The 55,536-nt window shown below is 37.6% G+C and overlaps 4 protein-coding genes across 5 annotated transcripts; 1 reads left to right on the forward strand and 3 right to left on the reverse strand.

Moving 5' to 3' along the window:
• Positions 1-3,722: 3,722 nt before the first annotated feature.
• On the forward strand, positions 3,723-16,157 carry LOC116255012 (uncharacterized). Of its 2 annotated transcripts, none has more exons than XM_031630703.2 (8): positions 3,723-3,869; positions 6,007-6,308; positions 11,814-11,883; positions 12,150-12,205; positions 14,538-14,613; positions 14,699-14,735; positions 15,396-15,510; positions 15,717-16,157. In XM_031630703.2, the coding sequence occupies exons 1-8, from the start codon at positions 3,858-3,860 to the stop codon at positions 15,940-15,942; spliced, it is 894 nt and encodes a 297-aa protein (XP_031486563.1). In that variant the 5' UTR covers positions 3,723-3,857; the 3' UTR covers positions 15,943-16,157. The 2 variants fall into 2 exon arrangements, with proteins under 2 accessions (XP_031486563.1, XP_031486564.1); XM_031630704.2 differs by having other exon boundaries at positions 3,825-3,952.
• Positions 16,158-34,428: 18,271 nt separating this feature from the next.
• Positions 34,429-41,186, reverse strand: LOC116254912 (uncharacterized). The gene is made up of 6 exons (XM_031630561.2): positions 40,971-41,186; positions 40,760-40,799; positions 40,564-40,644; positions 40,131-40,323; positions 34,980-35,247; positions 34,429-34,889 (listed from the first exon to the last, which is right to left on the reverse strand). The coding sequence occupies exons 1-6, from the start codon at positions 41,028-41,030 to the stop codon at positions 34,674-34,676; spliced, it is 858 nt and encodes a 285-aa protein (XP_031486421.1). The 5' UTR covers positions 41,031-41,186; the 3' UTR covers positions 34,429-34,673.
• A 1,858-nt stretch (positions 41,187-43,044) lies between these two features.
• On the reverse strand, positions 43,045-47,175 carry LOC116253824 (peroxisomal adenine nucleotide carrier 1-like). The gene is made up of 5 exons (XM_031628775.2): positions 46,812-47,175; positions 45,011-45,242; positions 44,687-44,833; positions 43,693-43,862; positions 43,045-43,539 (listed from the first exon to the last, which is right to left on the reverse strand). The coding sequence occupies exons 1-5, from the start codon at positions 46,952-46,954 to the stop codon at positions 43,263-43,265; spliced, it is 969 nt and encodes a 322-aa protein (XP_031484635.1). The 5' UTR covers positions 46,955-47,175; the 3' UTR covers positions 43,045-43,262.
• Positions 47,176-49,062: 1,887 nt separating this feature from the next.
• On the reverse strand, positions 49,063-52,874 carry LOC116255158 (pentatricopeptide repeat-containing protein At4g02820, mitochondrial). Its single transcript, XM_031630925.2, has 2 exons — positions 52,534-52,874; positions 49,063-50,987 (listed from the first exon to the last, which is right to left on the reverse strand). The coding sequence occupies exons 1-2, from the start codon at positions 52,840-52,842 to the stop codon at positions 49,731-49,733; spliced, it is 1,566 nt and encodes a 521-aa protein (XP_031486785.1). The 5' UTR covers positions 52,843-52,874; the 3' UTR covers positions 49,063-49,730.
• Positions 52,875-55,536: the final 2,662 nt, after the last annotated feature.

The following is a 55,536-nucleotide window of genomic DNA, read 5'->3' on the forward strand; positions in this document are numbered from 1 at the left end:
CTACAACACTGATCTGGATGGTTGACTTAAAATAAAAACAAAGAAAAAATATATATAAACTCACCAAATGTTTATAACCTTGTTTTTATTGTTTTCCTGTAACTGTCGATAGATAACGGGCAACTATCAGGCAACCATAAAAAGTCGGAGGTACAATTTAATTTTCTTATATATATATATAATATATATATATATATATATATATATATATACAAAAATAGTTCGTAATGAACGGTTAAAAGAAAACAATGAAAAAATGTGATGAGTATTGTATTAGTTTTCACTTTTTTCTCCAATGTTTTTTCTTTCAACCACTCGTATACCCAAATATTAGAAGCTTTTGAAGTCCTTCAATAATAGAATTTGATCATTATAAAGTTTTAGGTAACTATAGCAGTATGGTAATCGAAGAATGTGCAGTTAGTATTACATTTAATTGTATTTCACCGTGAATACAAGAAGGTTCGTAATTTATATTCTAATAAAGAAATGCTTAAGGTGAATTATATTTAAGTTCATATATATATAAATAGGACAGATCGATTCCATCTGATGAGGAACCGGCTCGACGACATCATTCTTCTTGACCCGTCCGATCTTTCCAGATCGGACGGCAGAAAGATCTGACGGCCGCGTCATCACATGAAAGACTTTTTTTCTTGCCGGTTTCCCTCTCATGAGAACAAATGCTGCCTTTTAGATTTTGCCTTCTTTGCATAGTTACCTTCTTTGCTTGCTTCTGACTGCATTATGCTAGTCAGAATCGAGGTTTGGCATTTTAATATAAATTCGAACTCCCGTGTTTTTCTTCTACCGATCTCTTCAAAGTTCACCCTGCCATTTCTCGGTGTTATCTCCATTTTATATTTTACAAAGATGCAAAGTATTTTAATAATTTATAAGATGAAAAGCACACTGGCAATTGAATCCGTAAATAGATTTTACAAATTTCTTGAAGTGTATGATTTTATTTTTTCGAACTATAAGATTAGATTTAGACATCATATTTTTTATTCTAAATTTTTCATGCATCCATTTTATGAATCTAGTTTTTAAGAAGTACTGGAAACACATTTGGAAAGGCAATATATATATATATATATATATGTTTATTTTTAAATGTAATTTAATGATAAGGAAGGGAGTGAATGAGGAGTAAGAGACAACTAAGAAGCCTCACTGTGACATTTTTCATTTTAATGTAATTTGATGAGAATTAACATAATTAATGAGAAGGGAGGGAGAGAACCTCTAATAGGATTATGGCTCGTATGGCTCGATCTGGATCAAAGACATGTTTTTAATTTTAACTAGAGTAGAAATATCATTTTTTAAATTTTTATATAAAACAAGTGAAATTTGTTAAAATTTACATATAAACTTAAAAAAAATTTGAGGTGAGGCCAGTGCTCATGCGGGCCCTACCTTGGCTCCGTCCCTGGTTGCCCACACCAACTCTGGCTGGATGCATGCTTTCACCTTTCATGAAATGCATTTGTTCGAGTAAGATTTTCAGTAAACCATTCATGTTTTCCATTTGGCATTTAGTAAAATAATGTAATTATTGTTTTTTTTTTCTGTTAATATTCCCATTTGTAGTTTGTTTATTTCTTGTACTATGCTTTTTGAAAGGTAATTTATGGAATGGTGTTTCTTGATTTTCTAAAAGCTGATTTTTTGGAAAGTTTTTGGAATTCAAAACTTTGAAAGTAAAAAGAATGAAAGAAAGAAAATACAAAAATATGAAATTATTGCTAATTTGTTACAGGAATATTAATGAACTTCCATTTTTTAAGTTAAGAAAAATAAAAATGAACTGTATACACTTAAAAATACGTAAATTAAAAACAAAGTTCTTTTTCCTCATAGGAAAGATGTCGTGATATTGTTGTAATATCATATTTTATTTGCTGGCTATACTTTGAAAATGTTGTGATATTTTCCTGATAATATCATTGGGAGCTATTTAGCAATATCTTAGAAATACCAGCATTGGTGATCATGCTGTATATTCTGCCTAAATGGATGGTGGAGCTTTACGAGAAGGGGAAGGTGAAGGGAGAGAATCCTTCCTCAAAGCTTTATATATATATATATATATATATATATATATATATATATATATATATATATATATGAGCGGCGCCACCGAGTAAGAGAATCGATAAGATTTTGCCAAGTAAAAGTTTTAACGTCTATCTTAAATAGTCATCCTCCAAACACGTCACAATTTCTCACAATGGAAAATTCTTTATAACATGCAAGCAAACACATATAGGCAGAAAGAATAGTAAGGCGATAAAAGAATGTTGAGAGAGAGAGAGAGAGAGAGAGAGAGTTCAGGGATCCATTAGAGCTATAAAGACGGGCAGCATTCACTTGTTGCGGGCCACAGCAGCATTGAGATTGATAACCGCGTTCACTATCGCTTTGAATTCCTCCGTCTGAAGCATTATCTTCTTTTCCTCTTCACTTGCACCACTCTCCGAGGTGTGCTTGATCCTTGAAAGCTCACCCTAGGCCTGCTGACCTGCCCAAATGTGAAGACACAAATCAATTCCTTGAAAACGTCACTGGTTTTATTTTGAAAAGAAGGTTGAGATCGCTGTTTTTCAGCTAGATTGGTTTGATTTAGTAGGCCTAGTAACAACCCTGTTTTCTTAAGCCATATCTTGGGCTTGTTCTTTTGAGGCACCGGCCGCAGCTCCTGCTTCCCATGTGCAAACTGCAACCAATAGGCGTGAAAGAAACTATTAAAACCAAATATCACATATGCTAGTGCAGCTTATAACTAAGCAAATGTATGCACACTCTTATGTAAGAAGTGTTAAAACATTAAAAAAAAAAAAAACTCAAGCATGCACCTGGTACGGCATTTTGATGCGCATTCATAGGAAGGGGATCTCTCCCTTTATTCATGTTTTTGAGAAAAGATGGACTCTCAATATATTAGAGTACAAGCCAGACCATTTTAGGTAAAAGGCAGCTGTAGATAAACATTTTCAACGGAGAAATGAGGTAACGAAGGCAATCACTTTCCTGTACTTACCGAAGGATAGTATTCGAATATATATATATATATATATATATATATATTCACTACAAATTAAAAATCATTAAATAATAGTTCATAGGAATAATAATAGTGATGGTTTATAGTGCAACAACCGTTTATAAAGTTTTTAGTAATGGTCAATTCCGCCACACACACCTATATATATGTTTATAAAGTTTTTAGTAGGGGCCAATTCAGCCACACATACACCACCAAATGCAATAAATAAAGTAATTTTTTTTGCAATCAAATACAATATGATTTTAAGAATAGGTTGTTAGAAAATATATATCGTTAATTATTTTTTTGAATTTAATGGTAGTTAATAAACAAAAATGAACTGCTTCCATAGCATCAACAATTTCCTAACAGCACATTTTTCATAAAAATAATTGAACCAAAACATGTTTTACATTAAAATAATTTTTATAAATATTTAATATGTTTATATTTTGTTTAAAATAGATTTGTAATATAAATTTAAAAGCTCTGGCTTTTATTCTTGGTTCGGGATCTATCAATTACTATATATATATATATATATATATATATATATATATATATATATATATATATATAAAAGTTGACGAGAAAATGAAATTAATGACATAATTGAGAGAAAGGAACCCGCGACAATGTGTTCTGTCCCAAAGCTGCCCTTCGCCGCTTCGCGTCCACCTTCCGCGGAACATAGTGTTCCGCCGATCTCTCTCTCTCTCTCTCTCTGTCCGTCTCTGCCTCAGCACTTTCCCCCCCTATTTTTTGTTGTCGGAGAAGGGCGAGACTCTGGCGGATCTTCGACATGGAAGAACAGGTATCTCTCTCCTCTATGTCTCCTTAGGATTCCTGGGTCTTTCTTAACGGCGTCCGAGCGACTGTTAGAGGCAATCAAGTTCGGTTCGTTTCTCTCATTGCTTCCTTCCATGTTTTTCCGAGATTTCTGGGAATTTTTAAAGTTGAAGATTGATTCGATTTGATTAGTCGGTTTTTCATACTCATCGAGAGGCAATCAAAGTTTCGTTCTGCTCCGTCTCTTTCTTTCTCATTTCATCGATGGGAGCTCCCGTTGTTGGGGTTGCCTGGGGACTTCGTGCGTGCCTTTATTATCTTTTGGGTTCCTTGTTTATTTTTCTCTCTTCAATTTGAATTTTAATTTCATACTTTTTCCACGTTCTTAGATCGTAAGACATCAGATTGTTGGTGGTGGTTGTTGGGGATCGCTGCTGCTGGTTGTTGCTTGTTTGTTTTTAATGTTTGAAGTTTGAACCTTTTTTCATTTCATTCTCAACGGTCTGCACGCTTTACGATTAGCCTTCTGGTTGAGTTTGAGTTTGGATTCTGAGTTTTTTCATGGACTCGCTGAATTTGCAACTGAAAATCATGGATTTTGTGAGCTTGAACCTTGATCGATTTAGCACAACTGATGAATTTTGCTATATCATAAATTTCAACTTCCTGCGATTGGTTACTTATCTTTCTGGTTGTTTGGTGTTTGTTTTTTTAAAAGTAGACCCTTTTGTTTATGGTTGAGCACCCCTTGCATGATCTGCAAGCTAGAACCTTCTACTGTATTTTTTTTTTTTTTTTTTGGTGATAGCTGTAATTGACAACTTACTGTATTAGTCAAATTGATCTTCTGAGCAACATTTTAAATAGCATCACTGATTTCAAATCACTTTCTTGATAATTGTTGGTTGGATAGTGTTCGGATGTCTTTATGGTCAATTGTTAGTAACTCTCCTGAATTTTTTTCTTCTGCTATAGTGGTGGTTGTGGGTCATTTAGAAGGAAACATTTAAAACTCGTTTACTTGGTTGTGTTTCCTTTGAGATCTGTTAGGACACAACAGTAGGTCCAGAAAAGAATCATGGAGTCGCTTGTTTGATATAGATAACTGGTATCACATAAGATTGCCAATGCAAGCTGTAGGGTATTTACTTTTGTCCTGTTCTCCCATTCCTTTCATATGTTTCTTGGTTCTATATCGTTCTGTTACTCTTAAAGTTGAAGCCGATTGTTTTTTATTTTGATTAATATGCATTTTTCTCATTTTATCTTTTGCAATGTAGGGCACGCGATTGGCTCTAGAGAGCAATATTGTCTCATACTTGTTTATCTCTAGAAATAATTTGTGTGGCTTAGACATTTCCTAAAATCTTAATAATGCATGGACTTGTGAGCTGATGTTCTAGATAAAACTGGATTAGCATTGAGAGGGTAATCAATAATCATATTTGCTGAACTTGAGAAGTATTAGTCAGTCTGATGCTAGACTTTCTTTGTTGCACTATTCGGTAGATCTATGTGGCTTTAGCCTTTCTTGTGCTTATCTCGTGCCTTTTAGTTTCATGCCCCTGGTGGCACAAAAAATGTTGTTTCTGTTCGTTTATCATTCTAATGCTAGATTTTTGTCTCTGTTCCTTTAATTATTCAAATTTTATAAATTAGTTGGTGGGTTCTAATAGGTTGTTTTCTTAATAGACACCTTCATTACATTATACTGAGAAACACCCTATTAGTTCTTCTATTAGTCATCTTAAGGTTAGCCCTAGTTGAAATATAACCATAGCTAGAATCACGTTGAAGTAAGAAAACTATCCCCATTATCGAATGCTTCCCTTTCTGTCTCAATCATACCATGTGTGCTGATGCACACAAAATTTTGAGGTCAATTTTTGGTATGCACAGCTATAGGATAGAAACTTTGATGAAGCTGCATTTTTGTGATTTTCCCCCAGTTCACCATTTCTTGTCCAATTATTTCAAGCTGTCAATATTGAGGCTAAAAATGTGGAACTGTTATTAACCTGAGAAGGTGTTCTGGATGGTTTGACAACACATAGGTGTGCCTAAGATTGTTTTTGACTATGGCAAATGAGAATGGTTTATCTGGGAAAACTTATTGTAGTTTCATGATGAATGAAGTTGTTGGTTTTCTCTTCTTGCACTAGATTCCACACATGGCAGATGGAGAGGTGGATGAGGTCGTTGAGGCAGTTGAGAAGTTAAAAAAGGAGTGGGATAACACACTAAATGAAATGGTTGAACATGTGAGGGAAATAGAGGGATATGGAAAACCAGGAAAGGAGGCATTAAATACTCTTCCACGCTTGAACGCTGCAGTTCAGGATGGTTTGTCACTGTTAAGATCTCTGCAGTTTAGGCTTGATCTACTCTCTGAGCAGCTTCCAACTGAAGAAGAGATAAATTCAGCAAAGCTCACGTTGAAGTCCTGGAAAGATCAATGCAACAGGTTTCTTATTCTTTTAATTCCTTCTTTCATGCAATAACTAGAAAATACATAAATTATTGGGACATTCTTCTTTTGTTGGAGCTTTTTAACACATACGCATACACGTACATGCACATCACATGGTACATGTACAGATGGATGTTCAAGTAGTTGAAGAAATAGTACAAGTCTTTGATCATTCCATTCACTTTGTTTTAAAGAATTGCTAAAAGAATGCTTAGAAGTTTTGTAGTTATCTTGTATCACCGTAATGTGCCCACTAATCTTACATGTGTGTGTGTGTGTGTGTGTGTGAGAGAGAGAGAGAGAGAGGTGGGCTGCACGTCCAAGCAAGAGAGAGATGAAAGAGAGCAGCAACAAATGACCTCTGCCTCTTGTTATCATTATATATTAATCAAAATTTAGGGTACATCATCAAATACACAAAATAACAATAAGATTTACAAGTATGCCACCGCCCATGATGTGTTGGGCGTGTGGATCAAATGGGTCGGGTCTGGGTGACCCGATCCATATGTACAAACTTAACAACCCCCCTCAAGTTGTGCATGGGGTTTGATCATGTACAACTTGTTTTTCAATTCCCAGAAATGGTGCCCTGGCCCCTGTGAGTCCCTTGGTAAAAAGATCAGCCACTTGTTCAGACGTAGATATATAAGTGGGAACAATCTCATCTTCCGCAACCTCTTGACGAATGAAGTGTTGAACAATCTCTATATGCTTAGTGCGATTATGTAGAACAGGATTGAAGGCAATCTTGATCGCGCTTTGGTTGTCACAAAATAGAGATGACTGAGCAACGGGAAGAGAAAGTTCCCCAAGCAGATGACGTAACCAGGAAGCTTCAACTGTGCCTGCAGCCATTGCCCTATATTCTGCCTCAGTGCTAGATCTTGCAACTGCACGCTGTTTCCTGCTACTCCAACAAATAAGATTGGAATCAAGGAAGAGACAATAACCGGAAACTGATCGTCTGTCGTCTGGATCACCTGCCCAATCTGCATCAGTATAAGTGGAAATGTTGTGGCCATGCAAAACAGTTGACTGTCTTGTGTAGATGAGTCCATCCCCAAGAGTAGCCTTAAGATAACGCAAAATACGTTTGGTAGCATCCATATGCCCTTCTGTGGGTGCATGCATAAACTGAGAGACTTGATTCACAGCATATACTATGTTTGGGCATGTAAAAATGAGATATTGCAACATGCCAAATATACTCCGATAGAAACTAGGATTTGGGTATGCATCACTCCCATCAGATGCATTTAATTTTGTGTTGAGAACACTAGGTGTATTTATGGGCTTGCAACTTGTCATACCTGCCCTATCCAAAATATCAAGAGTGTATTTATGTTGTGTAAGGGTTAATGTGCCACCTTTTCTATCAAGCTCAACAGCCAAGAAATACCGTAGTTCGCCGAGATCCTTCATCTTGAATTCTTGTTGCAATACCTCTTTAACATATGATATATGACATGAAGAGTTTCCAGTAAGAACTATGTCATCTACATATATAAGTAGCCAAGTGGTAACTTCACCTGAATGATAGATGAATAAGGAATGATCAAGTGAACTTCTGAGGAAACCAGCCTGTTGTATATGGAGGGAAAATCTATCGAACCATGAACGAGATGTTTGCTTAAGCCCATATAGTGATTTTTGTAATTTGCACATCCATTTGGTTGGATCATTGGAAACATATCCTGGAGGTTGTTCCATATAAACTTCTTCCTTTAGAAAGCCATGAAGAAAAACATTTTTAACATCCAACTGATATAAATTCCAACCATATGAGACAGCAAGAGAGATGATGACCCGGATCGTTCCCATCTTGATGACTGGACTGAAAGTCTCATCATAATCTTCCCCGTACTACTGAGTGAAGCCTGTAGCCACAAGTCGAGCCGTATATCTATCAATGCTTCCATCAAGTTTATACTTGAGTTTGTAAACCCATTTTGAGCCAACTACGTTCTTACCATCTGGACGAGGAACAATCTCCCATGTTTGACATTCATTTAAGGCAGCCATTTCTTCATTCATGGCCTTGATCCAATGTTTGCTTTTGCACGCTTGCTCATAGCATTTTGGCTCCACCTTTTTGTTCAATTCTGTCATGAAGAGCTGAAAATCTAAAGAAAAATTACCATAACTTACCCATCTATCAATAGGGTGCCGCACACGTTCTGATCTACGTGGACAAGTAGTGGCAGTTTCTAGATCAACTGGAACTGATCGTCGATTATACACCATTCCTGAAAACCGATTAGGTGAAGTCATGCTCATGTTGTTGGTCTGAGTAGATGAATGTATGTTGTCCATCTGAGTGTTTGTGGCTGTCTCGGGCTCATCAATAGTTTTGTCACTTTGTGCCTGGTGTGTATCAGCTCTTTGGTCTAATATTTCAGCATTCAGCCATGAGTCATATACATCATTTTTAACATTAAGTGTTGCATGTGGCTCCTTTATATCATTCAACCTGAGCTCATCAAAAATAACATGTGAAATATGCACACGTCCAGTTTTTGGATTGTAACAGCGATAGCCTTTATAATTTTCTGCATAACCCATAAATCTACACATGACAGCTCGATCTTGAAACTTATTTCTCAAAGAAATATTAACATGAACATAACAGATGCATCCAAAAACACGTAGCTCATCATAATGTGGTTGTTCTTGATGTAAAATAAAGAATGGAGATTTTCCTTCAAGCAGGATAGTGATAGTCGATTAATAACTTGAACAGCAGTATGGAAGGCTTCAGCCCGTAAAGTCATGGGCACATCAGTGTTATGCATCATATTGAGAACACTTTCAACTATGTGCCTATGTTTTCTTTCAGCAATACCATTTTGTTGTGGTGTGAGGACAGGAAATCTGTCTAGTGATCCCATGATTTAGTAAGTACTCAGTGAATTCATTTGAAATGAACTCACCACCACCATCACATTGGAAATGCACGATATTACTAGAGTATTTGTTTTGAACCAAAGCGTGGAATTGGGTGAACAAGCGGAAAACTTCTAATTTGCTTTTCATGAAGTGGATCTAAGTGTAACGAGAATAAGAATCAATGAAAACAACATAATATTTACTCCCGAAAGAGGAAGAAATAGGAGCAGACCCCCAAACATCAGAATAAATGATGTCAAATAATTTTGAAGCTCGCTTATTTATTGATTGAAAAGGAAGAGCATGACTCTTACAAATATGACAACTTGAGCACATGCTAGACTCAATGACAGGACTTAGACTGGACTTTTGTAATAGTCCGTCTGCAACAAGACTTTGAATGAAAGACCGACTACAATATGCTAAACGGCTGTGCCAAAGAGATGGCATATCATACTCTGTGATATTGACTTCACTATGACTGGGAAAGGATGAATCTGAAACACAAGACTTAGACACTCTTGGAGCTTCTTCAATGACGTACATGTCTCCTTTGCGAACACTCTCAGCGAATGTCTTATTGGTTCGAGCATCCTTAACATAAACAGAAGAAGGAGTAAACTCAACAGAGGAATGAGTATCATCAATAAGCTTTGACACAGAAATGATATTTTTCTTGACATTTGGAACAACAAGAACATTCTTTAAAGGTATTGAGGAATGAGCCATGGATAAGTGTGCATTTCCAATATGTGATATTTTGTGATGGGAACCGTCTCCTATGACAATTGAGCCTTTAGCTAAATAAGGGAGAGCACTAGAAAACTTACCTGCGTCACCAGTTACATGAGCCGCAGCACTAGAATCCACTTACCATTGTCCTTCCTCATTTTGCTTGAGATTGATTTTAGACAACACTGTCATTAGAATCTGCTGCACATCAGGGGAAATGTTCGATGCCGCAGTCATGTTCGAAACAGATGACCCTGCTGCCTTATTGTCTCGCCAGACCTGTTTTCCCTTGTTCTGTGGGTTATGCCAACATTCTGACTTCACATGACCTCTCTTATTGCAATAAAAACAAGTAGGTATCCTTCGTGGTACATTTGCCTGTGCATTTGTGTTAGGTGTAGGAAGGATACCTCTCCCCATCCCTGTCTGTGAGTTCCAAACTCTTGGACGACTTCCTTGTAAAGCATGGGTCCCAGTGACCAATACATTGTGACCGCCAGAATGAATTAATTCATGTCGTTGTACACGACTTGCTTCATGTTGAATCAACTTTGATTTCAAGTCTTCAAAAGAGGGAAGAACAGACAATACCTCTAAAGCAGTGCAGAAAACATCAAAATCTGACCCCAATCCACTCAAAGCCTGTTGTACCTTGTCCTTGTTACTGATTGGATGCCCTATGATGGCAAGATGATCGCTAACATTTTTTATCTCATGTATATATTCCAAGACTGAACGTGTACCTCGCTTGATATCTTGAAATTGCTTCTCGAGTTGTAGAAATCTCGCTTCTGATATTTGAGAATATGCGGTAGCAAGTATATTCCACAACTCAAGTGTTGAAAGATCATCATCAACACCCACCAAAACTTCCTCTGATAGTGTGGAGGTGAAATAAGCAACGAGCGATTGATCATAAGCCATCCACATCTCATATTCAAGATTGATTTCTGCAATAGCCTCTTGAACTTGCCCTGCAGCATTCTTCACCTCTCGCATAATCCATTCAGGTGGCGCAGGTGTGGTTCCATTGAGATGTCCATAGAGACGGTGACTCTTGATGAACAGGACTATTTGACGTTTCCATGTCAAATAATTGGTATGATTTAGCTTTTGTGAGATAAGTTGGGAGAGGAAATTGGACGACAAGATGCTGGAATTGCGGTGGGGATCCATAAATGCAATAATCAGAAAATAGGGGAAAAATAGAAATTTTGAGATTAGGGTTAGGTGGCTGACGGTAGGATAGATTAGGGAGACAGTAGGATTAGGGCAGATGGTAGGGTTAGGGCCGATTAGGGTAGACGACAGGATTAGGGAAGATTAGGGCAGAAAATTTGGGGATTAGGGTTAGGGCAGAAATTTGGGGATTAGGGTAGAAAATAGAGATTTGAGGATTAGGGCAGAAAAGAAACAACGATTAGGCATAAATTAAAGATTCTTACCGAACATTCTCAGTGGCAAAACCTGGCTCTGATACCATGTAAGATTTTGATATCTAATACAGGAGGAAGAAAGAAGTGGGCTGCACGTCCAAGCAAGAGAAAGATGAAAGAGAGCAGCAACAAATGACGTCTTCCTTTTGTTATCATTATATACTAATCACGATTTAGGGTACATCATAAAATACACAAAATAACAATAAGATTTACAAGTATGCCACCGCCCATGATGTGTTGGGCGTGTGGATCAAATGGGTTGGGTCTGGGTGACCCGATCCATATGTACAAACTTAACAACACACACAGACACCCACCCACCCACCCACACACACACACACACACACGCACAAAAACAAACATGTTTGCACATGCATAGCACCACCTTTACTAATTTATGTGGCAGAAAAATGAAGTATTCATTTTATCATGCTTCCAGTTTGCGTTTGAGCCTAAGGAATGCTAATTTGGAAGCTAAAGCCAATATGCGGAAAGCTGCTCAGGCCGAGGTAAAAAGAACAGCTCCTTTTTTTTTGTTCTCTCTGTCATTTCTTCTTTTTCAGTGTGATTTCAGTGTACAACCCTCTCCTTTTTGTGTACAATGCAGTGCTGTTGATGCAAAAGTGCTTTTCTTTGCAAATTGAATTTTATGATTTGACACTCAAAAAAGAGAAGCATGCTTATGCTTGTGGTTGCTTAATATTATCTACTTATAGTGATCGCTACATTTTTCTCCTACTTTTCTGTCAGTGAAGGGGTTATCTTTCGGTTGCAGAGGGAACTCTTATTAGGAGGTGGAGAGGAATCTACCATTCGTAGGCGCAATTTGCAGTATGGTTCAGGCTTGGCATCAAATCTCGAGAACAAGAATTTACCTTTTTAATGCCATGACATTGACTATCATGTGCTTTGAAACTTTCAACTTCTTTTTAGTACCTTTCCTGCTGCAGGAGACTTTCTTTGGCTTCTCACTGTATGGTTGACATACTTATCTCTATTGCTGAGAGCTTTTAACTGTTAAAACTTCCTTCCATGAAAGAAGTTTGGTTTACTGGATGGAGCTTTGGCTGTCAAGAAAGCAGTCAGAGTTCAATCCTGAAAAGCCATTTATTGTGCATGCCAAGCACGCAGAGGCCCTTGGAGAAAGGGTACTAGCCTCTGGAATCCCAGATTTTACGTTGCTGGGAATGTTTGGTGTACTGGATGGAGCTTTGGCTGTCAAGAAAGCAGTCAGATTTCAATCCTGAAAGGCCATTCATTGTGCAAGCCAAGCATGCATAGGCCCTTGGGGCAAGGGTAGTAGCCTCTGGATTTTACACTGCTGAGAATGCGATTAAGTCTCACTGTCGGGGTGTGGTCTCTTTGTACCAGAAATGAGAAAAATGTTAAACATTTCTAAGAATTGTCTGCTACTGGACAAGTTGTTGTTGTCACCCTGATTGTGAAATTTGCTAAAAGTTCATTTTACCACTTGAAACATAGATCTACAGCTTTAGCTTTCACATAATGTTTTCACTGAAGAAGAATGGAGGCTCTGTCTCCCTCTCTCTTTATATATATATATATATATATATATATATATATGCTAATTGTTTTAGCAATAATTAACTTAAAAGGGGTAAATGACTTTTCAACAAAAAGAATTTGCACATGGAGACCGATCAAAGAAGCTCATGCAAGGCAGCTGATTGGACCAATGATGATGGCTTGGAACAGCAAAATAAAATTTATTTAATTTCAGAACTTTTATTCTCTAGGATTTCTTTCAAATGGAAAGGATATTTGGTTTCAAAAGTTCATATTCTTCAGTGAATGTGAAGATTCCATTGTTTACAAAAATATTGTGTTTCTATAGGAATCCTAGTATTACACAGGTGACTATATTGCCATAAATTCACAAAGCTTGAGGCCTTTGTGTCATGCACTATATTGATGCCAAGGACAGGATTTTCTTTTTTTCTTTCTGTTTTTTTGGTTTCTGATAATCCACTGCTGCAGTTTTCATGTCTTCTCTCCTGTTCTCTTATATATCTACAAGGGCATGTCTTATCCAATGAGGAATTCCATTTGCAAGTTATAGTTAATTCATTCATCCTCTTCAACTTCCTTTATGTTTCAAGCTATGCTTTTTCATCATAATCTTTGCAGTTAAATCTCTTGAAGTTTTGTCCATGAACTCGTCTTATATCTCAAATGCTGATTCAAGTGCAAGCATGCACTTCAAGTTTTATGGAGTATTCTACAACTTAGCCATTAGTTATCATGTCTCTTCATGGGAATCCTTGGGGTAATTGCACCTTAAATTTGGAAGCATAAAGGATCCATAGCATTCCAGGATCCAGCTACGTCATTCATCCATATGGCTGTGTTTTTATAATAGAGCGTTGCAAACATATGCTTTTCTGTTGTTTCTTCAACATTGTCCTAGGTTGAAACTGAGTGAATGGGCATCATGTTTTGGCTATACTCCTTCCTCTGAGTTATGCTCAGCCCTGTTTGGGCTTTGACAGCCTGTATCATAAGCAACATATCTGCACACCTGCCTTGTTAGCCCAACCAGACAGACAATAGCCTAGGTTACTAGGCTGGCTGAACATAGGTGGCCAAATGAAGTTATTATTTTTTAATGTTTATCTTTAGGAATATGAATGTTTTCATTATTCTGTCTATTACTACAATGACTGAAGCGGGGACCTTTAAACTTGTGCTGATTTATTTATTAGTAAATTCTTTCATCTTCTTCTTTTGTTCATATCAGATGACTTTTATAGTTTGGATCCACTTAACTCTTCTATGTTAAGGCTTTTTATGCTCATCCATTGATGTGCATCTATTATGTTTAACGGTACTAAGCAACAAAGATAGTCTTATGCCAGCTTTACCATGGAAGGAAGATAATGCAAGAAAGGAAATCATCTTGTTTAGATTAAGATTAAGCCACTGATTTTCTAACTCTATAATGGGCGGAAAATATATTATTGACCTCATGTACAACCTTAAGTTTGCAGGGACAAATACATGGGTTCGTACTGCCATAGCATAATAAAAATATTTTTTCATTTCCTGATGTCTGCTGTTGTGACATGATTACTATCCGTTATTCCATGTATGTGATTTGTCATTTTTTTCTCTATTCAAAACTTTAATTTTTATTATGTATCAGGACAAAGGCTGGAATGACATCTGCTGCTGAAAGCATCACTGAAAGTCTTCGCCGCACTCGGCAACTGATGGTTCAGGTTACTTAGCTATCATTGTGTTTTCCCAGCTCAATAATTTTGATTTTGTTACATCTACATGGGGTAACTTGTGGATGGTTAACAGGAAGTGGAGAGAAGTGCAAACACACTGATGACATTTGGTAGGTCTATTTGCTTTATGCTTGCAGAAATGCATCTCTTGTTCCTTTTTGTTTCATTGTCTATTTAGTAAAACCTGCAGAAATCCCATCAGACCAGAATCCTTCAGCAGGAGGTGGTTTTTCTTTCACCTAGTGCTGGCTATCGAGAAATGCTCAATTGCATTTTATTTATTAGTCAGGTTATATCGTTTTCTGGCGACACTAGTGAAACATGTTACTAGAATTTGAAAGTTAAGTCGTTGCCGTAAAGAGAACCTTGCTACAGTGAGATTACCGTGTTGAGCTGTGTCTACCTAAGGTCCTAAAGACACCTCCGACATGCACTTGTGCAGGCATGCACCAATATAAAAGGAGTGCACATGCGGATGACAACCGTGCAGAAAATAAGAGATGCTAATGAAAGAACTGAATGTTCTATGTCATAAAACTTGTCCTCTCATTGGAAGTCCAAAATCCATGCGTAAAATTTTACTTGTGTGGTGAATGCATATGCTAGAAACATGCAAGTTTTGAAAAGCACTGTTCCATCAATGAATTTTTGTGGCAATGATACTAAATAAATGCAGATACCTGGAATAGTAAATATATAAATTCGTAGATTCGCATAAATTCATGCAATGGTTAAGGATGACATGGTTGTTTTTTGCTTCTCTTATCTAGACAATTCGACCAGCGTATTGAGAAAGGCAGAAGGTGAATATAAGGGTCATCGATCTTTGCTGATGCGAACTAGAAACCTCCTTTCCACTATGCAGCGCCAAGATATCATTGAGAGGTAAACTGGTGCATTTCCAATGAACATGACACCATAGGGTGTAAGCTCATATGCACAGATTTAGATTTTAGTGAGGCCTTTATTCAAGATGGAATCATATGATATGACCACCCAAGATCCGCTTTGGACCTGGTCTGTACCTGGTCTGTGGGTCACCTTTAATTAACAGCATTTTCTAGTTGCTCATTCAAGCCGCTTTTGGACAGGATAATTCTGGTTGTTGGTTTTCTCTTCTTCGCGTCTGTTGTGCTCTACATCTTCACCAAGCGTATTGGATTGCTGAAGCTGCAGAGGAAACTTTCATCTGCTTTTTTGAAGGGCTCAGGTCATGAATCGACAAGTTCTCAGATGACAACAAAAGCAGCTGATGGTTTGAGTCCACCTTCTACAGAGGGAACACTTCCATTAAGACAGACACATGACGAACTCTAGGAGCAACGTGATATTCTTTTTTAACCCATCCGAGGAATGTAAATCTCTATGTTTAATACGCCAATCTTTTGTTTGATCTCTCTCCCAACTTTTTCTTGATGTGATCTTAGTCACCCCAAAGTCCCTTTTCATAGTACACTTGGGCGTTGATTTTCTTTCTGCTTTGCACATTCTTGAATCCCATCACCAATGATAATATACCTTTTCTTTAATAATTTGCTTCCCTGCTTCCGTCTCGCATGTCGCTTCTCGTGTAACCTGTCCATTTACTGGTGACTGGTGCTTTGTATTTTTGGAGTCTCAAACTGATGCCTCTTCATGTAACTTCCATTCTACCGTGCGTGCAAGGTGGAAATGTCCTATATATCCTCTGTCTATTCAGAGCCAGACGCAGTGTGATATATATATATATATATATAGGGGGAGAGAGAGAGAGAGAACAAGTGGATTTCTACGGCCAGGATTTGGCCATAGAATCCCAGAAGACCCTCCCAAACACATGGGGGCATGCATGAGTTAAGGCCGTCTTGTTTGAAATCAGCTTGGTTATACTTGTGATTGGATGATTATTTTTTATTTTGTATTGTTGAAAACCATTGCACAATGTCTATTTAGGATGACAAATTGCTTGGTTATGATTTTTTAACAACTACAAAATGCATCTTTTGTGACAAATTTGTAGGAAAAGTCCTATGCTTTGCGAGTGCGTGCTTTGCACAAAGCACTCTCAAAGGTCACTAGTTTTTTTTTTTTTCAAATTTTATATATATATATATATATATATATATGAAGGCTGCTTCATCAAAATTGGACTTTTAGCACATTGAGCACAGTGATGTGTTGGACTGTTATCCAAAACCATTGAGCGGAAGGTGCTATTTCGCCAGTCTTCTCGCTTTTCTCTATCAAACAAAAGCTTCCGGTGACTATTGTTTAGCATAGGGCTAGAGGATTTAGAGGGAATACATAGAGTTAGATAAACGTCACATTCAATATTAAAAGGGATGTCCTCTTGGAACTCTAGAGGCATTTTCATATGATATCCATGGGTTGGCCTTAGCGTTGATGGAACAACTAACAACCGCTGCCAAAAGAATAGGAAATTTCCTCTCCTTACTTTTTCCTGTTTTTGTTTTTGTCTGCAGATGGAGTTCTATCTTGACCTTTTTTACCTTCATTCAAAGAGGTAAAGAAGGAAGTTTCAATCACCGTCAAGCGGAGACAAGCTCAAGTACTTGTCGGGGGTGAAACCAGAAAATTTATGTGAAGAGTTAGGCATACAGGAGAAGAAGTTATGACAATAAATGAGAAGCTAAGGCTCCCTCCCTTTCCATTTAAGGCTGTGTCTGCTTGCTCAGAGGGCTGATGGCCATGAGAATGGAATCGGGGACTCGCCTTCTTCCACCATTCCCTTTGTTCTTAGGATCTAGAGCTGCATTTGCTTTCACATAGGCATAATGCCCATAAGAATTGATCAGGGTCTAGGCGTCTAGCCTATACATACACTTCAATTTTTGAGGATTTGAGTATTGATCTTTAACTAAGAAACAAAAATGAACCCATCAAGCGTAACACAACCACGTAGCAAGGTGGCTCACACTCAAGGGGTTCGAGGTTCGAATCTCGTGGTTACTATCATGCTTTGCTATGTCATTCCTTTAAGCTACAAAAAGTAGTAAGCACAACACTCGAGTTAAAAGATGTACCATAGGTTCACCCAACCCCAATGTAAGCCCAAAATCTTCAAGGCATAAGGTATAGTTATGGTGGTTTTACGTCGAAGATAATTTCCTCTAAGTAAACAATTTTAAAAAATGATACAATTTGATTGAAGCAATGTTTAATGAATTTTTGAAATCCCGCAAACTCAAGGGCAGGAAGGGATCCCTGTCCTTTAACATTGCACAATCCCATAGGTAGACAAGATGATCAGATCCACAGTTAAAATTGTGCAAGCGACTCCCTCAGATTCAATGTAGAAAGCAGAAGCCCGTTCAATCCTTCCTTGGTGCACAAAAAAGTGGCTCAACTTTTTTGGGTCTAGTCCTGATTTGCCTGATGAGGAACCCCACCATGCAGACCGGCCCACAAAGTGGGTCCAGGTCTATAACCTACCTGGCTCACAGAGTGGGATCCAGGGCTAGAACCTATCTGGTCATGTCTATGAGCCCATGTCAAATCAAGTGCACAGTGCCAAAAGAGCCATGCTTCATTTGGTATACAAAGCACCCTTTAAAAGTACTCACTCTGATCATGAAATTTCCTACGAAGATTGCAAATTTTGTAGTAGAATCTAAAACTTGTTGCAGATTTACCTTTCATCTCTTCAAGAGGGCAGGTCTGGATCTGTGATCCAAATTCCAAGATTCTTGAAACCATGAGATCCTAGAGCATCCCTTCTTTCACATGCTCGGGTTCCTTGAAGATCATCTTGGGATTCCTGAAAATATGCCTGTTTACATGAAGACAAAGCCACTGGTATTGGCATCATGAATCATGGACCTTTGGCGAGGCTTCGTAATGGTAATATGATGATGAGAAAATCATGATATTTCCCAAAGAGTCATACTTTTTACTTTAGCGATGTTTAGGCCATAATGCAATTTTTTTTTTCAATTTTCATGGTAGTCCTGTCGAATACATACATAATATATGTCTAAATTGTATGGACAGTAACTAAAAAACCAAAGAAACCTTTGGATTTTTCATAGCCAACCTAAAAATGAGACTTGAACATTTTTTGAGTGAGCAAGAGATTAACAATCCACTGCTCGGAAAAGAAGTTTGAAGCCTCGCTCTGCCCCCAAGGTCTTGGGCTACGTCGAAAGTTAGTAAACGATCCTACTTTTATAGTTTAAGGGAGTAGCACCTATGAGAATTGAACTGGCAGTGTGCCTTTTATACGCTTGTCTGCCTGACCAACTATGCTATGTCTTTTAGGGCGAGACATATACATTTTCAAGACATGTACATTTTCAAGTAAGAATCTTTTCAAGGATTTTAGCGAGACGTACATTTTCAAGACATGTACATTTTCAAATAAGAATCTTTCCAAGGTTTTTAGGAAGCTCACCCTGAAAATTATTCAAAATCTCCTAGTAGTTCATAATTTTTTCGTTAGCATTATCTCCAGATCCTAAACTTGATATAACTTCCTAAAAATTCTCCAATCTTGTCAAACCTTCATATATAAAATTGAGGGGTTGACATCATCTGTGGACTAATTTTTTGGAGTTGAAGATTGTTGAGGAAAAACTGCAGGAAAGAAATCGTTATGATTACTAGCCATGTTTCTAAAAAAGAAAATCTAACAGATGCAGTCTAGTCCTGTTGACATACAAAACTAAGAGCTATGATTGAATTCGATTAAATAAATTGAACTCTGAAAGCGATGATTACCATGTTGGCAGTGTTAAGTTTTCAATTAAGATATCCAAAGTAATCAAGGATTATTTTTGAAACCCACCCACCAGCCTCATTGTCATCTGCTTTATAAATTACCAAAATAAATTCACCAACTTATGAGTTTTTTTGTTTAAAAAACTAGAAACACATTCAGATGCTCTCTCTCTCTCTCTCTCTCTCTCTCTTTGTTCATTGAAATGTTTTCCATATGCATTCAATGGGAAGAGAGCTAAGCACAAAACTCCTATTTGAAAAAGTGTGGATATAACTACCGCTCCTTTTCTACTTTAAGGAGCAAGAAGTTCTTGTGAATAATATGTTTAGCATTCAAATCAATTTGTTATGACTTCAAAACTTTATCCTATCCATTTTCCAAATAAGCCAGCCAGATCTTGGTTCACAACTGTACCCAGCTCTTCTAGCTTAGCTTGCTCGAGCCCAGTTCATATTGATGCCTATTATTCGGTTTGAAAATCGGCTTGGTTGCGGCTGAGCCTTTGTGGTCATAGTGTTTCATCACCCATAGAGGTTGATTTTTCACATGCCAACATATGTACAATCAGTTTCCATGGTTGGCATGCTTGCACTAAAAGACATGCAACAAAATACAGTTAGCTCAGTACTGTGGGAAACTTTGATTTGATAGATGAGAATCACTACTTAGTTGACATGAAAATTCACCAAAATTTTGTATCTCTTGTTACTGATTTAGGAGACCGCAGTCATACTTTAAGGAGCCTGAGTGCGGAGAATGGAGATTGAGTTGCTTTATTATTAAAATAAAAGTACAAAATTGGTGTTTGTACACATGTCCCCGAGATCAGTGAAGATTTCAGTGTGGAGAATTTGATGCTTTTTTGGACTTTTTGGGATTCATGTATGTGTTCTTGTACTACAGTGTTTAGATCCAAACAGGCTAGTGCAGTAGCTCAAGCTAGGGAGCCATGCAAACTGTAACAGTTTCTGATAAAAAAGCAGTGAATCCTGGTGTTCTCTCTGAACTTGTTTGAGATTAAAGGAAATGGTTGTGGAAGAACTTAGAGGTTGATTGATTGCAAGAACAATTCTTGCAGGCACATGCTGCATCAAACAAGAGATGCGAAGAACACACAGAAAGTGCTTTGGAAGAACACTCTGTTTCTAACTAGCAATCAAACAAACTCATAAGCAATTACAGCTATCGACTTGACATGTTCTTCATAAACCTTAATCTGGCAAGGAGACGGAAGATTTTTTCTTGCCTGGAACACAATGACATAATTTTTTCTATACATCTTAAAACTTTCCAATAATACGGTGATTAATCTACAAAATTTCTTAAGCATTTGTACAGAATTGTGGTCGTTTCGACATCGACCAACCACATGAACCTGCCATTTAATCCACAGAGTTCTTGGTACACGCAGTTGCATGAAGTCCGATGCGACAAGCACTAGTGTTGGCTTGTATGGGCAATTGCACACACAAATTCACACAAATTGCTTATTTAGGTCTAAAATTTGAAGTATTTGTGCTCCTTAGCGAGAAATTTCTAGCTCTGCCACTGTCGGCAAACGCTCCATGTACTTCTCCGAGGTCGATTTAAGACCTTTCAATTGAAGAAGTTCACATGTTCAATACCCAGGATGAGTTTCTTAGCATAATCTGACAGAGGTGTCTCTCACTCCAGCTTGGCAACCATTCAAAGGAAATTAATGAGAGGAAGAAAAAAAAAAAGGAAAATTGAACCAATGAAGGTGACTTCCTAGTCACAAACTTGCTAAATCAAGATGCTAAAACGTTCTTGCAATCCCCACCATCCATTTGTTCCAGTCTAACCATCGTTCACTTAAGCTGTGGAGCCCATTATAAACATGATTTTGCGCGTGCTTTAGGGTAGTTAATCTCCACAATCAACGGCAAGTTGGTTCGATCTGCATTTATGTTTGATGGCAAACCCTAATCATATATACACCACATTAACACATTATGAAGCAACCACAAGTTGATCCTTTTTTCTTTTGTGATGCCCATTATAGTATGCTTAATTTGAATATACATTTTTTTCGCAAATATTGAAGACCAAATTGTGCAATATCACCAACTCGTTAGTGGGTCTCCTTGTTGAGATTTTGCTTAATGATGCCATATAGAATAGTTTTAATTCCAAGTTAATATGCTCCGATCTGCTTGTGGTTCGGCATAGTTTAGCTTAGGTTGCGTTGGCTTGCACAAAGGGTTGATGCCCAGAAGAATCAAATCAGGGACTGCCCTTTTATCGGTTGCTTGTCTGACCAGCTACGCCAAACCCCACGAGGCCGTATCAACTAGTTTTGTCGAGGGGAGCCACTAGAAAATCCATTTAGGTTAAGCAGCTATGGCGAGAACGTGCCCAATTGTATGTTGCTCTTATCAAAATGGATCACACTCACACAAATAAGAATCTAACTTACCACATTGAATCAATTGGGTAGTGCCAACAAATTGGACTTAGAGACAGGTTCAGATTCACATGTTCAAAATACAAAAAGTGAACTCAAATCTCGCATCTTATATGTATTTAGAGGTACATATCTGTTGAATTTGATAAGAAAATTATCTACCAAATTCAATTACAGAACATACTAAACTCTTCATATCAAACCTGACCAATCTGATTCAGATCAAATTGGAGAATGTTTGAACCATCTTGTATTCTTATGTCGATTCGAATACCAAAAACGAAACCCAGCTGTAAAATTGAATTTGGGATTTTAAAACGAAATTCATATCAAGAGGCACTTGAAGTAAGGACAATGAGGAAGATGAGACAAAGAAATAGTCTGACCTACCTCGTTTTAGGGTAGGATTAAAATACTTTATAAGGGGCTTAACTTTCAGTGAAATGCCAAAAGCAGGTTCAAATTTCATGCGGCCTCACATAGAAACCAAACCTCTCTTCAAAAATGGTAGAACACGGGCTCCCATGTTAGCCACCGAACACAAAACCCAGCTTCTGGCCTGACACAACTTCGGCTTGAAGCCGCGGCCTAGCTCATGATAAACACGCTTCAACATGCCTTGTTCAATATATATATATATATATATATATATAAACTCGGAGGTCAGGCCGGCTGGTCAATGCGCTTGCTTGGCACTTAGAGCCATATATATGCACAAGTTCCCAGCCAAACCAGAAGTACCATGTGCACAAGAGAGAGAAAGAGAGAGAGGGGCATGGGAGAAGAGAGTTGGGGACATGAAGCCATGCATCAAGGGATGCTGCTAGTAAGGGAGTACAGACCTCACATGGACTCAAGCCAAAAAAACTGAGGCCAACTCCAAGAATTTTAAATACCAATAAAGAAATGGGTAGAGAAAGAGGGGTAGGTTTGTGTCCTTGAAGTGGCCTATTATATTAATGTCATGTGTACCAGAGAACTAGCGGTTTCGCCACACATTCTACAGTATCTGTATTTGATGATTTGATGACAGGAACGAGATTTCTGTCTTTTGTTTGAATCTCTCGACAGCTCACTGTAATGGAAAGAAGGTGAAAAAAAAAAAAAGATGAATTGAAGGAAGGCCAAAGAGTCACTTTCAGGGATTACCTAGAGAGAGAGGGTTGTTTCAATTATATGGATGGATGGTAAGACTTAGAACTTAGAAGGGGATGGGCAAGCTGTAGATGGTCTTTAGTTCGAGTCTCAAGGGCGTGTCTAGTGATGGATCAGCATTCAACTCCGGCTTTTTTTTGAGATTTGACTCAGAAAAAAAGAGGAAGTTGGAATTATTATGCAGGACAAGAAAGTGGAAGGTTTTTTTGGCTCTCCACAGAGGTGGGCCAATGGATGAAAAAGTTTTTTCCGGATGATCATGATTTTCTCCGAGAACTGTAGAAGTCGGTCATTGCAACGAGGGAGGGATCAGAGAGAGATTCAGAGAAGAGTGAAGAGAGTATCAAGTTGAAATGGAGACTTCCACTATGAAAAAGAAACGTGAGACAGAAATGGAGAGGGACTAGTGATAGAGTATCAAGTTGAAATGCGGACTTCAACCATGAAAAAATTGAAAGATTGAGAGAGAGGGATGCAGGGAGCAGTAGCAAGCTGAAATAAATGCAGACTTTTGGTTGCGTTTGCCAGAGTTTCAACTATGAAACACTGGAATACGAGAATGCAAATGTAAGAGAGAGAGAGACAAAGATAATGATTTCACAAAGCAATGGTGTCTTCTATTAGTCCATAAAACTCAATATGCGAGAGAGAGAGGTTGAAACACAAACTGGTACTTTGTCAATTTACCGACTTTCTATGAGAAATTGAAACAATAATTAGCTCTTAGAGAGCGAGAGAGAGAGAGAGAGAGGAAGTCATTTTTTCCGTTAATAAGTTATAACAATCAAATACAAGACTAATGCATACCCGTTTCTGTACAAAATTCTCCTCATCATCTGTGTCAGCCTCCTCTTCTTCACTACCTGTTATGCAGAGGATCGGGGCACGAAGGTATGGACCTCTTGATGTCTGCGAAACCTCCAACAAATTCATGGGGCGCAGGCCTCCTCCCGATCTCCACCTTCCCCATCCTCACCACCTCATCGTAGCTCCCCACCACCAACTCTCTCCCTTCCACAGCAGCAAAACTCAGGAAGATCATCATCACAAGACAGGAAAACCCCAATCTTCTCTTCAAGCTAATTGCCATTGTCAATCTCCCCTTCCTTCAGAGACCAACCAACCAGAGGCAGAGTCAGAGCCAGAGACAGAGAGAGTTGCTACTTGTTTTTCATGAAGAAGAATCAAATGGGCACAAGTGTACTCTCCTTCTTTTAAACCAGAAGGGAGAGGGAGAGACAGAGAGCGTTGCTAATGAAGAACAATCAAATGGGCAGAATGGTATTCTGCTTAATTTGAATCAGAAGCGAGAGAAGAGCAATTTTGGGGAGAGAAAAAGTGGAAATGGGTGCAGATATTTGATGGGGTTGGGGATGTTCGGAAGGGAAGAGGCTCTTAAAGAGTAGCTGCTTTCAAACAGTCTAGTAACAGCTAGCGGTTTCCACGTGAAGCCAGCCGGCTGAATGCGCTTGTTTTCAATAATGACTTTTCCAAATCCAGCCTCCGATGATCTAAAAGATTGTGAAAAAGGATTTTGTTGGTATATGACTTTTCAATCCTGTTCATGTGATTGAAGGACTTGTTCATCAGGTAGGCAATGGTTTGTCAGTTTTTGGTCCAAACTGCAATAATAGGAGCACCAAAAAATGTCTCCACATTACTATTCTTTGTCCTTCCATTCTTACCATCTTGGAACTTTGACTGAAATACAAATATATATATATATATATATATATATATGTCATATTGGGTAATTAAAATTAAAATTTATCACTAAGCACAATTGCAATACGAGTATTAGCAATGATTTATGCTGCAACAATCGTTTATGGTATTTTTAACAACCATGTATGATGTTTTAAGTGACATAGGTTAAATTTGTAGCAAGACATTAAAATAAGAAATCTTATATTTGAGAAGAACTTATCTGTAATAAACTTCGTTACATAGAAGAACCAATATGTTAATATAATCCATCATGTCTCCATGTGGGCAACTGCCCTCACAAGCCCACATTTAGCTCAGCCTCTCCATAGATCCTTTTGCTAAACTCATAGTAAATAGTAATAACACATGATCTCTTTATCTCTTTCTTGGCTCAAAATTTAAAATTTGACTCTAAAAGATACTATGAGCCATTGCTAAAAGCACAATGAACTGTCACTAATGCTCTTATAAAAACTGACTTTTAGTAATAGACATATATATATATATAAATCAGCTACCTCTGTGGCTATGCAACTGTAATTTTTAAAATTTTGCGTTGCTAAAACCGTTGTACGTAGTGCATTAGCAACGTCTAGTGATGGAACACACATTTTAGAACAGTTTTTAACCCAAAAACAAAAACTACATACAACCACAGAGATAGCTGTCAGATTCAATTTTCTTAATGCTACCAGATGGTTAAATATTTAAAGTTTCATTGTTAGAAGCATTATAAACCAATGTTGAAAAACACAGTAAACCACATAATAAACCGCTGCTAATGCAACCATGGCATGGTCCATTTAGTGACGGTTGCCAACAATTTTGTCATCCGGTAACATTCGGCTGCCGGCTGATTTCAATTGCATCTCGCGGTATTATGGAGGAGTTGGACGGTTGGACAGAGAAATCCACAAATTCTGTATTTATAATGACCTTAGCTGCAGAAATAATGCATGAGATGTGGATGGGTCAGACTCTTTTGTTTGATAATGTTGACAAGTTGCTTGTACCAAGTGCGATACATTGTCTTTTCTGTTAGTAAGGAAGATGAGGTTACTAATTTTTAATTTATATTGGTTAGTGATTGGTTCAGCCTTTATTAGATTTGGATTTGGACTCAGACCCGAAACCATATTCAGATTTTATTTGTTTAAAATTGAATTCGGGTTTGACTTACATAGGATCCAATACGTATATGTAATGTGGAAATCTCTTTATTGGATTTAAGTGGGTAACACCGGCAGAATCTTAATCAGATTAACACATAATTATTTGCGTTCAATCCATTTATGTACTTAATCCCTATGGCTGCAAATTTTCTAGTTATTGTACTATAGTTGGTCTGGTGGCGCGAAGAAGATGAACTCACTCTCGATTCGCATGGTTATTATGCTCTTACACTACGTGGGTTGCAGCGCAATACTAAGATGAAGATACACCTTCTTCTCAACAGGCACTAACGCAGCTCTGGATCTTTGGGGGTGGGGAAGAGGTTCATAGTTCTCTCCTTTTATTCATTTTGATAAGAGCATATAAGGTGTGTTGCATAAAAACAAAACATGATATAATTTGATACAACTCAGGCCGGACACAACGTTAGACCCCTGAAAAAGTTGGGGTGAAACCAGAATTTTTTCATGAGGGCGGCTGAATTAAAGTTTGTAAAATTTTAACACAGGCCGAAGTATCATTTTTCAAAATTTTATATAAAACAAATAAAAAAATTTAAAATTCACATGTTTTTTTTTTTTTTAAAAAAAAAAGTTGAGTGGGGTAGGGCCCATGCAAGCCTCCCTTGGCTTCACCCCTCGGAAATAGGGAAAATGGGGGAGGGGACCTAAAGCCTTCTTTTTTAGGTAGTGGAGTGTTAACCTCCCGTCTTAAAAAACATTGTATAATGTCCATTCGCTTCGAAATCTAGTTTGAGCCATTTGAGGGGCCTTTGATATACCCATAATCATAGAATTTTAGAATCAAAATGCTCAATTTTTAAGAAATTGAAATTATTGAACAAAAGAGGTATTTTTATTTCTAGAATTGGAAAATTAAAACCTAGAATTTTGATTTGTTTTCGATTTGAAAAGGAATTATGGTTATCGAATTTTTCGTTTTTGAATCAAAATTCCAAACCATGAAACGCCGAGGAGACATTTAGTGAAGTATTTTTTTTATTTCACATTTAGCAAAGTATGTTCTTTCATTTTTGTGAAAAAACAAGACCAGAAGAGTAAGAATATTGGCATTCATAATTTTTGGTTGGTATGATTTTAAAACTAGGCAAACAATTATTAAATTTCTCTGACAAGCAAAAAGCTTTTTGTAATTGCAATTTGCTAGGATTTTAAAGCTAAGAATATTGGCATTCATAATTTTTGGTTGGTATGATTTTAAAACTAGGCAAACAATTATTAAATTTCTCTGACAAGCAAAAGGTTTTTTGTAATTGCAATTTGCTAGGAGAACCGATGTCCTGGTTGTATGCCGGAGAAGAGGCGATGCGTCATTTCTTCGTGTTCCCAGCAATGGCGCCATTAAAATACAGAGCTGCCCTACTTCTGTCTCCCCCTCCACCCCCAAATCATGGAGCTCTGGTTGACCCTTTCCTGGTCATCTCTCTTTCTCTCTCTACCGCCATTAACATGTTTGTCTCTGCTTTTCCAAGCTCACGTCTACCTAATCACTCCTTTTAACTTCTTCTTTCTACTCTTTGTTCTAAATTGATTCTTTGCTTTTCGTTTTTTTTTACAATCTAGGGTTTTTGAATGGTGCAAGAAGTTACATGTGTTGGGTGGACTCAGGGGCGGAGCCAAGGTAGGGCCAGCTTGGCCTTGACCCCAGCTCAATTAAAAAAAAAATTACATGTAAATTTAAAAAAATTTCACTTGTTCTATATAAAAATTTTGAAAACTGATATTTTGACTCTAGTCAAAATTTAAAAACTTTAATTCGAGAAAAATTTTTTGTTCCACCCCTGGATGGATTTACTATGGTTGATGGTAGTAAGAAATATTAATATCATGCTTCATATCTTTCTATAGCAAAATAATTGACATCCTTCAAATGGCTTTCCTTTAATGGGCAGTCAAAGTTGGTAGCTGGCCCTGTTCCTAACTCATAAAATGTTTTGATAATATGTGCTTTGTGTGTGTTGTTGCTTGCATGCACGCATGAGGTTGTGTGTGAAGCTCAAGGGCTCAAGATTTTTTTTCCTTAGTTGGGGGCCATAGATATTCAAAGAAATTTCTAAAATTTTTTCAATGGAAAAGGTATATTTTTGGAAATTCCATGTTAACAATTTTGAAAGTGCAAATTAAGTAATTTTTTTACTTTTTCCAAATATAGTGCCATGTATGTACTTTGAAATGCATGATCCCACCAATGGGTTAACACCCTTTAGATAATCAATAGTAAAAAAACATCAATGTGTAAATAAACAAATAATTAAGTAAATGGTTATGAAAAATAATGAAAATAAGTAATTTATATGAGTATGTGGGCAATTGCCCACACAAGCTCACATGAGAACCACAGCCAAACTCTAAAGTTAAAGTGATGGAACAATCGTTAGCAACCAACGGGCCAACTTGTTGGTCCCCTAGTTGCCATATGGTCAAAACATGGCCCACCCATGAGGTGTTTAACATTAATTTGGTTGGTGTTTTGTACAAACATTATATATATATATGAACGAATAATAGAGCTAAGAGGCCAACCCCCAAATTTGAAAAAAAAAAAAATGTTATAATTTAGAAATAAATTAATCCCTACTAAACTTTCCAAACATATGTTTAGAAAATTCGAAAATCCTTTAAAAAAAATTGAAAAAAAAAACCTCCAAATTGTTTCATGTATAAAAAAACAAGAATTATTTATTATATTTTATACAACTAGCGCCAAGCCCACGTACATGCTCCTGACAGCCTTGTCAACGTATTGATGATAGTACACTAATCAAAGTACACTGGCAAAAAAAAAAACGATCCTGACTGTATATCCGTAATAAGCAAGCGGTAAAAATGAAAAAGAAAGGGTACCAAGTTGAATTTTCAGTTTCCAAGGTTTTTCTAAAGTATTGGCAGTTGAAGATACATGTATGGATCTGCCTCAAAAAGTGGGACAAATTTGTGAAACATTTTTTAAAGCATCCAATGAATCTAACAAATTTTTTGGTTAGATGCATGGAACATAATATAAGATTGTTGTTCCCAAACGGCCCCGATAAAGAACGGGCCATGATAAGAACAATGTGTTTGATGAAAGACATCTTTCTGTTGCCACATAAACATATGGCATTTAATTGTTGGATCTAAAATTATGTCCATAATCATACCGAAGTTTTGAAACAAGAACATTATGTTTTTGAACAATGTGTTCTAAGAACATGCAATTTAAACAAACAACGTTCTTCTTATCAAACAGTTGTGAAAGATTCGGTCTTATCGTCCATATATATGTTTATGAACAGTTGTGAATTTCATCTTTCAATGTGAACTTTACAAATTGATCTCATATGTGTGGTCTCTATCTTAAGAATAAACTCTTGAAATCATGTTTCTCTAGCAAAAAGAATAATCGTCATGACCAGTTGACCTATTTCATCAATTCACTGTGTATTCCTAGTAAATAGATTATCTAATAACATGAATGTTACTTTTATGTGCTTAAATTCTTTAAAAATTTGTCAAAGTTTGCAAAACTGAACTTCTCATGCGTTCCTACAAAAGAAGGGACCTATCTCTCTCTTTTTTTCTCTCACTCATTCTCTCACTCAATGATGGGTAGCACGACCGGTCAGGTTGGGTAGCATGTTGTAGTCACATCCTCAATGCAATTCTTAAAGGGCGCTATCCTCATGGTATTAAGGAGTATTGATCTTGAGATCAAGGATGTCATTATGGCGACCAAGTAGACAGGTTCTTTTACCTTTGTCCTTGTTTTTCGTCCTCTCCTCTCCTCTTCTCTCTCTCTCTCTCTCTCTTTCTCTCTCTCTCTCTCTCTCTCTATATATATATATATATATATATATATATATATATATATATATATATATATATATATATATATATGAGCATGAGCTGGGTACTTAAGTAGTTCCTGGGCGGAGAAATCATAGGATCACTAGCTAGGTCTTGCCTGTGGCACTAACCGACCGGCTGCCGACACCTAGATTTTACCCTGCCACCTGTAGCTGATGGGATTGTACTCTCTCTCTCTCTCTCTCTCTCTCTCTCTCTCTCTCTGTGTGTGTGTGTGTGTGTGTGAGAGAGAGAGAGAGAGAGAGAGTACTTTGTGGGAGGTTATAGATTTTGGGCCTATAAGCTCCTTGCTGGAATGAAAAGGAGATTGCTTCACAGACAGGGAGTTGCAACAAACTGTCATGAAGCCAAAGGCTGTCAAATAATGGTTCTGGTTCTGTGGCCCACCTGAGTTTACTTCATATCAACTATGCCTTCACCAATCAGAGAACCTAAAACTGTTCGGGTTCTGATCTGAAATCCAGTAACCCGATTTGAGTTACTTGAGCTCCATATTCAAAACTAGGATTCACACCAGATCCAGTTCTAAGTTCAAAATTCGATTCTTCGAGCTTTGTCCGATCGTAAAATCCAAATCGAGACGCATGAGAATATTGGGTGATAAACTAGTCTCATCCTAGCCCTCTAGAATCACATTGTGCCGGAGCCAGAAATTTTTTGCTAACAGACACTAATACAGAATAACCAAATTTTAGACCCTTTAAATACATAGCAAAACGGTAGCGGGGCACTAAGATGTAAATAAGAAATTTGTGTAAGTCCGCATAGGCAAGTACCCACATGAGCCCACACTTGTTTCCGCGGTTGACCGATAAATCAAATCAATTTATTACTGATTTGATTCGAATCAGCCGATTTAGACCGACTTTGACTACACGGTTTCGGATTGAACTATGATTAGTGGCAAATGCAAATATAAGGGAATCCAATTTGATAATTTTTTAAAAAAAAGTAATGGCATGATTATGTGAGAGCCAAGGCTGGAAGGTTGGATTGCAGATTTGCTTCGAACTCAATCCCAAAGTTTCATATTTATACACCAAACTTGTGAGTGGCTTGGGCTCTCAACTAGATAGTAGAATGAAATACTTCTCCTACTTTTCTGGAAAATAAAATACTTCTCCTACTTACCCGAAAATCACTTCATACTAAGAGACTCATCGGTCATATCACATGAGACGTAAAACCCTCAAGAGCATTTCTCTATCACTTTGGTCTTGTCCTGCATTGGTTTAAAGAGGGAGTATGCACCTTCCAGATTTGAACTAGCAATTGGCTACGTAAAATTGAACACACACACACACACACACACATATATATATATATATATATATATATATATATATATATATATATATATATATATATATATATATATATATAAAAGGCAGCATTTAATGATAGAAGTGGATTCCTCTTACAATGTTGCCTTGATGGGACTGGTCCTTTTTATTGCAAGTGTGGCAGTTGTGCCCTTCACAAGGGACATCAGGAGGTATCATGCCCTAAGTTGAAAGGGATGGACCCCAACAACACAAAGTGGGGTGGGTCAGTTTAGGTCAGTTGGTGGTACCTTTGAAGGTGAACCATTTAGGGTTTCTTTAGCCCCAAGCACCATCCTGTAGCTGGCCGGCATTAGGGGCGAGTCCGGTCACCAATTTGATTCCAATGGGTTTACTTAAGCTTGGGCACCGGGCCCAGAAAAAAGCAACCCAGGCCGGCCCGATAATTTTATTGGGCCGTCCCAGGTCGGGATGAGCCTGATAATGAGTTTTTATATATATTTATAATATTTTATTATGATTAATTATATTTATGTAATTTGTTATTTAAAAATATATTTTTAAATTTAATCAAGTCGGGCTTGGGCTTTGGATGTCAGGCCGGCCCGGGCCTGACTCATTATCAGGCCAGGCTGGGCCGATGCGCAGGCTTAGATAGAGCACTATGTCTCTATGCCGATGGGTCGCCACTATGGCCTCCACGCCAGGTAGCGAAATAGCTTTAGATCTTAGAGCAGTGGAAAAGATGGGGTCTCGCTTTCGCTTGGGTTGCAGAATCCTCTTTATATGCAATTTTTTTTTATCTTACACATTGGCATATAGAAGTGCCCTTTGTTATTTCATTAAAAGTTAGGCTCCTTTATGTAAATATTTTTATGAGAAGGGAAGGAAAAAAAAAACTATTGTTGTTTATGTTTTTCATTTTTCAGAAATTGCCTACACAAGTTGACCTGGAGACGGATCTTTACATAGTTCCATCTCAACCGGATCTGGAGCACTTACGGCACGATCTGATCCAGCTTCCATTGGATAAAATCAAACAGAAGAGGATCCAAAGCATAAGGGGTCCACTTTTGGACCTTGCATGCCCTTTCATTAATTGAGAAGAAGAAGAAGAAAGGCATCCAAGGAACCTTGACCTAAATCCAAGCTCAATTCTGTTTAATTATTTGAATACAGATCCAGAACTAGAGAATCAAGAGGCCGGTTTTGAACCGACCCGAAACCATATTAAATTCAAAACGATATGAATTTGGAATGAAAGGAAAAAGTCGGATAGGTATGTAATAGAAACCCAAATCCAGATCCAATACCTGAAGTTCCTAATTGGATCTAAGTTTGGACAGCAGAGCCCCAGAAGGGGCATTATTGGATGTTTGGATCAGATCCATAAATGTATTATCATGAAATTAATCGGGAGCGGAGTCCATGAACTGGGTCATCCCATGACAAGACAAGACATGGTGCCAACTTGTACCAAATTCCAAAATCCGAAAGATCAAATCTAAATTGATTCATCATGAAATCTGTCGCCTTGCTGTATTATCTAACATGATGTTGAAATGATGTTCTCCTAATTGATACAAATGGTTCAGATTTAAATTCGATACGTCATTCAATCAAAATCCACTCAACTTTTACGGTAGATCCAGTGATATAAATGGTTAGTCCGAGATAACATGGTTATCAAACTCAAATCTGAATTTGATTGCTATTTGAATCCTATTTTTTGCTTTTCCTGATCTAACTTTAAATGGATCAGAATATGGGTTGATAACTGGTCCAAGGGAACTGATTGTGCAACGTTTAAAAATATTTCAAAAAAAATTAAAATAAATACTTACTATATAAAAATAAATTACAATACAAAGATTTAAAAAATTAAAATTATTAAAATCTAATCAATTTCATAAAACTAAAAAATTGAAACATTTTTGTAGCACTTGATGGCGGCTTCAAGTACATTAGCTTCAAGGGGCATAGTGCATCTGGTTGGATTAGTGAACCGGTGAGAACCTGATCGATTACTATGAATGTTACTATTTTTGGACTGTAAATGATAGCAATATAATATTCCAATTGACGGGTTCATCCGCTTAGTTGTAAAGTGTCAATTAAATTTGGATCCAATGCTATTAAGATTCAGGTCTGTCTTACCATTATCTAATCTTAGAACCCCAGTTCAGATCCAACTTCATAAAATCCAATTAGTCCAAACTTAGTAATGCCAATTTCAGATCCGACTCTGACCCGTTTACATACACCTCGCCGAGCGTTCTATCTCTATGTTAGAACTCGGCAACAATCTAGTATTCGGATCAGATCATGCAAAACCAAGTCCTATGTAGCATACTGAATTGAAATTCTCATCCAAAACAAACCTAAAGGGGTGGATCTGAATGTGGATTTGGAGCACAAAAGGAGCCGACACAAGATAAAACACTTATTTTGATCAGGAAGAACTATTTGATTTTAATAAAAAAATTTACAAAAACATGTCTAACTGTTGACATATCTAAGACAAGTCAGCCTGGAGTTTAAAAAATTACATCTTCATGGCTGGTTACGAGACAATTGTCAAAGACATGCATGTTGATGAAAGTTTTCAAGTTCAAGCACGAAAATTTTCAAAACTTAATAGGTTTGCTTTTGAAAGATTTTTAAAGCGTTCCATGCATTGGAAACATTTTGAAACTCGAGCGTTATCATGCAGCTTTTCATAAAACTGAATCATGTTTTTGAAAAATATGCGAAAGTTAAGTATTTTAAAAGGCAATTATACCAAAAAGTATGTATTCTTTGTTGCGTTATTTAGATATTTCAACTAGATTGATACTTGTACTCATATTTTCAAAGGTTTATAATCCATCATAATTATATGTATGATGGTCCAGTTTGATAAGTTATTTCCATAAACAAATTTTTAAGTTGACATGCGACTCGAACACGTCATTTGTGATGTTACACTGCCGTCGCAGTGAGATCGGTTTTAAATAAGAGCTTAGCAGTGACAATTCACATGCCATTCAAGTTTTACATTTTTCACAGTCGCACTTTTCTTTGACAACTTTTTTATGTATAGGTTTTGTGAAAATGTTAAAGGGCATTTTAAGTTTTAGAACTTTCAAAGTTTTAATATGATTGTAATTTTATCTTTTAAAATAAAAATAAAGATTGAAAATATAGAAGAGAAAAATGATAGGAAAACCAAAAAATGTACTTAAAGAACAACAAAAAAAATAGCAGTAGTTGATGAGATTGGAGAAGGTTTAACTGAAACTAGAAACTAAGTGGAATCAAAGATGAGTTTCTTGGTAACCACAACCAGAAAGCAGAGTATGTTTTGTTTTGCAGTTCATTAATCATTACTCACAGTAGATTGATAATTTGTGACATGTCCAAAAAGCTCAAAATTGTTTCTCTCAGCCTCATTCAGAAAAAGAGAGGCGACATGAACAGGAAAAACAACAACGGCGCTTCAGCTAGAAAACTACTCAAGATAATATTATATTAAGGTGAACAACGAAGTTACATGGATCAAGAATGAAAGAATTCCAGCAACGCAAAGGCTTTAACACAGTATCTTTTTTTCAACACAGTATTCTTGCAGTTCGAGTACAAAATCTTGGAACTTAAGTGGCCTCAGGAGGCAAAGCTTCATTCCTCTGCCCCTCCAATTCCAGTGTACATGCTCAATCTCCCCATGAGAAACATGACATTTTTTAGTTTGACCCAACAGTTATGGTGAAAAAGTAGAGTTTCAGCACAACAGCGAGAGCCAACTGCAACAAGAAGATGGCAGCAACAATGAGAAACCATCTTTCACCTGCAGATTTGATGTGTGTCCGAAGGTTGAGAGCCACAAAGCAAGCAGACATGAAGCCTGCAACGCCCGCTACCACCCACCTAAAAATTTCGATGGGCACAATGGACAAACACTGCAGACGAAAAAGACATGCAGTAAGTTGAGAAGGACCTGGTTATATTTTGTTGTTTAATTGAAACTCTGTACAGAAGGTGTGACTTACAGAGGCAGGAATGAAGACAAAGAGCGAGTATCCATACAAGCACAGCAGCTGAACAAAGCCAGAGGGAACTGAGAAGTACTTGAGAATGAGGTACAGGCCGAGAGGTATAACGGTAGCGTAGCCGTAAAATAGTCCTGCTGACCACGTTACCAGGTTTATATCATAACTCCAGTCTTTTTTCTGCAGCTTGTGTGCTATGTATGTTACAAACGTTCCTATAGCTGCCGCTACAAATATCAAGGTGGTGCAGATCCAGAAGGGGCCATACCTGAGCAAAATCAAATTTAGAAACAAACATTAATCACTCACTAATTAGATGTGACCGAAACCAAGTGTTCAACCCAAACAGCTCCAAGGACAAGCTTAACGACTCCATGAACATGCCTGATGTGCAGAAAGTGGATGCAGATGACAGGTACTTACACCATGTTAGGTCAGCTTGTGCATTTGTCAAGCTTGACTACAATCAAGTTGCTTTCATCCATATATAAATATTAAATAGAAGTTTTGTCAGTAACAAGCCTTGGGTCATGATACACTTCCAAATTGTCTATTTTTTATCACCACAGAGATGCATACTGTCATTATCATTATACCTAAAGGTGGATAATACATAGCATCAGGTATTTCCCTTTAGAACATGTGACATGAAAAGGCATATTTCTTTTCATAAGATGCAGTTGCAGTCTATGTAGTGTACTTCTATCACCTACATCCCTAGGGAACATATGACATGAAGAGGTATATCTCTTAGATTAGAGAATGCAGCTGCTTATCTCTGTAGTTGAAGTTTATATCTACCATACTTGAATCCTTACTGCACATCATCTGCTCAGACAAGTCCCTAAAATATGTATAAGTTGCTCAAAAAAGTGATGAACCATTCTACACGAGAATTTCGAAATCCCCAGGACTCTGTAACATCCTCGTGAACTAAAAAACACTACAATAACCAATTACAGCTAGCCCTTTAAAACTTAAAGGAATGAAATGTGAAGTATTTAGCATCAACTCATTGAAAAAACCCATCTAACAGAATTCGTTCTTACAGGTAATGTACTGGTGCACGGTGCACCTGCACCAAACCCAGCAAGAGACAGACAGAGAACTTGTTGATGCCCTTTTAATTTCACAAAAATGACAGCAAATAAACTTTTAATCAAATTAAATTTCTAACACGAACGTCTAATTATTAAAAGAAAGGTAAAGGAAAAAAATTCAATAATTTAAAGGAAAAAATATTCTTAATGATTTTACAGAACCGATTTTTTAAACTTCATCACTGTCATTTGATTGATGCATTTAAGTGTTGCAGAGAGAGAAAGAAAGATAGAGAAACAGAGATGAATGGGATTGTCGGGGAAGCAGTAGAGAGAGGCCAAGATGGTTGTTCTTTGTTGCTTTTTTTTAATTGAAATAGAAAAGGCATTGGATCAATTTAAGAGAAGTCCCCTTCACCACAAATATAACTACCATCTATGACATAACTATTAAAAACTTGTAAAGAAATTGGCTTCAGGTGCTTTCTATATCACAAAAACGCCTTCATGTTTGAATGAGGTCACCAAAATATCAATTGCATTTTTTTTACTGCAAATTCCCTATGACAGGTTGAACAGGTAATACATTACATTTGCTACAGTTGTAGTGAGTTCTGAGTTCTGAAAACCGTTCCAAACATCAGTATTTTATCACAAGTGTCCTGATTAGTTTCCTTCATTTGTACCTGTTGACGGACCTTGATGTATGGGTCCGGGTCTGGACCCGATCCAGTGAGTCTGGTTTGGGCATACTTATACCATTGTAAACCCTAATCTTGCAAGTTAATGAAGTTTTCTAAGAGAGAGAGAGTCTGGCGGCTAAGGGCACCAGATCTCCTCACCCGTGGTTTTTTCCCTCTAGTTGAGGGTTTTCCACGTTACATCTGTGTTTGATCTTCGTTTCTTGTGCATCTATTATTTCTACATGGTATCAGAGCCGACGAGTTTGGGAAATTTTTTGGGGTTGTGAAGTTCCAACCCTAACCTCTCTATCACTCACTGCTGCCGCCGCTGCCCGGCTGCATCGCCTGAGACCCTCTGCGTCGCCCGTGTCTGCCACTGCCCTTTGCTTCTCTAGCGCCGCCTGATCTCTTGCCTAACGTTGTTGCTTCCACCCAAGAGAGCCACCTCCCACGTTCTGCCCGACATCGCCACTTCCGCTGCTGTTGTCGCTGGACTGCCTTGGCGACGCTTGCAGAAGCTCCCTGCCTTTGATCGTCATCCCGCTGCCGCTGCCTTCATCTGTCTATCTGTCGTCGCCTGGTTCGTGATCATGGCAGCATCTTCCTCTTCAACCGCTTCCACCCAACGGAGTCGCCTCCCACGTTCTGCCGACATCGCCACTTCTACTGCTGCTGTTTGCTGTCGCTGGACTGCCTTGGCAACACTCGCAGAAGCTCCCTGCCGCTGATCGTCGTCCCGCTGCCGCCTTCATCTGTCTATCTGCGGTCGTCTGGTTCGTGATTATGGCAGCGTCTTCCTCTTCGACCGTCAGCACTGATCAGACTGAAATCGGGGCTTATAGAACTGAGAATGTTTCAGTTCAGGTTACTACCATCCGTCTTACCAAGGAAAACTATCTTAAGTGGTCTGCCGCCATCACTATGGGTATAGCTGGTCGAGGCCGTATTACCTATGTGAATTGGAGTAAGGTTGAACCTGCTGCAAATAGTATGGCTTGGGATACTTGGTTTCTGGAGGACAACCAAGTAAAAACGTGGATTGTTAATTCAATATCCTCAGACATTCAACCTCTCATTCTTCGTAAGAAGACTGCGAGAGATATGTGGATTATTTTGAAACAGATGTATGGTCAAAAGAAGAGAAAAGTCGCGTGTATCAACTAACGAAGGATTTGTATGCTCTTCGACAATGGGATCTCTCGGTCGCTGATTTCTACGCCGCATTAAAATCTAAGTGGGAGGATCTTGACTACCATTCTGATGATATTTGGAGTTGTCCTCAAGGCCAGATGCATTATATGACCAAGGAGTGAGAGAATAGGATATTCCTTTTCTTAGCCGGACTGAACGATGAATTCGAAAATATAAGGAGTCAGATTCTTAACTCTGAAGAATCATTCAGTATTGAAGATGTTTATTCCCGTGTTGAAGCTGAAGAGCAAAGGCGGCTGGTCATAAATGGGATCACATGTCTCACAATGAACGGTCAGCCTTCGTTAGCTGTGCCTCTATGGGAACTGCCCGTTCCTCCCATAAATGTACTCACTGCAAAAAATTAGGTCACACTATGAAGTAGGGGGAGGTCTTCTGGTGGGAAGAAGTCTGTTTCGAATGCAATGAACCCTAGTGACGGTAAAGTTTCTATTTCTGCGGAACAGATTCGTGAGCTATGATTTGCTTTTTTTTAATTGAAATAGAAAGGCATTGGATCATTTTAAGAGAAGTCCCCTTCACCACAAATATAACTACCATCTATGACATAACTATTGAAAACTTATAAAGAAATTGGCTTCAGGTGCTTTCTATATCACAAAAACGCCTTCATGTTTGAATGAGGTCACCAAAATATCAATTGCATTTTTTTTACTGCAAATTCCCTATGACAGGTCGAACAGGTAATACATTACATTTGCTACAGTTGTAGTGAGTTCTGAGTTCTGAAGACCGTTCCAAACGTCAGTATTTTATCACGAGTGTCCTGATTAGTTGTCTTCATTTGTACCTTTTCGTTAACTTGCACTGCCATTTGTCATGAAAAAGCAATTAAAACTGGGAAAAGGTTTTAGCCAAACATGCCTGATCCACTAACCAAATCAGCTCATGTTTCAATGTCCAGCTAAACGGAGTCATAACATTTGACAACCTTATTTAAGATATGAGAAGCCGCTCAATTTCCCACTGCTAAGAATAAATGAGGCACAAGGGTAAAGTTGGGCCACTATGTCTGAATATGTGATTATGTGAACTGAAGGTTGGATCCTTCCAGTATAGCAGGATACACACTGCAAGTCGTATACACGGAACTCAGTGGAAACATGAGATCTTGGCATAAAAGACAGAGACAACAACAACACCAGGACTGGAGAACAAGCCAACTTAGCCAAGGCATTATGTTGAGCATGCTGCAATCTAAGTGATCTTCTGTGACACCTCATGCAAAATAGGGATTAGCTTCAAGTCTTTTAGTTAAAGGCCTTGAACTTCTATGCATCAAGCAGAAATCGGCCTAAGCAGCATACTGCCTTTCCTGTTGACAGGGATGATTACCAGCCTTAAGGAAGTGTTTATGCTCCCTATCATTATCTTCATGGCCTCAATCATCCAAACAAGCTAACACTTTAGCCCTAACATGCTTGACAGAAGAAAGCCATTCCAAATATAAGAGTGTGTTTTCCTTCCTCCTTCAAGAAAACAAACCAACTAGAGGATGATTTTCCAAGAAAAAGACAAGTCTTAATCACATCGGATGACATAGCTGCAAAATGTGGGTGAAGTTCTGCAATTCAAGTTCCATGGTGGCTATATAGGTTAAATGGTCAAGGTCGCAAAGAAAATGGACAAGCTATTCCAAGACAGCCCTCCATGAAGAACAAGATATAAAGGAAATCAACAAAACAATGGATGGATCTTCCATGTAACACTGAATATACGAAAGAATTGGAGTACAAAAAAGCACAGCAGGTCCACTAGTGACTTTTTATTGCGAAGAAAGATGCAATGGAACTCATAATGAGCAATTACAAAGCCAAAAGTAAGGGTCATACTTTGAGAAACTAGGCAATTGATCACCCGATTATATGCTTTCTTAGCAAAAAAGGAAAAACTATGTTACAATAACCAGTCAGTCTGCAGAAATTAAAAATTTAAAACCATAATGGCATAATAGAATCAAAACGAAAATAAAAGTTGCAACCACTGACCAGATTGAGATATCACTTAGCTCAATATAGCTCAGATTACCATGGAGACACGAATTTTCATTACATCAAATCAGAAAATAAGGCCTCCTGTAGCTTCAAGCCATAACCACGTGTGGATCGAATGCACATACTTAAGGTCCACAATTTTAGAAGTACGCATGCCCTTATTGACAGAATAATTAGATGTGCTATAAGGAACCACGGTAGCAAAATAACAAGCACACTTACAAGTCAGGATTGTGAACAGTCCTCTCAGAGAAATTCCCCTTGAACGGAACAAGGGAATCCCGGATTCTTTCCAAGACGTCTGATGTATCGACATCGAAATACGGTTTGTAAGCTGCAACAGTAAACACACTGAACCAACCACTCGGTTGACTCTCTTCGCCACCACTTCCAGAAGCCGGCTTCGAGAATGTATCTAAAAGTCACCAAAATTCTAACTCAATCACTTGATCTCCAAACAAAATCGACAACCGTGCACAATTTTACAACAATTACACTTTCAGAACCATCACACGCATCCAAATCTTGAACATCCATTACCAAAGAACCCGAGAGCAAGATAGGGAAGGAACAGATCTACCGCAATTTGAAAAAGCATTTCGAATCCGGAAACAGACCACCAACAAGTACAAAACTAGATCGAGAGAATTTTTACCATCAGCGTCGGTTGGGGGGCGGTATGACCCAGAAATTTTCCCTTGAGCTTCAATTGGGGGAAACGTCTGAAGATCGGAATCTACAAGCCAAAACGACCAAAAAAACTTAACATCTAAATGAACTAGATAATAGAACTCCCCATTCCCAAGAAGAATTAACTTAAGTTTCCCATCAAAAATGAAGAAGAACGCTACCTGAGAATTTCAAAGCCACGTGTTCTGATCCTGAAACAGCCTGCAATTCATACAGAACGAACAAGATCTGAGCAGACCCATATCAAGGAACCTAAAAGAACACGACCACGAAGAAGAAGAAGACCATAACCCTTGAAATTCGCATAGATTTAATAACTCAGTCAAGGAAGAACACGAAGAGAGAGGCAGACAAGGTGGGAGAGCATCTTACCGGGACGGATCCGGAGACATTCTGATTGGCAATAGAGGCATAGCCACCTCCGGACATCATCTTCGGAGCTCAATCTTTCAAAAAATTCCCCAGAAAAGGAAAAAGAAAATTGTGACAAAAAAAATCGGCGAGATTCGTGGGGAGTTTCTCTCTCTCACTCCTCTCTCCTCGTGTGCATCACGGACGCTAGTGTCAGGACTCAAAGAGTCGACGAACGTCTCCTTGGTTTGTAAGAAAACGTTGAGACCTTGAAGACCTCACCATGGGTCGGATCCATCAGTTAAACCCAAACTTGACCCGGTCTAAGTTCCCTGGATCTGAAACGTGATCCATTGATATTTAATTTCAATTTCTTTATTAATGACTTTTCACATTATTGTCCTCTCAATTCATTAAGCTCACTCAGGTCGAAGAACAAACATATCTTCATAATTGGTCTTCAAAAAAATCATCATCTGCCAAAGTGCCCGAATAAAAGATCCATGAATATTTGAGCTTCGGGCTTATGGCAGCTTGAACGGGCCAAGTTTGGTAGAAAGGTTTTAAGTTTTGTTGTTTGTGCCACATTCATCCATAAAGAAGCATTTAATTACTTTTATTTTTAGATTTATAGATTTGATGTCTAAGATTTATGATTCATTAAGCTAAAGGTCTTTGCATTTATAGATCTGTACCCAACTAATAACCAGATTGGAACTAAATTCAACTGAACATATTCAAAGTTGGACCGATACACAAATATATCTGATCCGTTTACATTCCTATACTTTGAGCTGAACATGATTTATTGCCTTCACAATAAGAACCCAGCAATCTATTTGCTTTCTTGCCAGTTAGCTACTCCTTGCCTGCATTACAAGGCTTTCTATTCAACCAAACATTCGGAATTTTCCATTTTGTACAAGAAGAATGCTCAAGAAAAGCACTATTTTCAGACTCCATTCCTTATGAAGAATGCAAGCGTTCCACGTAGTTAAATGTGGGACTGTAAAATGAATCAGAAATATTCAATTTGAATCCATCTAATTGGATATAAGAAAAATTTCGGGTTCAATTACTATCAGATTTGGATCCAATATCTGGTTTCATAATTGAAACTATTCTGAGAATATCTGACTGAGCTATGAGAAAGATTTAACTCAATTACATAGAAACGTCAGATCTTACCTACTTGGAGACCAGGTACGACTCCAAATAATCATGAACCTGATTTAGTGGAAGTCAATTAAATTTGCAATCCAACTCCAATCTAAACCGTTCAAATAGGGGAGCAAGAACACTTTATGGGTGTTCAATGAATCTATCTCAAAGATTGAAGGCAGATTCATAAAACACTAGAACCATTATTTTATGAATTTGCCTCGATCTTTGAAGCAGATGTGTACCTGATGCCAAACAACACTATAGAGTTCAAGACTGTCAATGCAACTTTTTTGGTACACTCTGCTAATTGTCTACGTGACCCCAGCTTGCCTATATATATTTTCAAAAGGGAAAAAGAAAATGACGGAAGAAGCAGTTCTGCCCACCAAGAACAAGTGAAATCAGATCAGAATTCATAAGAGTAGATGCAACTTTTGAATAGACAAGTTCTTGCATTTGTGTTGATATCCCTTTCGACTTCAATCATAATTCCTCAAGTTATTTGAGAATTATGTTCTAAAGTGAGGTGCGAATATGCTTTCCTGTTGAATGGAGGAACGTGATGCAGGTAAGATCCGAATATACTTTAGGACCAATTTCAGACTTATTATCCAGACCGATACGTATGAGAGATTTGAGATTCCAAAACCAAGTTAGGGTTTCCTCCATCATTTTTTTATTATTGGAAACTGGATGCAAAAACAGACAATGTGATTAGAGATGTGTCAAGAACCTTACAAACTATATAAAACACAGCAACCATTACTAACTTATGAGTTCCATATGAACCTTGATTTTTTCTTTGCTTCATCAGAAGGGCTTGACCTACATTCAAGTTGGAGGAGGCAAGAAAAAAAAAAGTTCAAATATTCACGAAAGCACGCTGCTCTCTATGTCATACGTCTTTCACATAATCAAGGATCAAGGCCAATTGAAAACAGAACCGCACTACATAATTTCCTTCGCATTGCCAACAAAAATATTTATAGGTTTTGTTATTTACAACAGATAGAATCAATGGCAATGCTCTCAAGGCTTTTTTTTGTTTTTCTTTTTTTCCTGTCTGACAAATCATGTTGCACAGCCTCCAGCATGGTTCGAGCAAGGCCCTTATTGAACAGATTTTGAGATGTTTATGTTGAACATCTCTCAAGTGTTTTTGACCCTCTTCTTGGCACCAAAAATATACATGCGCAGAGCAAGCATTAAAACCCAGGTGGTTCTGGAGATCTTTTCTTTTATCATTAGCAGCAGGGCTGAACTGAGGACTGTCTTCAAGATCTGAGCTTGTAGCCCTTTGTAGAAACCGAGTGGCCCCTCCTTTCTCCAAATAGTGTACAATGCACCAATTATGCTCTTGGGCTTGGTTTTAGCACCCTTTTTTGTTTCTTCTTTTGGTTCAGGAGCCTGGATCGTAACCTTACACCTGCCAAGGAAAATTATTATGGATATTACTATAACAGCATAATCACAGTAACATAGTGGCAGGAAAATGATATGTCAATACCCAATTGCTGGATATCTGAAGATATAGTAATACACATTGAAAGAGCAGAAACAAGGACGAGCCTCTTAATACCTAATTGCTGGATAGGTGAAGAATGTAGCAATGCACTTTGAAAGTGCACCCAGTGCAAATGCGGAAAATGCAGACAGAGCTTGAGGAGAGGGAGCTTCTGTGACCAGGTCGGTCCTGTTACTTCTCTGATGCCTCAAGAGCCTTTGTTTTAATTGATCAAACACTGTGTACTGCATTCAGAGATTGGATTGAAGCACATAAACATCAAAATAGGATGCATGCCCTCTTCACTCTCAATCATCCAGAAAATGGGGACGAGAGTTCGGTTGACCAGATACACATTTATAAGACAATCTAGTTGTCTTAACTTAAGACAGACAAAGTTCACCTAGTAGTTCAAAAAAATGAAAATGAATACTCTAATTTGTTGAGGTTCAAGCCTATGTACATAACATCCTAGTGACCTAGTCTATTCTAACATACTTGAAGCACATAAACATCAAAATAGGATGCATTCACTCTCAATCATTCAGAAAATGGTGATGAGAGTTCAGTTGACCTAGAGCAGATACACACTTACAAGACAATCTAGTTATGTCATAAGACAGATAAAGTTCACGTAGTAGTTCATAAAACAGAAAAGGAATACCCTAATCTGTAGAAGTTTCAAGCCTATGGTACATAACATCCTAGGGGCCTAGTCAATTCTGAAGTACGTGATTGTCTCCAGGGACTTAGTGATATGGAATGTGAATAGGAGTCCAATCAAATATCACTTTCTTGGATTCCCCAATCTTATTGCTGCCACATGAAAGACAAAATGGCTACCTGAATAGCAAAATTTCTCTCTCTCTCTCTCTCTCTCTCTCTCTCTCAAGTCACCAACACTTGAGCATCCAGAAAATTTGAAAAGCTCGCATTCTTGAATCTGTTGGAAGATAGTATTTTTATTTCCTACTACACACATATATCACAGATTCTCCATCCAATACATACACAAATTTGAATAGGTACTAAAATAAATAAGTTTAATTATTGAAAGACAGGTAGCTACCTGAATAGCAGGATTTGACGTAAGAAGAAGAGATATGCCAAGGCCGTCAAATGCCTCACTCCAGGATCTCTGCGATAGAGTCTCCCAAAGCCCCTTTGATTCCCCAAATTCACTTGTTTGCATACGAGATGATGCTGTATCCAGTGGCTATTTAAAGGACAAAAACAAAGACAAGGAAGAAAGATAAACCCCAAGTCAAGAAATTACAAAATAGAAACCTTTATCAAAAAACTGGATTTTACTTCCTGTGAAACAACTCAAGTATAGTTAGCAACAGAAGCAAAAACAACTGATGACAGAAAGTTTTTGACAGTAAACATATACCTGTATAATTATTGATGTGCATGCTCCTGCAGCCGCAGCAATAACTAAATTGGCTTTTGTGCCAATTGATTTTGTTCGAGCCTTGCTCAAATATAGCTTCTTGAAATAACTGTAACCATAAAAATAAAAAAATTGTGCTATAAACGACTGCAAGTTCTTTGTACCAAGCCCCTGGTACAGCGAGAGAATCTGGTTACTTGAAACAGCTTCCCATAGGACATCTGAAAGATTCCTGCACTTATTCAGCAAAAGAAAAAAAGAAATCAATAAAAACTTCTATACAACAGACAATTGATAACCACATTAGAGAAATATACGCCTATGTGGTCAACTCATTGAAATGGAAACTTGAAAAATGCACTCACTCAAGAAGTTCGAAGCAAAAATTAATACAAAGTACAAATGATGATCTTTCGTCATAAATATCGCTACAAAACTTTAAGTAAACTAGTTACAACAAGAGAGCCACCCATGAGACGGTTTACTGATGATTCCTGCAGAGGAAAATCTTGAACCAGGAGAATAACAGATAGTACGCCATCACACTTTTACAGAATACATGTGTTTCAAAAAAAAATTTGTGTATCAGCATGGGGAACTGATGCATGAAAGTTGATCTAATACTGTTATTTGAAACTTGCTAAAGTATAATAGGAGGAAGAGCTAATATGACAGAATACATGAATTCAAAGTAAATTTCTAGAATTTAGAAACAGAAATGGTTGAACAAATACATCCAGCGAACCCATGGAGACAGTACATATTTGAAACTCTTACCAGAGGACCTCAGCTTAATGAAGGAACCAACTTATACCATATGCATCTTTGTATGACAAAAGCAGGTTTGAAGAAAGAAATAATATATATGTCAATCAAGAGAAAGAAATGCATCCTGTTCAAAAACAGATTGTGAGGTGATGAAGATTAAGCGTGAGTGGTAATGCCTCAACCAACATTATTCAGAATACATAATTTGTGTACACGCGGATGGACATATCCTTAACGTTTCATCTTAAATGGTAAATCACCTCAAAGTTCCACGGATCTGAAAGTTTTCCCATAAATTCACTTGTCGGTATGATTTCTTCCTTGTTTTCAGGAACTATAATATGCCTTTGATGCATTTAAAAGTATTATTTTGACCCGCTTATCCGTCGAACATAAAGTTGATGCACGCAAAATGAGCTCCTTTTGATAAAGATCTGTCAACTCTTCAACTTCAAAGCAAAATATCTCGGTCTCATTGCATAATCAAAAGGGAGATACCGTCTGTCATCAACAAATATCTAACGCTGTGTTAACTTTCCATATATCTGCGATGGTTTCCTACATTACACATCGATTTCACTCCACATAAAAACAAAGCTGGTCATAAGCATTTCCTCTACCAAATTCACATATTCCGCCGTCGCTATTCATCATTGTTCCTTAAAAAATCTCAGCTTCGTTCCATACACCAAGTAAAGGTAACTACCAGCATCACCTTATACCATTAAACAAAAATTACAATACCACCATCATTTTTTTTCTTTTTGACTAAGAATCTCTTTCTCCCGCACAAATTAAAAAGAGAAAAAAAAAATTCACAGTGTTTGAGTAATTACGGTCTCATCTTCAAACAAAGGAAAAAATATCAAAAGAATTTATGCAGCTGAAGGCATAAAACAATGAAAAAAGAAACATAACAAATGCCACGACGAAGCAACTGACCGAAACAAGTCCCCTTCAAGTTCACTTCCAAAGATCATGTTAGTACTTCACAATCGAAAGTTAGAGAGAGAGAGAGAGAGAGAGAGGGTACCTGTACTTCCGGGTGGAGCCAGCTCGAACCTCAGCCTGGTACTTCGATTTGCAGGTGTCCAGAGGGTACAGCACGGTGGTGCTGACGATGGATCCCACGGCACCAGACGTGGCCTCCACCAGAGATTCAAAGTCGATCTCCATTTTTTAGCAGAAATTGGATAATGGAAAATTAAAAGCTAAAAACGAGATAAAAATTCCGAGAAAAAGGCACCAAATTCAGACCAGAAACATCAGAATCCCAATTCTCTAGGAAAGAAAGAATCTACTAAAATAAGAACGTCATAGGAATGAAATGAAAGAAAGGAACAAGAAGAACAAGAGAGAGAGAGAGAGACGCAACGGAGGAAGAAAGGAAAGGCGCCTCCCTCCCTTTGGCGCTTTAAACGTGCAGCAGACCGTTGGCGAAAGCCCTTGACTTAGGATCTTCTTACTGTCCTGCCATCAGCAGTAGCATCAATGGACTGGGAATGACCCGATCTTGGCCCGTACTGGATCAGATAAAAGAACCAATCGGGTCCTATAAGCTCAATTTAGAAAAAAAATTGTACCAGATCCACCTTCCACTCCATTTCTGATTAAGATCCACAAATTCTAAATGTCAAAAAGAATATGATTTTATGAAAACTCGGAAGCATTGGATCTTGCATACCCAAATAAACTTTTAAAAAAATTGATAATAATACAATGTTTTATAGGTATAATTATAAGCATGAAGTTTACAAGTTTGAGAATTTAGCAATCAACATATTATATAGGTAGCTCTTTGAATATGTAAATATTGTAAAATTAATTCAGATCTGGACCGCTGAACTTGAGCAAGGTCCACGGCCCGCTCGCTAAGCCGTCACATTGATGAACGCCGGATGAGTTGCTTGTTGTATAATGGAGCCAAAACACAGAATCGATCGGCCCACAATGCTTTTGCGTGTACGGACCCGCAAGCTTGGTTTGGCGACTAAAATCGGGCTTGAATTGGCCGACAAATTAGTAGCAAATTGATTTGATTCACCGGCCAAACACGTTGTGTCATTCCGTTGCATGGTGCTTTTACAGATGATTTTCAAATATTTTGTCACCCGTCAACATCAGGCAGCCGATTGATTTCAATATATATCTAAAATCTGCTTTCAAGCTTAACAGATTTGAGGGATGAACCATTTGGAGCACCATCAAATGAGTTGATCCTCAGTAAATGCTGTTGAACTTGTTTGTTTGGTATTCTCTGAACTGTCCGTTTTGTTTACGTTTTTAGTAGATGACCAACTTTCTGCGAGATCTTTTCCCATTCTTCCTCCTCCAATTGACACGAGGAACCCCTAGAGCCCGATATGATGGTAACTACCGAATCTGATACAACCACACTATATAATTTCAAGTAAATGTCTATGTTTTACTTTCAAAATCTTCTTATGTACGAGTGGATTGAATCTTGAAAGCTGATTTATTCATTCGTAGCAGTTTCACACATGTTTGAATATATATATATAGAGAGAGAGAGAGAGAGAACTTGGTAGGTACATGACCCTTAGGTGCAAGACTCATAAAGAATCATCTTTGCTGTTGATTTTTTAAGAAAAATGAAAAAATATTTAGTCTTCCGGCATTCCATGTCTAGACTCTAGAATGATCAGTCTAAGCGAAAACCCATTTCAAATGTTATTCATCCTTGGCAATCAAAAACTGATTAAAGGCAGTTTATCAAACAGATCAGCTCTAGTGTGAGTATTTCCATGGAAAAGGTCATGTTTAACTCCGACTCTGAGATGATCCATCAGGAGTACTTATCAATGGAAAAAGGGCTTTAACCCATCACCGATTCACCAACAACAGCATGTCAAAATATAACAAAAGATAAAAGATTCAGAACTCAGTGATTTGAATGGCCTTGGGCATACTAGGTCTTGCTTATATCAGGACAAGCACTGCTTTTGCAGGTTATATGGCATGCTCTGACTGTAGAACTAACATGACAGGACAAGCGCATGCGATAGCCCATGAATGGACACAGATGAGTCACCAGTACCTTCTGATAGGGGATCTTTTTTCCTGTTGCTTGAGTTAGTGGAAAAGTTTGCACATTGAAAAATTCGTCCTAGAGTGGCTCCACCGACTGGAGCACTTAGAGGCTGTCACTCCACCAGTTGTAGGGGATGTAAGGATTGATTGCTGTACACCTGATCTACCAATCTCCATTTTTTAAAAGATAGCATCACATCATCATTAAAAAGATGTTTAAATTCCAGTAAAAGTAACGAAAACCACCATAAATGTGATGCTGGTTTAAATCAAATTGATGAAAATTGACAGGGTTATTCCTCCAGCTTACTGAATCCTACTTAAGATAGACTTACATATCCAAACAAACTCATACAGCCAAATACACAAACCGAAATGTGGAAAGTCCAAAAGAATGTGATGTTAGTAATTTCTACACTTCAACCTAACTGTTTGGCAATGCTAGCCAAATGGGAAGGACATAACCATGAACCAGAAAACCACATAACCACCACGCTTGTCCGGCTGAATCCATCAAGCAGGGCATCAAGGGAAACTTTCCTATCAAAGAAAAGAGGATTATGTTAGGTGAAAACAAAATCTGTTGTTCACAGCAAGTGTAATATCATGGCGGGATGAGGATGCTGCCACCAGTTTCATTCAGCATTAAAGATAGCAACTTCTACTGGCTTTACTTGATATGAAGTTCCAGGTGTTTGATCTCACAATTTAACAGACATTTCATCACCAGAATCCAAACAAAGTCAACAGACTTTGGGTAAATCCTGTTTCTGTAAGATGAACTTCAATCTTGTATTTTACAATTTCTTCTGTGCACAACGTTTTTGGTCATGTAGATGCATCTCCAAGGTGCAAGATATCCAACTTATACCATCAATTTTATTGAACTTAAGAAGATACTTCACAAAATTGTGCTTGAAACTTTACCAACAGGTAACTTGCTTGTCATTTTAAGAAGCTTTTTGGTCTCTTCTTCTATTTTAACATTATCTTTCTTCATGCGTTCAATTATTAGCAGAGGCATCTTCCCTGCTTTGGCATATGTACGCAGCAAGGAGTTGTAAACAGCAGTTGTCACATAGCCAGAACCCCTCAGAATGACTAGGAATTTTTCCACACCCTCTATGTCACCAAGAGTCTCAACATTTTCAAACACCAGTTGTATAATTTCCTCATTGGGTGTCCACTTTGTGACACTTGATATGGCCTTCTGTAAGGCATCAAGGGCCTTATCAGTGTCCATCTTCTTTAGGGAAGCCAGTGCAAGAAGTTCCCATGTGGTGTAACTTGGCTTGATTCCATGTTGTAGCATATGCTCGTGAAACGACTCTGCTTTCTCCAACATACTCTTCCTCACATATGCTCCAAGAAGTATGTTTGGGATCCTAGCATCATTTGTGGGGGATACAGATTCCCATTCTGCACAGATACTCTCAGCTCCTTCAATATCATCTAGCTTTGTAAGGGATGATAACATGCAGGAATATTCAAAATCACTCATTTTACGAAAGGTTAGCTTCATGTTCCTCCATATTCTACATACATCATCTTTACTAGACACACTAGCATACAAGGTCATCAGCGAGCAATAAGCAGAACGCTCTTGGCAAGATATCCTCAACTCCATCTCTTTTAGAGCATTTCTGGTTTTCTCCACTAGCCCTGCATTAATGTATATGTTGGATAATGTGCTGTATGTCACCCAGTCGCCATTCCCCATTCTCTCATTTAACTCAAGGAGAACTTTTTCAGCTCCTTTTACATCTTTGCTGATGGCACATGCACTCAACATGAGATTGTATGTGAACAGATCAGGAACTGTGTTTTTCTTCAGCTGTTGCATCACCAAAGGCACCTTATCCAATTTGCCATTAGCAATGTACATATTCAGAATATGATTGTAAGGCAGAGGATTTTTTGCTATCCCAAGCTCCAACATTTTTTCCATCAATGCTTCTGCCTTTGTTGACAATTTGCTTTGCACATACACGTGGAGGAGAGATGTATAAGTTGACTTTTCCTTCATCTTTTGAGGAAGATCCTCAAAGAACTTATGTGCACTTGTCAAGCCACGAACTTTTGCTATCAAATCTAGATGAACGGCATAATCACCTGGCAACAGTTTTATATCTTGCTGAAGTGTCATCCACTCACAGATCTGCAACGAAGAGTATTTTTACATTGAATCTAGTTGTGAGACAAACTAATCAGACATCATACCAAGTGGGATGAACAAAATACATGTAGCTTTCACCAAGAGGCATATGATTGGATCCATTTCAACTTTTTCTAACATCAAGATAAGAAGCATATGTTCATCCTGATAGTATAGTGCAGAAACATGGTGCTTTATCCACTGTGTAACAACAAGCAGCCATTTCTACACAAATTCCTATACCACTTACATAATCAAAACCTGGGACTAGTGAGCCTAGTTGCCAATTAGGTGACTGATATTGGCCACTTTTCAGGCTGGCCCTGGAAGACTTCATGGGCCAGCCAATTAAACCAACTAGTCCTGACTTGTTAGTATACCTTTTTTTCTAATTTTATTGACGATGAGGTTTAAGATAACAAGATTCTCCTCTCTCTCTCTCTCTCTCCATTCATACTATCTGTGTGTGTGTGTGTGTACAGTAGAGAGGTATATACACAGATCTATGTAACTAGTGGCTATTTTATATGAGAGGATATATCTGAAATATATTTATGTTCATTCATCCTCTATCTATTTAAGAACATGTTGATGTACTGTATCACATGTGATTCTTTGTAATGATCATCAATAGTTTTAGATTAACTTGTTTTACTTAGATGGCTCTTTTGATGATATGCATGCTCATTTTAACTGTATTTTTTGATTGCAGTTTAACTGTTCCATTGTCGCCTAGTCCTCATTGGGGCTTTTAAGGGGTGCACCAATTAGCAACCAACTAACGATTTTTGCCACATAGTGTATCACAATTGCACAGGAAAATGAAAGATCCTGCGCAGTTGGTTATTATAATTATCAGGTTTGGCAGGTCATTATCATGGTATATGCTGTTGGGAAAAGGACAGAAGATTGAAGAATCGCTACTGTTCTGAATAAAACTACAATAAGTCATGCTGGGTGAATGCAATTTGTTGTCTAGTGATCACCAGTTTCAAACAGCACAAGTTGATGACAAGGATAACAACAACCGGAAAAAAAAAACAAGAAGAAAAACCTCACAAAGAAAAAGGGGCCTGCCTAACCAATACTGACCTTCCTGTCAAAGCTATTTTTCACAGTATCAGGAGAGACATTTTACTGATAAAGTTCCAAAAATCCACATGGGCAGTGTATTACCATAAACATGACATAAAAATTTCTAATTTCGACCTATGCAGATCTGTGCTCACTCCATGAACTTCGTGTGGTTCTTTGAATTAAAACAAATCAGTTACCTGAAAATGAGTACTCGAACCGTTAAATCACGAACCGTACCACTCATTTGTGTTCATTAAGGAGCCGATAGAAGGCAGTCAGGCACATTTCAGTCCATAATATGAGCAAGCGGAAAAGGATCTTAACACGACACTCAATAAGGTAAATGATGACAAAATATTGGTGGCATCACAAAACTTGACGAACAGGAAAAAAAAAATCTCCAGAACAAATAGAAAGAACAAGGAAGAGAAGCAATTCGAAATTGAGGAAGGAAAGGAAAGGAGTTCCAGACCTCGAGTGCGTGCTTGAATCGCTTGTGCTTTCTGAGCTCCCTTACGATGCGATTGAGCTCGTACTTACGAGCGGTCCTCCCTTCCTCTATCCACTGGCGGAGGGCGATCACGGCACTGCGCTTCGGGTACACGAGGCTCAGCATCCTCCTGCCGAGCGTGTCCCTCTGCTTCTTGGCTGAAGAAGTGGAGGATGGAGAGGACTCCGTAGAGAGATGAAGCACCTGCCGGTCGAGGAACCGGACTGCATCACCGACCAGCGTCCGCCGGAACCCCGCGAGACGAGCATAGAGACCCGCCGGCGTCGCCATTGCTTCTTCTCCGCACCACCGTTCTGTCCGCTTCTTTCTGAGCGCTTGATTGCAAACCAAAAATTACAAAATAGATCTTAAACTTAACAGATATTTGGTCTAATGTCTACAGTTTGAGTTATTTACATACGGTCCCCAATTTAACTTTTGTCATTTGCATATAAGCAACGTCAAAAAACGATAAATGACCTTTTCTTCGGAGCATGTTATATGTTGTTTTACGAGGGGCACAGCTAGGAGCCTATGTATGTCACAATGGTACGGGTATATAGGTACAGTATATATTATTATATATTTTTAATTCAAAAAATTAAAAAAACCAAATGATATTATCATATTAAGACAATGTTTATTTCGTAAATCCATAGATAATCTCATGAATAAAAAAAACAAAACCAAAACTTTGTTATAATATAGTTTGGATATAATTTCGACCCAAAATCAGATCCAAACGTATCAGGTCGTACCATCGTATCAATACCGGTGTATCGGTATGAGTACTCCACCAAAAGTGGTGTATCACTGTGACATAGCATGGGCCTGACCTGACTTGACCTAAAAAAAATTACATCTAAATTTTACAAAATTTTATTTGTCTTATATAAAAATTTTAAAAAATATATTTCAGTTCATATCAAAATTTTAAAACTTTAATTTGGACTTCTCCATCAAAAATTTTTTGCTCTGCTAGGCCCAGGTTGTGACATAAAATATCCATGAAAAATTTCTGGAATGAAAGATTGTGAAAGCTTCAACAAACCCCTTCCTTCCAATTTTGGGTAACCCAAAGAGAATCTCATCAATCGAGTGAAAGGTTGAAGTCGTCCCTTCTTCCCTCTACCTTCAATGTCCAAAGTTGTGTTGGGATCGAATGAACTTATAATTACTCAATTTAGTTTGAGAGGCTTTTCTGTTTAAAAAATTAGTGCCTGTGAGAATCGAACTGACGACCAATTTCTAATCAACCCGCCAATCAAACTAGCTACACTACATCCCTTGGAACACCCTCCCTGTGTCCGGCCTGCCCGAGCAGCTATGTTATGTCCTCGCCCCGCATTACAATATTAATTTATTTCTTATAACAAGAGAACTATATCATTAGAACACATGTTCTATACATTTATTATAAGGACACAATGTCCTTAATATAGAACATCCTCTAGGGCAGAGACAAGAAGCTTGGAGGACCTTAAATTTTTTAAAAAACATATAATTTTAAAAATTTATTTAGCCTATATAAAAAATTTTGAGAAATTAGATTTTGACCATTGTTAAGATTTTGAAACTATAATTCAACTCGTTAATAAAAATTTCTAGGTCTAGAACATTAAGTTCATTGTCAAACCTGATGGGGAACTCGTTTCAAATACAAGATTTTACTGGAATTATAAATTTTACGGCCACTGGATAACGACCCATTTTATTCATTGAATTCATGATTTTTTTTTTTAAATAGGTTCTTACTTTAAGACCATGAAAATACACTTGTTACAAACTCTTTTGTAATTCATGCATCTTTGAAATAAATGATTTAAAATCTCAAAGGAAATTCATGAGCACAATATCCTGCAATCCAACTCAGAAATCTAACCTAGAATGTTTGATATGACATGGTTTTGTTAATGTAATAATAAATATGTAAATTAATATTTCAACAAAATCCACGATAAGGTTCCCGCTAAGGTGGTAAGAAGGAAGATCTTATCTTAAAAGCATATATATTATCATCCAGCTACAAAGGTTGGCTGTCTAATTTTAATTCTCATATATATATATGTGTGTGTGTGTGTGTGGGTATATATATATATATATATATATATATGTGTGTGTGTGTGTGTGTGTGTGGGTATATATATATATATATAAGAAATTGGTAGGTACCAAATACTTAGGTACTAAATGAATAAGAATCAGTTCTTGATTTTTTTCAAATCAACTGTTAAGATAAGAATAAAGAGAAGATTGTGTCAACTAGACAAAAATGCTCGATCACTTGTTTTTCCTTATTTTCTTTCAATTATCTATCTAGAAAAAATCAAGGACTTAGATTATTTCTTATCCTTCTAACGTTAGTAAGTGTTTAATATCTACCAATTTTTTCTCTTTCACTCGTGTGTGTGTAAGAAAATCAACGTTTGAGTGTGCCTGATGGTTGATAGATTGGTAAATTTTTAAAATTCTTAGCTAAAAAAAACAGTAAATTGTTTCTAGATATCATAAACAATAGAGATGTTAAAGGATCATATTTGAATTAGTGTCCACTTGTTTGGATATTCACATGTTTGGATCGAAAATCAAATTCAAATACAAATGAAGAAAAGTCATATGTAAATATGAAATCTTAAATCTGATTTCACAATTTCAATTTGATTTTTATATTTACATCGAAATCTGGATGCACATGTTGAACCAAATCTGACTAATTTTCAACAGTAAGTGCATTGAATATAGAATATTTGTTTAAAACTAAATCATATCCAAATGTGAATTTGAATCCCATCAATATTTATATATATATATCAATCCAAATCCGATCTAATGTCATTTCTTAAATTTGAATCTAATATGATTTCTTCATTGGGTATAACTCTTTTTTTTCATTTTCAATTCTTTCGAAACGATTCAATCGGATAGTCGATTCAAATTAGATATATTAACATTCCCAATAAACAGTTGTTGCATTGTAAACAATTA

Source organism: Nymphaea colorata, chromosome 5, assembly GCF_008831285.2.
Source record: "Nymphaea colorata isolate Beijing-Zhang1983 chromosome 5, ASM883128v2, whole genome shotgun sequence".
NCBI lineage: Eukaryota > Viridiplantae > Streptophyta > Magnoliopsida > Nymphaeales > Nymphaeaceae > Nymphaea > Nymphaea colorata.

Excerpts from the sequence above, each read along its gene's own strand:
- LOC116254912 (XM_031630561.2), bottom strand. The coding sequence starts at position 41,030 with ATGATGTCCGGAGGTGGCTATGCCTCTATTGCCAATCAGAATGTCTCC. Across the intron at positions 40,800-40,970 it reads ATGTCTCCGGATCCGTCCCG|GCTGTTTCAGGATCAGAACA; the intron begins GTAAGATGCTCT and ends TATGAATTGCAG. Across the intron at positions 40,645-40,759 it reads CGTGGCTTTGAAATTCTCAG|ATTCCGATCTTCAGACGTTT; the intron begins GTAGCGTTCTTC and ends TTTGGCTTGTAG.
- LOC116255012 (XM_031630703.2), top strand. Across the intron at positions 11,884-12,149 it reads GGAAAGCTGCTCAGGCCGAG|AGGGAACTCTTATTAGGAGG; the intron begins GTAAAAAGAACA and ends TTTCGGTTGCAG. Across the intron at positions 15,511-15,716 it reads CGCCAAGATATCATTGAGAG|GATAATTCTGGTTGTTGGTT; the intron begins GTAAACTGGTGC and ends GCTTTTGGACAG.
- LOC116253824 (XM_031628775.2), bottom strand. The coding sequence starts at position 46,954 with ATGGAGATCGACTTTGAATCTCTGGTGGAGGCCACGTCTGGTGCCGTG. Across the intron at positions 44,834-45,010 it reads GCACATCAATAATTATACAG|CCACTGGATACAGCATCATC; the intron begins GTATATGTTTAC and ends TCCTTTAAATAG. Across the intron at positions 43,863-44,686 it reads CGTCAAATCCTGCTATTCAG|TACACAGTGTTTGATCAATT; the intron begins GTAGCTACCTGT and ends CTCTGAATGCAG.
- LOC116255158 (XM_031630925.2), bottom strand. The coding sequence starts at position 52,842 with ATGGCGACGCCGGCGGGTCTCTATGCTCGTCTCGCGGGGTTCCGGCGG. Across the intron at positions 50,988-52,533 it reads GATTCAAGCACGCACTCGAG|ATCTGTGAGTGGATGACACT; the intron begins GTCTGGAACTCC and ends TCTTCGTTGCAG.